General features: G+C 35.6%; 2 protein-coding genes across 2 annotated transcripts; both read right to left on the bottom strand.

Annotated features, from left to right (window-relative positions):
• Nucleotides 1–31,931: 31,931 nt before the first annotated feature.
• SUVH4 (histone-lysine N-methyltransferase, H3 lysine-9 specific SUVH4-like protein) lies at nucleotides 31,932–43,529 on the bottom strand. Its single transcript, XM_079086431.1, has 15 exons — nucleotides 42,820–43,529; nucleotides 42,500–42,565; nucleotides 42,240–42,296; nucleotides 42,047–42,101; nucleotides 41,816–41,922; nucleotides 41,569–41,745; nucleotides 38,536–38,634; nucleotides 38,345–38,443; nucleotides 38,192–38,241; nucleotides 38,015–38,103; nucleotides 37,729–37,888; nucleotides 37,311–37,416; nucleotides 36,168–36,350; nucleotides 35,861–36,088; nucleotides 31,932–32,364 (listed from the first exon to the last, which is right to left on the bottom strand). Exons 1-15 carry the CDS (start codon nucleotides 43,300–43,302, stop codon nucleotides 32,251–32,253), a joined length of 2,073 nt encoding a protein of 690 aa, XP_078942557.1. The 5' UTR covers nucleotides 43,303–43,529; the 3' UTR covers nucleotides 31,932–32,250.
• Nucleotides 43,530–43,975: 446 nt separating this feature from the next.
• Nucleotides 43,976–45,113, bottom strand: LOC145164675 (uncharacterized). The gene is made up of 2 exons (XM_079083384.1): nucleotides 44,510–45,113; nucleotides 43,976–44,070 (listed from the first exon to the last, which is right to left on the bottom strand). The coding sequence occupies exons 1-2, from the start codon at nucleotides 45,111–45,113 to the stop codon at nucleotides 43,976–43,978; spliced, it is 699 nt and encodes a 232-aa protein (XP_078939510.1).
• Nucleotides 45,114–72,089: the final 26,976 nt, after the last annotated feature.

Below are 72,089 nucleotides of genomic sequence, written 5' to 3'. Positions count from 1 at the left end.
ATCATCGAGGGGCCCACAGATATCACTTTTATCCCACTTTGGGTAAAAGGAACGGATAAACTTCGACTTGAATGCTCGCTTGTGCCTACTCATCAAATCACACACAACAATATGTTTTATAACACCAAGTTACTGGTGCGTTTACATATTATCAATGTGCAACCGACTTGCAGAATACAACTCACACATCTTGGTTTCAAGAATATAAGATATTATCGTCTCACCAATCACTCGTGATAAAATCCAAGAAGCAATCCAAGTGAGCATGGGTTTAATCCAATACTCTAATCTTATAGCAGCACGCATGAACTCTACAGCAAACTTGTGCTATGTCTAAATGCTTTAGTCAATCTACAGACGGATTCATGACAGTCTTCTTTCATACCTACTTCCAAAGTATGAGCGACTATGGAGGGTTTGAATAATCTTATTATTCGGGAAGTCAAAACATACAAAGTGAAACACAAGAATAATACTAATCATATATGGCCCCAAACTTTTGAGTATAAATAAAACACCTTTTATTTAATCACCATATTGATTACTCATTATTTGTTGTTTCGGGTAATCAACTTCTTACTTGAATTATAAGAACAGTTGTCCCATGCACCAAGCATGCACACTATGTTTACCTATAGTCTTTACTTTGTGAAATAGATCAAATGAACACATTTCCAATGATGCTCATTTCACAATTCCTAATCCTAATCAATTAGTGTAAGAATACAAAATTCTCGCCACTACAAGAATATGTTAGATTCTAACATTTTATGCAACGGTCCTTTCGTAATATCACAGCGCCAAAGTCACCAAGACTTCGCCAATGAAATTACAAAGTGCTCTATTGGAGATTGTTACAAGACAATTCCATAGTCATGAAGTCTCATATTCAAAGTACATTCCTTTGAACATCCTTCTTGCATATAATTTTCTAATCTAGACATAGATCCTTAACGTCCAACTCCCAATAAGGAAACATTTCCATATTTTCCATATGACAACTCATTCTAAATAGAATCTTATCTATTCATAATAATGCCAATATGGTCCATCCATGACTACACTTCCAATTGTCCGCAAGCGACCAATCCTTGGCGAACCGTAGATTGTCCTTGACAGTTGTTTTAATTATTTTAGTCAAATCCGGTTCTATTCCCTTTTTCCCTCTAAATTCCCTAGGCATTTGGAAAATTTTAGAAAGGTCGAATATTACAGCATATGCAAACGATCCTATACCCGAAGCGTATGGGATACGATTCATAATGAAAAACGTGATACTTTACCAGTTTCTTGCTATAATATTGCCATATTATTTCTATTTGTCGTGTTCTCAAAATTCGAACTATGAAGAGGGATGCCGTAATCATAATCGAACTTTGAGAATGCAATTAATAATTATACCCTTCACTAAATTCAATTAAAATTTCTCGATCTAAGCTTTTAGATTGGAAACGAAGTATAACATTCTCTCCCTTAATTATAGCAAAAACAACTTTTCAACCCCTACAACTTTGCAATGTGAAACTTTTGTTTTTTTCTACAATTAATATTGCCAACTTGCAACACTTAAAATAATAATCATCATGCTCCCACTAACATGATGATTATATCCATTCCAGCATAACATTTATACTCCCACTAGCTTTGACACGTATTCAGAAAACAGTTGGACTTCTAGAAGACAATACTTATTGACTTCCAAAGTTCATATTTTCAATACGATGTGCTTCGATAAGCCTTTATCTAAGCTTCTCAAACTCACACACCTTTCCTTAGACAGCTCACATGTGTGTCTAAACTAATTCAGAACTTATATTACTAAGTCCCAAATGTTCAGACTAATTGCCAAATCTCACAATTTGAACTATGAAGAGGGATGACGTAATCATAATCAAATTTGAGAATGCAATTTACATAATCGCTATCTCCTTAAAATCTCTCTTAGTGAAAGTGTTTCCTCACAATCATTTTCATGAAGGAGATAAACCTTATGACACTTAGATTTTATGGTGCATGTGTTCCTATCCATGCGAATTTGTCACAACCATAGTCATAAGATAATGTTTGTGACAAATTCATACTCTTATGGACAGAACTTGTTCATACTTAATTTCTTGCCATCAAGGGTCCTACCATTGCTTCCAATTTATTGAGCAGCTCACCCAACCTTTCAATGTACTTTCCATTTATTAAGGTGCCTTGCCCCTATGCAACCTATTGAGAACTCATAGAACTCACATGCATAGTTGACCAAACTGGAATGGCACAGAAACAAGAATATGTCAACACGATAGGTTAGAAACCTCAAGTCGTATGCTAGTAATTAACAGCAGGTTTACTCTCGATTAGTTCTTGAAACTTTTCAAGATTTTTAGACTCCCACTGACCTCTTGACATATTAGATTCTCTTATCAAGAAACATTTCTTGACAAAACAAATATTCAAGAGTTAGTGTGTGTCTTTATCAAGACAAACCACTACACACAATTGGTCTTAGTTGGTCTTTGTCTTATCCAAGACATCACAATTTACCAATTTCAAACGCGCAAGAGTAAGAAAACAATTTTCTACTTCACATTTGATGAGTGTGTTAGATCTTCTTAAGATGTGTCACTCAATTCACAATCTTGGAGTATGAATCTAAGACTTAATTTTGGAACGAAGTATGACTCATTCTTTTGATTTAACCATTTCAACAATTTCCGATTCCTCTTCTTAGCCATACCAGTGCACTAAGATGTCCTTAGAGGATCAATTGTGATATGGCTCTTAATAATTAAGACGATCATAAAACACGATACAAAAGTACTCTCCCTTCTTCTTAGATTGGAGAAACCTTTTATCTTTCTGCCTTCATTGATTCTTCTTATTCGTTCTGCCATTCATTGAAATTTTTCAATGATTCAGAATTACACTTAATCTTGTAAGTATAACCACATTTACTAGACTTTTAGTAAATCATGACGAATAATGTTATTGTTATTTATGGTGGACTTGACCAGTGCACAACATTGTGAACTCGATCTCCTAGTCCTTCACTTGACTTTTTGTCAAGGAATTACCCTTAAAATTTCTAAGTACCAAGACTTTCATACATCACATGATTCAAATCATATGATTCCAAGCTTCTGTCCAATTGAAACCTTGGGCGACGGGAATCTTTCCTTACTTAGAAAATTACGACATTACCATGAATAACATACCTAAGAATCACATTCATTTCAACATTGCTAATAATAGAAATACACAAACATCAATTTTTCATACATATCATTGCAAAGATAAATAAATAAGACAAAATCAAATTTTATTTTATTGTGGAAAAATTTGTCCTTACAACGCAACTCAATTGAAAAACTATGCTATTACTTTTCTTAGCAATCTATTCTAACTCTAAAGTAGCAGCTCAAAAATCCGATCTTCAAATCCAAGCGATCGAAATCCATTTCTTCACGATCAGATTCAGCATGCTTCTTCCTTTAAGCTTCCTCTCTTTTCTTCGATTCTACAAAACATCAAAAATGCAATCTTATCACATAATGTATCAAGAATCAAAAATAGGAACTTATAGAGTTAGTTAATGGATTTTACCTGAAGTGGAGCCATACGTCTTGACTCTCCATTCTCTTAGTTCTCTCAGGTAAACAGGGCAGCTTCATCTCCAATGCCCCTTCTCTTGGCAATAAAAGCAAATTGACTCTTTTGGAACAGCACACGGAACTACCTCAGACTTTGTCTTTCTCTTATGATCAAACTTTTCAACCATGGCATGACTTTCGTTGCCATTGCCTATGTCCATGGAGGTCTGGAAGGCAGATCCACCAATCAACTTTGCTTCTCCAGTGCGCCAAATCATTGCTGATTCAGCAGCAACAAGCAAATAGGTGAGGTCGATGAGGGTCACGTCGTGGTCTATCATATAGTACTCTCTTACGAACTCACTATATGAGTCAGGAAGCGATTGAAGAACCCAGTCAACAGCTAGCTTCTCACAGACAATGACTCCCAACATTCTTAACCTATCAATGTGCGACTTCATCTCTAAGACGTGTACACACACTGACTTTCCTTCTTCATGTTTACTTGCCAAAAGGGCTTGAGTGAGCTTGAACTTTTCAAGCCTTTGAACTTGTGGGTTAGGGAGAACAATAGAAGGAGGTGGAGGAAGTGAAGCATGATCTCTTATTCCTCGATCGAATCGCGGAATATCATCTTCATGTGGAAAGCTTGTTCCAAGGGATTTGGGAAGACCATAATTGTCATAATTTGACATCTACAAAACGGGAGAAAATTCAAGTTAGTTGATTGATTGAGTCCATAATAAAACACCCAAATGAGATATTAAGGCTAGGACCCAACACAATATTCTACAACTTGGAAGAGGGATGCCGTAATCCGAATTGCAGAACACTTGAAGGTAAGTGAATGACGATTGACTAATTTTCCACCATGAAAAACGAAAAAGAGATTAAGTTTTAAATGTATTAAAAACTCCTAGATTCTTTGAGATTCATTGAACTTTTCAATGGCATGTTTAAATCTCAATATGCCCATCGTTTTGTGAATGGGATGTCGAGGATCACAAAACAGGGTGTGAATAACCATGCAAATATACATGGTGCCCCCAATGGTACAGTCACCTAATCGATGTGTCGGTTAACCACACACGCTCCATCGATATATGACAAACATCGAGTCACCCTTTTCCACCTTTGCTTAGAGCCCATTTAGTGTGTCGGTTAACCACACATGCTCCACTAACGTCTTAGCAAGGGTACAAAGTGTAATTTCATGGAATTGCATCAATTCACTTTTTTCCTAAAGTAACTAAGGTTTGGGAATTTTATAAAACAATTAGTTACTATAAGTCCCCAATCTGCTTGTGTACCAATCAGATCCGTTTGATGGTGCGGAATCCCAATCAAACGGATGATGCCAGATCAAATAGAAGAGAATGAGAAGAAGAATAATATGAATCTTGAATGTATTGATGATATGAATGAAGTTCCTTACACAAGATTCACTTTCTCTCTCTAGAATAAGCTCTCCTACTCTCTAGCCTCACACTCCTCTTGTTCATTTACCACTCCTCACCCCTTACACCTATATATAGGAAACATGGGTCGTACACGGGTTCACGGCCGTGAACGGGTTTACGGCCGTAAACCCGTTTACGGCCGTACACACCAACCTGGCCGTGAACACAGCCGCAAACACATATTACACTTCAGAAAAATACAGTTGTCTAGAAAAGCAAAGTATAAACCATAATTTTAGACCCAACAATCTCCCCCTTGGTTTATAGCTTTCTTTTCTAATGGGCCCAACAAACTCCCCCTAAAAAGTAGCTGGCTTTTCTTGTCAATCTTCATTGGGAGCTTGGCTTCAGCATTTATCTTCAAATTCTTCACAGCTTCAAAATGAACACGATGAATCTTCAATAAATGACTTCATCTTGAGCACTTGGGCTTTTCTTCAGAATTTGGCATTGAACGCACGTTGGGTGAGGAGGCTTCTTGAAAATCTCGCTTTTAGCTTGAGAATCTTCAGAGAGAATAGAGAACAAAACTTATGGATCACTTCAGCAGGTACAAGAAAAGCAGAAAATTGAATGAGGAGGCTTCAATGCAATCTGTCACATAATCTTCAAGTCAGCTTCACCTTGCTTCTAGGGTTGAAAGATTGAATGTTGGAAGAATAATATTCATTTCTTGCTCCTTCGAATGAGAATTCTTCGATGATCACGGATGAAGCCTTGGCTTGGAAATTTTCGATTCAGTCTCTATGAGTCTCATCTACATCTGAATTCACTTTTCAAGACAAACAAAACTAAAAGAAAACTTAGCACACAATATTTTTGTATTTTTCATATTTTCTAAAACATAAACAAAAATATATATATTTTTTTTTTTGGATTTTTGATTTTTTCTAAACAAAAAATAAAACAGAAATAACACAATTTTTGGATTTTTAATTTTCTGATTTTTGTTTGATTTTTTAATTTTCTGATTTTTGTTTGATTTTTGGAATTTTTTTTTTAATTCTCCCCCTAAATTTGTGCATAGAGGAAAACTATGAACAAATTTAACAAAAACAAAGAATATTTGGGATCAAAGTTGTCAAGCAATCCAATATCGTTTATCAGCACACGCCTGCATGTCTAGATCTGGTCAATAACCGGTATTGTGATCCACTTAAACACAAAGGATGTTGACAAATTGGACAGATTATAAGTTACAAGTCATTGTGATATATATTCCTAAATGGACATTTAGCTGACGACGACCAAGGATATTGTTGTCCACTTAAATTAAGCAGCAAGATCTACAGACAATCTATTAAATGGTTCAATTTTAGATGTACTAGAACATGTTTCCCATTTCCCGATATACCCCGGTAATCAAGAACTTCCAAAGAACTCCTTACTTTAGGTGAGTATTCAATCATTAAGAAAGAAGTCAGATATAGAAGTGCATATGTTGTATGCCAGGTCGGATATCTTCCAATCACAGAGGGAACAACATATGAATAATAGAGATAGAGAGATTGAGATGTAGAATGTTGCATATGTTGTATCCCAGGTCAGATCTTCCAATCATGCAGAGGGGACAGCATATGGCTAACAGATAGAAATAATTTCATAGATAAGGAGGTGCGTAAAATTAGAGTTGCATATGTTGCAATCCAGGTCGGATCTCTTCCAATCACACAGAGGAAGCAACATATGACTGACAGATAGAAAGCAAGAAAATAATTTCCTACAGACCTACTTTATCAGAAGCCCCCAGTTGCCCTATCAATATCGTAATTAAGGACATGAGTCCATACATCAAGGAAGAGTTAAGCCATAGTTCTAGATGCGTATTAATTTAGTGTATCTCGTGGGTTCACGTGTTTATCTCACTGCTCAATCTACCCGAGCGTCGTATGGTCAGTCCAAATGAAACTATCTAAGTCTATATTACTCAAGTCCTTTCAATTTTCAAACTGAGTCTAGTCCTTTTGAATCTTTTGTGCCTACCAGCACATTGAACACAGACTCTAGACAATTCAGATTCAGTCCCTTACACATGTTTAGACTGCCCGTTATCACTTTCTTGATATAACTTCCCGAACAATATTAGAGTCATTAAAAGATTTTGAAACTCGGAGTTTACGGCCTCGGAGTTTATGGTCGGAGTTTACAGCCTCGCATCGGGTTTACGGCTCAGCAGCATCGCATATGTACGATCGGGGTTTGCGGTCCGCGCCTCGGATTCGTGGTCAGCCTCGCATAGGGTCCGAAGTTCGCACTGCGTTCATTTAAAAAAATGGGGGAACCAATTTTGGGGCTGCCAGGTTTCGAACCCTGGTCACCCGCATCCACAACAAAGGCGTCTTACCAGTTGGGCTAGACTGCTTGTTGATTTAAAACTTTGCGTTTTAATTCAAAAGGCTTCTCCAGTTTGACTAATTTCGCATTTTTACACTTTCAACCCCAAAGTCAATTTCCTTTTATTTTCAAATTCCATTTTCAACCCAAAATTTTAGTTTTTAATTTTGACTTTTTACTTAAAATTTTGACTTTGACTTTTAAATTTTGACCTTTGACTTTAAACTTTAACTTTCTCGTTTAACGTTCAAATTTTGAAATATAGCTTTTCAGTTTGACTTTTAAGTTTGACCCTTAAGTTTGACTTTTTAAATTTGACTTTCAAGGTTGACTTTTGAGTTTTTAGTCAAAGGGCATATTTTTTATAAAAATGTGTTCCTCATCCATTCCGGTAAATGAAGTTTCATGTACTCCATCTTGTGAAACTACGATTAAATTTCTTCGCGAACAAATTGATTTGCTAAAAAGGGAAAATGACGACCTAAAGTACAATGGATATCAACTTAGGAAGGCACAAAAACCCCTAAAAGAACAATTAGAGACCAAAACCAAAGATTTTAGAAAACTACAAGAAGAATATAGCAATAAATGTGCAAACTATAGATTTATGACAGAACAACTTGCTGAGTTAACTGCTGAACTTGACACATTGAAAAATAAGTTTGAAAATGCATATTTTAATTTCAGAAAATTTGATGTGTCAAGTGAAGTAGTTGCGTCAATGATGGAAAATAGTTTGAGATTTAAAAATAACCAACAAAAGGGTTTAGGGTATGATAAAGTGACTCCTCCTTTTAATCACACCTATCAGTATAACCCTTTGACAAAAGAGGAAATGGACAGAGAGGCACATCTCAAATATGGCAAACCTGTTGTATTTGTGTCGGGATGTGGTCCTCAGGTTGCAAGTACTAATGTTTCTACTTCTTATGCAGATCAACCACTAAGTCATTGCAAGCAAGCTGCTGAAGAGAGTGTGTCTGATAATAAGATTGTTTCAAAGTCTGATGTTTTTGTTTCAAACGATGCTACTCTTGTTTCTAACTCTAAAACTAATGCTTTGTCTTGTGCTGATTTTGTGTCATAGTCTGATGACTTAAATTTTTTCGATATATTTGATGATATCTTTGATAATTCTGTCATGGTTGTGCCAGAAAGTGTTGACCTAAACGATTCTAATGCTTCTACTTCTTGTGCAGGTAAAGTAACGGAGGATGAGGACAAGGAGAACAGAACTAGTTCTAGTTCTGCAAATTCTGATGATTATCAAACAAATGACTCCTTGAACTCTAAATCTGTTGCTTCTAACTTAGTTACTTCTGATCAACCTGCTGTTGAGAAATACAGGCCACCAAAACAGAGTGCTTGTTGTATTTGTGCTTGTGGGAACAATAGGAGACAAGTCATGGATACGCCACCAGGGGCAGGAAGAAACAACTTCCCAGTGAAGAAAAATACTTGCTTTCACTGTGGAACACCTGGACACATTTCCAGAAATTGTCCAAATCGCGTAAACGTTCCCTACTATGCACAAGGGTGGCAGAACGCGCCAAGAGGGAGATTTTCCAAAAGAAACCCCTCAAGGTCACATTCAGACAATGGCGACTGGAACGCACAAAAGGCCAAGAATCAAAATCCCAAGGGCAAGAAGGGAATGTCGGCCTAGAAGTCAAGTTCAAGAGATGCTCCTGTGAAGCCAAGACCGGTTAGATCAAATTCATCTCGACGATCGGCTTCAAGTTCAAAATCAAGTACCGAGGTACCCATCGGATCGAAAAAGAAATAGGTTAAACCCAACTACAGATGGGTACCAAAGGTTCACTCTCCCAAATCTCCCACTGACTTTTCACTTATAATATGTCCAAATTGTTAACATCCTTTGTGTTTAAGTGGACCACAATATCGGTGATTGACCAGATCTAGACATGCAGGCGTGTGCTGATAAACGATATTGGATTGCTTGACAACTTTGATCCCAAATATTTTTGCTTTTGTTAAATTTGTTCATAGGTTTCCTCTATGCACAAATTTAGGGGGAGAATTAAAAAAACAAAACAAAACAAAACAAACAAAAATCAGAAAATTAAAAAAAAATCCAAAAATAGTGTTATTTCTGTTTTATTTCTTTTTCAGAAAATATGAAAAATCCAAAAATATTGTGTGCTAAGTTTTATTTTAGTTTTCTTTCTATTTTTAGCTCTGTTTGTCTTGAAAAGTGAATTCAGATGTAGATGAGACTCATGGAGACTGAATCGAAAATTTCCGAGCCAAGGCTTCATCCGTGATCATCGAAGAATTCTCATTCGAAGGAGCAAGAAATGAAGATTATTCTTTAAACATTCAATCCTTCAACCCCAGAAGCAAGGTGAAGTTACACTTGAAGATTATGTGACAGATTGCATTGAAGCCTCCTCAATCAATTTGCTGCTATCTATGAACCTGCTGAAGTGATCCAGAAGATTAGTTCTCTCTGATATTATCTCTGAAGATTCTCAAGCTGAAAGCGCTATCTTTCAAGAATCAGTACATCAAGCCTCCTCACCCGACGAGCGTTCAACGTCAAATTTTGAAGAAAAGCCCAACTACTCAAGATGAAGTCATTCATTGAAGATTCATCAAGTTCATCTTGAAGTTGTGAAGAATTTCAAGATTAAGTTGAAGCCAAGCTCCCAATGAAGATTAACAAGAAAAGTCAGCTACCTTTTTAGGGGGAGTTTGTTGGGTCAGTTAGAAAAGAAAGCTATAAACCAAGGGGGAGATTGTTGGGTCAAAAATTATGGTGTATACTTTGCTTTTCTAGGAAAATGTATTTTTATGTCTAGGACCGTAAACAGCTTGGTGTTTACGGCTGTATGTGTGTTTACGGTTGTGTTTACGGCCAGGTGGGTGTTTACGGCCGTAAACCCATTTACGGCCCATGTTCCCCAAGTATATATATATATATATATATATATATATATATATATATATATATATATATATATATATAGGTGTTAGGGGTGAGGAGTGGTTGATGAATAGAAGAGAGTGTACGGTCTAGAGGAGCTTAAGTGTGTGATATCCAAGGTGTGTTCTAGAGAGAGAAAGTGAATCTTGTGTAAGGAACTTCATTCATATCTTTAAATACATCATAGATTCAAGTTATTCTTCTTCTCCTTCTCTTCTATTAGATCTCGCATCGTCCGTTTGATTGGGATTCCACACCATCAAACGGATCTGATTGATGCACAAGTAGATTGGGGACTTACAGTTACTTTATTAACCATTATACTTTTAATGAGAAATTAGTTGCCCTATCCTACCCGATCGGCTAACGACCCTCCACCAATCAAGGAAGCGGTGGGTGAGAGTGGACACCCACTAAACGGCCATTTTATAGGCCATAACCTTATACCCCCCTTATAGATCGGCTTCGTGAATAAGGCCTACTAACGGTAAGACTAGCTTAATTTTATACATATATATAATTATTAATCTTATAATATTATAATAGTATAAGGGTGTATTTTAAACATTTCAAAATACTAGGGTTTTAATCATATTTAAAATTTTCGAAAATTATAACCTTTTAATTTTAAAATCTTAAATATTAAAACTTTGATTTAATAATTATCCTAAAATTAAACAATTAATTTAAATTATTAAATCTTGAAGGATTATCTTATTAAATTAAACAATTAATTTAACCTAATCCCTTAAATCCCCTAAAATTCGAAAATTTGGATGGGATAATACAAAAATCTTTAATTACCATATTTAAACAATTAAGGGATAATTACAAGATATGGCATTATCCAAATCCCTAAAATTTAGGGGTCTTATCTTGGGGAGGAGGCAATTTTGAAACCCTAGGGTTAGATAACCCTAAAACTCGAAATCTTGGAGGCTAAGGAAAGGTTTGGGAAACCCTATCAAATTTTCGAAATCTAGGGTTTATGAACCCTAATTTCGAAAATCATGCCTTAAGGGTTTATTGGCTATAAACCCTAATATGTCAAATTCATACTTTTGTATAAAACTAATTGAAAACAAAACCATACGCTCTGATACCACTAATGGGTTTTATACAAACAATCTTATGTGTGCATGCAACCCTAGATACGGATCTATGTTTTCGCTATTAGTCATACAACATTATGAACACAAAGGAAACCTAGCATGCTTCTAGTAATTTCGAATATCATAAAGAAGAATGGAATACATACCTCTTGTTGTTATGTTGTAATAACAACTTGTTCCTTGAATCTTCTTGTCTTTGAAAGCAAGTACCACAAGTGTAGTACCTCTAATGGCTCACAAACACCAAGAGCAAGAGAATGACTTATGAGAAGGAGAAGGAGCACCAAAAACTGTCCTAGGGTTCTTCCAAAAGAGTTCACCATGTTTTTGGGGCCATAGGGGTCTTTATATAGTGAGGCCATTAGGGTTATCAAACAAGGAAACCCTAATTTGACTGCTTAGGCTCCAAGCAGCCCATGGATTCCCTTTAGAACACCCCTTGGACGAATTCCTCATGGGCTTCCCATAGAATTCGTCCAACCTATGTTCCAAGGTGATCCATAGCCCAATTACAATTATCTTATAATTACAATTCCAGTCCCCTAAGTTTAATTAATGTCTTTTAGTCACAAAACTAATTCTTAATTAATTCTTGACTAATATTAATTAAACAATATGATTTCTCCTTTAATATATTATTCATATAATATATTAATAAATCATAATTAATCCTCTTTCTCCATAAATCATCCTATCAAGTTGCTTTGGTGAAGGCAACCCAAAAGGACCATGCACAACCAGGTCAAGTACATACCAAATATAGTTACAGGCTTAGACACTAATCCAACACCTTAATCACTAACCCTCCCCTACTTGGGGTCCTAACTCGCACCAGCTATTGCTCACAGTCAATCACTGCCCCATTGGGGCTAAACCAGTCCATCCCCACGATGACCTTATTCCCTCGCAGGGGAATGGGGACGAAATCCACGGAAAACTGCTCCAAACAACTGCAGTGTACATCCCTAATGAACCCTCGCAACCCGAACGGTCCTATCATCCACTATCTTTACATCAAGTGGACAGTCCAGCTCCCCTGGAGCTCCTACAAATCGCTTGTTGAGCGCGGGCGACACAAAAGATCGGGTAGCCCCCGAATCAAACAATACCAGAGCTGATATACCGTTCACAAGGAACGACCCTATAACGAAACACATAAACATAAGCAATAATCAACAAAAATAAAGAGATAAAGAGAAGATACATACACGTCGTTAATCCTCAATGTAGTTGTCAACTGGAAGGCTCTGCTCTTCACCACTGGCGCCTCCACCCGGCCCTGGCGGGCGTCGGTAATCCTCAATGTAGCAGGAGCGGGTGTCGCCACATGTCCTGCTGATGCAAAACTCGGACACTGGGACCGCTTGTGTCCACTCTCATTGCACTGGAAGCAAATCAGATCTGATACAGTGGTGGTGGTAGTAGTAGCAGTACAATCCCTGCTCACATGTCCAGTTCGGCCGCACTTAAAGCAGCTCGAACTACCCGCCCTGGTTGCCTCCTCGTGCAACTTGTCGCACTTGCCACAATGGTTGCGGCCCTGCTGGCTCCTCGATCGGTGATCTGATACCTTGGGCTTCTTGCTCGTACTCCCTGACTGAACCCCTTCCGGTTTCCTCTTCTTCTCCATCTCCAAATCCAGATCCCTCTCCTGAGCCCTCGCAATCATATCCTCCAGCGTCTTGCAGCTGGATCGGCTCACAAACTGGCGGATATTACTCCGCAACATCTCATGATATCGGGCCTTTTTTATCTCCTCATCTGTCACGTACTGTGGAACAAGAAGGACCCTCTCCCTGAACATGGCGGTGATCTCGGTCACCGTCTCAGTAGTCTGCTGGAGATCCTGGAACTCCCTAGCGAGTTGTTGCACCTCAATCACAGGTGCAAACTCGGCCCTGAACCTGGCCGAAACGTCACTCCAAGTCATCGCATCAAGAGCTACATCTTCACCAATGGCATGTCCGACCTCCTCCCACCAATCACGTGCTCTGTCCTTCAAGAGACAGGAAGCAAGTCGGACCTTGTCCCCTCGGGACATCGGCTCGTACGGAAGGCGTTGGCAACATCATCCAACCACTTGCTGCTAGCAATGGGGTCCTCGCCTGGCATCGGACCGAATCAGGCCCCTCCCGGCATCGAGAAAAGCTCGGTATACATATAAACATATCAACAAACACACATAAGTAATCACATAATGTCACACCCCAAAACCGGAACGGCGGAAACGTTTGGGGTGGAGGACGTCATGTTTAGTATCACAAGACATGCATCATAGTAATCAAAGTAATAAACAACCATTTCATTAGAAAGAAAGTGTTTACAAAGTATGTGTTCACATAACATAGACTACAAAGCAAATAACAAAATAAGACATGAAGCTATACTGCTCCATCTTCTGAATCCTAGAGCGCGTACCTGTCTACTGGTCTCCTGAGAATACAAGTTATTTTGAAAGAGTACATCAGCATTTAAGCTGGTGAATTCATAAGATTTTAGTGACGTAAGTAAGTTGTAAGAAAGTTGTAGTAAGTTGTAAGTTCTGTTTAGAAAAGTTCGCATGTTCCTCCAGAAAATCCTATATTTCCTGCTTTGATGAAAGATAAGTAAAAATGACTCTACAATCCTTTCTATGAGTACTAAATGGATACAAGTTATATAAAACCCAGAGTAAACAAACAATCGGTTGTGTGTAAAAGCCCTAAGCCCACAACCAAACAAGGAACAGGAAATGAGGCAGAAGGCATACATCCCGTTGTTTGTTAGATCTTCGTTATATATAACTCTGGTGTATTCACTTGGTACTCATGGAGTTAACTGTAATAGTTCCTTTATATTTGGTGAAAAGATCCTTTAAGAAAACCTTTATTTCTTTTAGTAAAAATGGTAACCACAATAGTTCCTTCTATAATCACTTAGTTTATACCAGCTATATATAATCTAATATCGAACAGATAGTTAATTGTGTGAATCTGCCCTAAGCCCACAACCAAACAAGGAACAGGAAATGAGGCGGAAAGCACACATCCAACTACCTATCGGATATTAATTATGTATAACCCTGATGTATAAACTATTTTATTATAGAATTAACCACCTAAGGTCCTTTGAGTTATACTGGTTTAATAAAATGGATTAAACCTTTACTGGTATGTTTCTAGTTTTGACTACCAAATGTTCTATTTGAAAAGTATGAATTGTACTAGAAAACGGTGCATTGAATTAGTGTCCTATGACCTGACCCATACATGGTACTCCTTATGATTACTTGGTGTATACAGAATATATACATAGCTAAGATCGGATAGATAGTAGGTTGGGTGAATCTGCTCTAAGCCCACAACCAAACAAGGAACAGCAAATGAAGCGGAAAGCACACATCCTACTACCTGTAGGATCCGCTTAATATATATACCTGATGTATAGACTAAGGAATCATAAAGTTAGCATTATAGGTCCCTTTCTACTGAATGTACTAGACCCGACTGTTCTGTTTGTCGTTTGTAAAATGTAAGTTTTCCCTAGTTTATAACTATCTTGACTCGAAAATAGTTTGCATTAACTTTCAAGTGGAACTGTCACAATATGAAAGTAATGGGAAAATGTAAGTATACAGTTGTCTTTTGAATTGACATACTGAAGTACTTGTTCATGTTACTAGTATGTTATGAGTTTTGTATATATTTATGTGTTTTATTTATTAATGTCCGGTACTTTGTAGATGTACCCCTTTATAAATAAATCTGGTACTTTGTAGGTGTGCCCCATATATAAATCCGGTACTTTGTAGATGTACCACATATATATATATATATATATATATATATATATATATATATATATATATATATATATAATCATGGCATATTGTAGATGCACCATATATATATATATATATATGTATATATATATATATATATATATATATATATATATATATATATCCATTATACTACTTTTATTATCACCTTTTGTTTAGAACAATGAGTTAGTGATACGTTCCCTTCCTAGGTTAATGGGAATCATTAGTATAATTATGTTAATCATGATTTGTTCTTCTGTTATAGTATCTTAGTATGTTCTCTTTGTTATAGTGTATAGTATGTCTCTCTGATGTATTGTATCTACCTCCCTGTTTCTCTTTATAGTATGATCTAGTATCTAGTATGACTGAAACTCCTAAAATATACCCCTTATAGTTTACTAGTATTTTACTTGAACTGTTATTGAAAAGACTCATATTTCTACTAAGTTATGCTGGTACTTTAAAAACGGAGTTTTGTTAAACTATAAAGTAACATAACTTTAAAAGAGTTTTTGAAATGTTTTGATCGCTTGTAAAAGACATAAGCAATCTTTTTGAAAGATGTTTATAACAAACATTTACATAATTATCATTGTGTTCAACTTGTATTCCCCCCCCCCCCTTTAAAAGCATTTAAAACAGTTTAAAAGATTCATTATAGGGGTATGAACTCACCTTATGTGGGTGATTCAAACGAATATGCGCGTATGGATGAGAAGTTCCACGAATGAAGTCCCGAAACACAAACGAGTCAGTAATGACATATATGGCATGTATTTGCATGAATATAGTGTTTACAAGCAACTAATATGCAAGGAAACACCCTTTAGGACTAGGAAACACTTGGACCAAGTGTTAGAATCACATGTGATTCATCAAAGGGGTGTTTATGGCCACCAATTGGTGTTTATGGCCAAGGGTTTATGGACATGGAGTTTACAGCCGTAAACTCATGGTAAAATGTGCACAAGAGGGTGTTTTAAAGTCCTATCTATCATCCATTAGGGGTTCAAGGTCTAAGGCTTGGATATGAGAAGGGTTTGCGGCCAACATGTGACCAAAACATGGGTTTACGGCCAAGGGAGATTCCATGGCCGTAAACTTTTGATGTTTATGCTAAGGTGGTTGTTTCAAGACTATGATCTAGTGTTTAACATGGCTAACTAGATGATAGATGGAATACTCACACTTTTGAGGGTCTTTGAGGAGTTTTCGGCCACCAAGAATAAGTGTGTGTTCTTGGTGTTCTTGGTGAAAGTTGATGATCTTGAAGATCTAACCAAAAGAGATGATTTTATGGATGAAATCATAGGGGTGTACTAGGTTAAGAAGAATAACAACTCAAAGATGGAAGAACACTTACGTTTTTAAAGATCTAGGATGAAAGGCTTGATGATACTTGAGAGAGAATGGAAGTTTCTTGAGTTGAAAGTGTAAGAATGAAAGAAAAGTGAAGGGAATGAGACTTATGGGGGTAGTTTACGGCCATCCTTGAGTTTACGGCCGTAAACTCATGTGTTATGGACGTGAACTCCTTTTGGTGGTGTTTAAGGCTTAAATGTTGTACAGTGACTCTAGCAAGTACTTCCTAACACTCATTCCTTGAATGTACTAGGCTTAGAACACTCAAACAGACTCTAAACAGTGCTAAAAGACAGCAGGAGCGAGTCTGACTTAAGGTTGATTGTACTGACTTTACAAGGCAAAAAAAAATTCGGTTTGTCACATCATCCCCCCGTTAGATGGAATTTCGTCTCGAAATTAGCTTTCTTAGCAGTACTACAGGGGTTGTGTTCCTCTGATTGGTAGAATACCCACTCGTAGACCTGGCACTTTGCCCTACTGTTCATGATAGGATTCATACTTGGTCCATCTATCATTATCTCGTGTATACAAGTCGTATATAATTAAGATTAGTTAGACGGTCGGATGTGCAACTCTGTCCCAGGTCCACCACCAAACAAGGAACAGGAGATAGGGCGGAGGCACACATACTAAATTTGCGTAATCATAATCATATATTACTCACGCGTATACACTGAATAGTGATAGGTGGGCTGTATTCGTCCTTAGCCTCTGTGCTTGAACTTAGTCTGCTGGAAGAGTGGTATTTTGGAAAGGTCTGCGGAACATTCGGCGGCAAGGGTTCGGAGGGCAAAGTACTCTTCGCACGAGTACTTCGGGGTTTGGAATACGAAGGGCAAAACTGAGGTCTAGGTCGGACTATCGTTACAAATGACGAAGGTTTCGTGAATTTGACGGTCGAGGTGATAGAAACATATGAACTTAGTATGGTGAGGACCACGCCAATTCATGACGAATGATAGCAAGGACTCTTTACTGAACAAGTTTGGCCGATTTGAAAGAAACGTCTGTTATACGATGATGTACCCCTAGTGTGCTCGAAAATGTACTCTTTGTAAACGTTCTAGTGCTTTCTGTTTTCCCTTGATGTTAACACTTCTACGTATCGTACCGCGATGTGCGCGTACATACTGCGAAAGTGCTTTGATAACTAGTGTCGATACTTTATACTATGATCCTTCTTGGTACCACTATGATCGCCAGTCATATACAAGTTATGAATAATTAAGATGAATAAGACGATCGACTGAGTAACTTTGCCTCAAATCCACAACCAAACAAGGAACAAGAATTAAGGCAGAGTCACTCACTCTAAGTCTGCAAAATCTTACCTATGCACAACCCTAATGTACATACTAAGCCATCATAGCTTCTCTGAACGGATCTTTTAGTTCTCTTGAATATTATGACTTTTTTAATAAGTGAGTTATTATAATTACTTTTAAGTGTTTTCCCCATGTTTTAATATTATATAAATATAAATTAATTTTCAAAGTAATTCATAGATCGAAGACGTACCGCTGCTCACTGACGACTCCGGGGTTGATTCTCCTGCGGTGATCATCAGAATTCGTCCATCCGCTCCTGAGTTCTTTGTTATCGGGCAGTCCCTCTGGTAGTGTCCCGTCTCACCACAGCCATAGCAGGCTTGGTTTTCTTCAACTCCGGGGACTTGGGAGATCGGTTGAGCCGGTGCCCTGCGAAAACGGACTGTGTGTCACTTTTTGTGGCAGTTCAGACACTGCATTCCCTGACATACTCCGGTGTGGTGGTAGTTACAACCATCACACTTCGGGAGGGTTCCAACATATCGACTGGCAGGTGCTGGAGTAGCAGGTGTTGTGGCAGCATACATAGTACTCGTTTGTTCCTCCTGCGGGGGTCCATGTGTTGTTCGCTTCTTCTTCCTCTTGTTCCCTGACTTCCGTTTATAGTCCTCTTCCCTCGATGGCTCGGGAACGGGGACTTCCATGCCATGGCGGACTCCATGGTCGATGAGCCGCTGGGCCAGGCGTTTGGCACTACCGAATGTGGCTGGGTTAGAAGACTGCACATCTCCTTGGATCGGGGCAGTTAGACCCCAGATGTATCCTTCTATCTTCTTGCTCTTCGGGGTAACCATCCCGGGGCATAGTGCTACCAGGTCGCTAAACCTGTCAGTGTAGGCCACTATGTCTGAGCCGACCATCATGAGCTCCCATAGTTCTTGTTCCAGCTTTTGAACTTCGCCCATCGGGCAGTATTCTTCCAACATTAATTCCTTTAGGTTTTCCCAACCTATAGAGTTAGCCACTGATAGGGTCAGTGACTTAACATGGCTATTCCACCATGTTAGGGCTCTGTCGGAGAAGGTGCAGGCAGCAAACTTAACTTTGCTCCCTTCTGGGCACGAACAGATTTCGAAGACCGAATCTGTTTTCTCGAACCATCGCATCAAAGCGATGACTCCACCATTTCCATTAAAGGATTTGGGTTTGCAGTTCATGAACTCCTTGTACGAACACTCCCTTGGGTGTTCGTGAGAAACTCCGGGGTTGGCTAAGTGGGTACCGCTACCAGATCCGAAGGTACCACTTTCGCCGAAGTGAGCTAGAGCAGTTGCCACTGCGGAGGATATCGCTGCTTGGAGAGCAGCAGGATCGAATTGTGGCGGAGGTAGTGGCGGTTAAGTTGGATTTATCGGAGTAGTGCATCTGTTTGATCTGCGAGGAGGCATCTTTGCTAAAAGAATACAAAGATGAGATGGAATAAGTCTATAGCAGTGGATATAAGCCGAAAGCTGAAAGACAACGTTATCCTAGTTCTGAGGGTATCGGGTCCTGACTTCCACAGGGTTCTGGAAACAATTCATTAAAAGTATATACCAAATAAACTTTATGAATTTGAAATGGCTATCCTCGAATGAATATCTGTGACCTGAATAATTGTTACCAGTTGCATGTAAAGAAAATAATCATAACACATAATGTGAGCAGTGTTTCCACTAACTCACTAAGTTAACCAAGATTATTATTTATTAGTGTGACGCATAAGACGTTTTGGTTACTTTGGCTGATCCTTCTTTGAAAGCTTATCCTGAACCTGCTCTTGTTCCTCCTTGACTCTTCTGTTGACTGCTATGAGGAAGTGGTTACATCTATCTTGGTTTGTCGTGCGAGAATAGAAGTGACTAAAGAATCTATGAGATTAAGTGGAACATTATGGGGTGATCCTTACAGAGTCCTCCTATAATTGCACAATGTATACAAGTTGTATATAATTTAAGATTAAATAGACCTTCGAATAAGTGATCCTACTCCTAAACCACAACCAAACAAGGAACAGGTAGTGAAGCATATATCACAAATTCTAAGTCTATAAAATCTCAATTATATACAACCTTGGAAGTATACACTCCAAAATTATAGATCTATCCGTAAGGGTCTTTTAAGTTATCACAAATTCTAAGGTGGTTGTTTCAAGACTATGATCTAGTGTTTAACATGGCTAACTGGATGATAGATGGAATACTCATACTTTTGAGGGCCTTTGAGGAGTTTTCGGCCACCAAGAATAAGTGTGTGTTCTTGGTGTTCTTGGTGAAAGTTGATGATATTGAAGATCTAACCAAAAGAGATGATTTTATGGATGAAATCGTAGGGGTGTACTAGGTTAAGAAGAATAACAACTCAAAGATGGAAGAACACTTACGTTTTTGAAGATCTAGGATGAAAGGCTTGATGATACTTGAGAGAGAATGGAAGTTTCTTGAGTTGAAAGTGTAAGAATGAAAGAAAAGTGAAGGGAATGAGACTTATGGGGGTAGTTTACGGCCATCCTTGAGTTTACGGTCGTAAACTCATGTGTTATGGCCGTGAACTCCTTTTGGTGGTGTTTAAGGCTTGAATGTTGTACAGTGACTCTAGCAGGTACTTCCTAACACTCATTCCTTGAATGTACTAGGCTTAGAACACTCAAACAGACTCTAAACAGTGCTAAAAGATAGCAGGAGCGAGTCTGACTTAAGGTTGATTGTACTGACTTTACAAGGCAAAAACAAATTTCGGGTTGTCACACATAACATAAACATATAAACATTCCTCGGGCCCTGCCCGACATCGGACCGAAATCCAAAAACATATAAACATTCCTCGGGCTTTCCCCGGTATCGGACCGAAGTCTGGAAACATACACAACAAGCACATGCAAGAATCACAAAGACATCAAGCATACAAACATTCCTCGGGTTTTCCCCAACATCGTACCGAAGTCCAAAAACATATAATCATATAAACCTACATCGGGCACTGCCCGGCATCAAACCGAAGTCCGGCACATGCTATCATACATAAACGGGTCGGCATTGGTGCCTTAGACCCGATCCTAGGAGGAAACTCACCTCAATGTCGTGTGAATAGCTGAAACGTCTCTGCTCCGCACCCGAATTTACTCACACCCTATACATAACAACCTCTTAGTTATCATTCCATACTCAAAACCCCTTCAAGGGTCAACCTTGGTCAAAGTAAAAGTCAAGGTCAAAGTCAGCGTCCAGTCAAAGTCAACATTGTGGGTTGACTCAACTCGCCGAGTTCCATAAATCATAAAACCCTTAAATCGTGATCCAACTCGTCGAGTTCCTCCTATCAACAGAATCGGGACACCCCGACCCAACTCGTCGAGTTCCTCTATGAACTCGTCGAGTTCTTTAGGCTGTTAAACTTTCTTAATGTATTAAGGCCTTATTCCTTCGAATCTGAGTCCCATATTCCATATCTATGTTGAAAACATACCTAGGAGGGTAAAGTTTCCGACTTTACCCATTAAGACCCATCCTGGAAGAAATGAGCCCTAACCCTAACTCAATATGGCTTGGATCCAACCCCAAAAGCCACCAAACTTCAAGATAAGGCATACAAACTGAGATCTAGGCCCTAGACACTACATGAACACGTAAAGTCTCTGACTTTCTCCCCATGCATGGCCTTTTGGAGCTAAAAAGGCCAAAATGACATCCTAAAGCTTGCATGGGGCTTCAATGGCCATAAACTTTGTACCTTTATGCCATGAAAGCCTTTCAAGATCCCAGATCTGGAGGTATACTCACTTGGGACGTCCATTTCCCAAGGATCATGCTAGTTTGACCAAAAACCCAATACGAGTGATAGGAAAGAGATCTAAGTAATCATCAAGCAAGTTTGAGACTTGCTTACCAGAAAATGTTAAGAATGAAGTGAAGTTGTTGGATCTATAATCTCCTTCTTGAGTCCTCAAGCTTCTCCTTCTTCCACAAGCTTCACGCACACAAGATTTCTCTCAAAAATGACTCACAAGCTCACACAATGCATTAGGGTTTCAACATCTAGGGTTTGGGACTTTGAGGCTGGAAATGAGGATGGCATGAGGGGATTAAGATGCTTAAATAGGGTGCAAAACCCTGAAATTAGGGTTGCACCCCTGCCAGCCTACTCGTCGAGTTGAGGGCTCTCAACTCGTCGAGTAGGTCACTTAAAACCCGCGTCTCATCTGATCTCTACTCGACGAGTTTGGGGCCTCCAACTCGAGGGGCTCATTTATAGGAGGAGGGAGATATATTGATCTAGTCACATGTTAAAAAGTGTCCAAATATCATGGTGCCAAGTGTCACCACTTTGGTGGTGACACGTGGCGCTCTCTCGAACCACGTGCACAATCTCGACGAAAAATGTTTTCGTGTAATTTTTTAAACATGCCTGTCAGATTTCCCGAATGTGCTGATTCCAAAAACATGATCAAAATTTCCGAATAAAATACAATACTAGTTTAAAAATGTGTTTAAAGTTATAACTCAGTTATATTTATAGGTTTTCTTGATACGACTGTTTTAGCGAACGTGTTATAATTTGTATGGTGGTTGTATTTAGAGCTAATGACTTGTACGGGTAACAATCTCTATGTCGTGTATATATTTAATCACTAAAGTTCTTTTATATACGTATTACCACTGAACTTGTTTAGGGTGTTTAAAATATATCGTTACGCTTGGGTATTGCAGATAAAACAAATTTTTTGCCCACTGGCAAGTCTCCGATAATCTTTTCCGGCGAGTCTCCAGCCTGCATCACTTTTTCAACGATTTTTACATGAACACAAACACATGATGTTCTTGAAAACATACACAAGATTCTTGTTTAATTTCTGGGTGAAAATGCTTCATAGAATTCTTGAGCTTCAAAGATATTTTGAGATTTTACAATTATTGTTTTTGAGTTTCTAATCACCTGAACACATATTTTTTATTTTATGAGTTCATGAACATACACGCCAAAAACTCATCAAATTTGGAACTGAAAGATCTATATGTCGGAGAGGCATTATAGAATGATATTGCAAGATAATATATGATGCTAAAGGGTCACACTAACAACAACTTAATGCAAATATATTATTTATAAGAATTTGATCCTTGATAAATAAAGATAATTCTTGTAATTAATTGGAAATTATTTATTTCATTGAAATATTAGTTTTAAATGTTAAGTATCAAAACATACCATAATATATCATAAGGTATGATTTATTATGTCATGTACATCTTTTTGGACCAAAAGGGTTTTTTGTCTTATATGGATTTATATGTTTTATAAGTTATAAGAATTAGAAGAGTTTTTATAGAAGAACTAGCTTATTCTTTTTATAAAATATTCTAGGAGACCATAAAGAAGAAAGAAGATTTTCTTTTGATTAATTTATTCAACACACCATGCTCTTAGAAAGCATGGCTAGTTGATTTGATAAAGCATGGGCCTTAAAGTGCTAAGACGCATGGGATAAATGTTTAAAGTGAATACTTAAAAGAACTAGTTTTCTCCATTCTTTCATAAGCCAAAAAACCACAAAATTTTAGCCTTCCCATCTCCATATTCTCTCTAATTTTGTCTCTTAAAGTGTTAATATCAAAGTAGGAAGAAGTTGATACTTTACTTGAACTCTCCTTTAGAAAAAAATTTGTTTTGTTCTTAAAGGCTTAAGAGTGTTATTATTACTAGATGAAGACTAGAATCTTATCGAGTTTGCTAAATGTTTGTGGATACTACTAGAGAGCTTCTTCCTTGGAGATTAAAGTCATCTTCATCAACTTCCTAATTGTCAAAAGGAACCAAAGTCTTCAACGGTTGTAATGTTTTCCTTCTGTGGTGGCGTACGTTGGGTGTAGATCGAGTACGCAAGGCGTACTCAGATTGTTGGTCGTCCTTGACTTTTGGGTTTTGGGCCATATTGGACTACTAAGATTTTTGGTCTTATTGGGTCACTAGTCCTTTTTTACTTTGGGACATTGTTATGCTTTGGGCCTTCTTCGATTTGGGCCCATAGTGGGCTTTGGGCACCATTTAGGATTTCGGGCCATTGTAGGCTTTTGGGTGTCTTTGGGCAGGGCCCGATTTGTGGTTTATGACCTGATTATTAATTAGGATATTGCATGATTATATTAGTGCAGAGGTTTCCCAGATCAGCTATTTGAGCATTTATCTGGTTGTTTCAGCATTTTGAGTTGAGTCTTCTCTCGGTGCTCGTGAGTCGAAGGCACCAATGTCGGCTCACTAAATTATGTATGTAGGATGCTAGCTGTATTTGTGACTCTTGCATGTTTATATGAGCCTGTGTGGTAGGATAATTATATCTGTAATGACCAGCTGGGTCTAGTTGTTATTATTTTGTTATGTTGTTTATATGTGTCTGGGACTGTTGATAGTCTCCAGGGTTGCTGATAACCTACTGGGACTGCTGATAGTCTCCAAGGTTGCTGATAACCCACCGGGCATGCTGTTAGCCCACTGGGACTGTTGATAGTCCCCAAGGTTGCTGATAACCCATAGATGTTTATTTGTGTTGTGTTGTGTGTGGTATTTTTGGGAACTCACTAAGCTTTGTGCTTACGATTTGTGGTTTTCATGTTTAAGGTTTTCTTATATTAAAGGAAGGGCATGGCTCGATTGCATCGCATCAATGGGGGACTTGTATACTTGATAACTTTTAATGACAATGTGATAAATGTTTTAAGATCTTGTAGTTGTGATTTCAATAAATACGTAAAGTTTTAATCGAAAAATTTGGGTTGAATTTTGGGGCGTTACATTACCCAAAGTTGAACACCAAATGAGATTGATTGCGATCCAAGTATCATGTTCAAAAAGATGTCTGTAATAAAGGGATAATTGATAAACTTACCTTATACATCAATTGAATCTTTGAGCTATTGGGAATTGGATGTTGATTGAATGGCACTAAGTCATATATTATTGGGGGTAGTGAAATGTTATTAGACGTTCAACATTGTCTATATCATTTTATGATGAATCTTGTGCAAGTGGGAGATTGAAAGATCAATATGTCCAAGAGTCATTATAGAATGATATTGCTAGATAATATATGATCCTAAAGGGTCACACTAACAACAAATTGATGCAAATATATTATTTATAAAAATTTGATCCTTGATAAATAAAGATAATTATTGTAATTAATTGGAAATTATGTATTTCATGGAATATTAATTTTAAATGTTAAGTATCAAAACATATCATAATATATCATAAGGTATGATATATTATGTCATGTACATCTTTTTGAACCAAAAGGGTTTTTTGTCTTATATGGATTTATATGTTTTATAAGTTATAAGAATTAGAAGAGTTTTTATAGAAGAACTAGCTTATTCTTTTTATAAAATATTCTAGGAGACCATAAAGAAGAAAGAAGATTTTCTTTTGATTAATTTATTCAACACACCATGCTCTTAGAAAGCATGGCTAGTTGATTTGATAAAGCATGGGCCTTAAAGTGCTAAGACCCATGGGATAAATGTTTAAAGTGAATACTTAAAAGAACTAGTTTTCTCCATTCTTTCATAAGCCAAAAAACCACAAAATTTTAGCCTTCCCATCTCCATATTCTCTCTAATTTTGTCTCTTAAAGTGTTAATATCAAAGTAGGAAGAAGTTGATACTTTACTTGAACTCTCCTTTAGAAAAAAATTTGTTTTGTTCTTAAAGGCTTAAGAGTGTTATTATTACTAGATGAAGACTGGAATCTTATCGAGTTTGCTAAATGTTTGTGGATACTACTAGAGAGCTTCTTCCTTGGAGATTAAAGTCATCTTCATCAACTTCCTAATTGTCAAAAGGAACCAAAGTCTTCAACGGTTGTAATGTTTTCCTTCTATGGTTGTTTTAATCTTTCTAAGTCTTGCAAAATGATCTTTTAGTGGGAATAAAACTAGTTTTATTTTGTTTAAATCTAAAGTCTTTCATTGCTATGTTTATGTTTTTGAAACAATTTTTAAATAAAACCCCAATAGGAACATGATTTCATATTCATGTGTGTGTGTGTGTCCATGAGTGTTTGTTCAAGTGTTCTTGACTTCAAACACCAAAAACTCTATGATTAGGCCTAGAATTCTCATATGATTTAGTTCAAACACCAAAATTGATACCAGGAAAACACACACACATCTGATTTGGAACACGATTTCAAACTCGTGAGTTTTTGTATGTGTTTAAGAGCAAACCTAAAATAGTTTTTCGGGCAAATTTGAAGGCTTTCTTTATAGGATTTCACAAGAACAAGTGTAACATCCTGAATCTAGATGGTCAATTATAGAAATGAATTCCCTTTTTAGGGGCCAACTCGTCGGGTTTATGGCATAAACTCGACGTGTTGGAAGCTTTTGGAGCGCGTGTTTTTAAGGACCAGCTCAACGAGTTGGACGATGTTTGAGAAAACCCTAATTTTAGGGTTTTGCACCTTATTTAAAGACCTTAACTCCCTATTGTTGGCCTCCTTACCAGCCTCCTTGTCCAGAAAACCCTAATTTTGTGTATTATCCTTCAAGGTTGAGTGTGTGAGCTTGTGGTGAGCTTGGAGAGTTGGTTTTTGGTGTTCTTTGGAAGGAGTTTGAAGAATGAAGGTGCTTAGTTTGGAAGGAAGGATTTGGATCCATAAACTCTCCATTTGTTGCAGTCCTTTTGAGGTATAAAGTCGAAACCTTGTGTTGTTATCTTCTAGATCTCTTTGTGGGATGTTTTAGCTTGATTTTTGGGTGTATGGTTGGGGTTGTCCAAAGGTTAAGGGTTTCAGGGGTTATTATGCTATATCTAACCCTTTTATGACCTTTCTTGGCATAAAGTTGCAAGCTTTGCTAAGTCCTAATTCCCATCCATGCATTAAGTCCTTTATTAAGCTATTTTGGGCTCTAGGGTTCCTTCCTTGCATGCATGGACGTAAAGTTGGAAACTTTACGTGATAATCCAGCTTTGGGATGCCAGATCTGTGTTTTGGGAGTATGTTTTGAGAGTTTAAGGGCTTAATGGGTTAAGCCTCACTCTATTAAGTAATAGATTCGAGTTTGGGTTCATTGTAGTGGTTTTTAAGGGTAAAGTTGGAAACTTTACCCTTCTACTCATCATTTGGGAAGAGATATGAGAATGAAAGCTTCTAGATTCGATGGAAACGGCTTAATGCATTAAGTTGTTTGATTCCTGACCAACTCGGCAAGTTCAGTAGGAGAACTCGGCGAGTTGATGCGAATTTTCCCGATTTGTGCATTTAATTGTGGAACTCGACGAGTTGAAGGACAACTCGGCGAGTTGGTTCAACTCGGACTGATGACTTTTGACTTATAATTAAGGGAATTAGGGGCTTAGTATAAGGCCCGTATAGGGTTGGGCCCAATTTGGAAATTTGGGCCATTAGTGGGCTTTGATGGATCTTGTAGTTTCTGGCATTTTGGGCCATCAGGATACAAAGTGTTTGGACTAGAAAGAATGGTTGGGCCTTAAGGCAGGGCCATGTAAGGAGTTTGGGCCCAATTTGGAAAAATGGGCCATTGGTTGATTAGTGGGCCTTTGGGCCTTTCAGATGGTAGTTTGGGTCATGGGCTTGGTCAAGGCTAGGTTGGGGGTAAAATGGTCCTTTTACCCCAGATATGGAGTTGTGGTTATGGATTAGAGCCCAATTGTTAATTGGGTATATTATTGATTTTGCTAGTTCAGGAAGCAGTCAGGGCAGCAGCTAGGGATTCTTTCAGTAAGCTTCTACAGTGCGAGGTGAGTCTCCTCACTATATCCATGGGTCGAAAGCACTAATGTCGACCCATTATGTGTTATGTGGTATGATAGTTGTTCTGTGATATGTGGTATGCTAGTTGTCTCTGTGATACTTGCATGGAAGACCTCGGGGGGTGTCCGAGGCAGTTGGATATCATACCATAGGGGTTCCCATGGCATTCCAGGCAAAGACCATGGGGGAGCCCATGGCATTCCGGATAAAGACCATGCGGGGGAGCCCATGGCAATTATATGTATGTTGCATGATATTTTGTAGTTGTATGTTTATGGTATTTTAGGGAACTCACTAAGCTTTGTGCTTACGGTTTTCAGTTTATGTTTCGGGTACTCCAGTTTTCAAAAGAAAGAGTTCGGGACGATTGCAGGGCACACACCACACGTTTTCCGCATTCTGTGAATTACTCTGATTTGATGATGTTTTTGCTAACTCTTGGTTACCTAGGTTTCATGAGAAAGAAATGTATTAACGATTTATTAATCAAAAAGAAATATTTTTATATCATGAATTTTTAGGGCGTTACAACAAGAACAAACATGCAATCGTTTTTTGGGATTTTACAAAAATAAGAATTGATAATGTAGGTACGCTCTCCGCTATAAATACAACTAAACATGAACGCACCAACCATAGTCATTTTAAATCGAGAATGCATGATTCATAAAGTATTTCTTCATCTTAGCCATATAAAATGTTTAATGGTTTCTTAATGATAAATACACTAAAAACTCTAGGATTAAGCCTAGATTTCTTGTATGATTGAGTTCAAACACCAAAATTGATGCCAAGATGACACACACACTCATCTGATTTGGAACACGATTTCAAATTCATGAGTTTATGTATGTGTTAAAGAACAAACCTAAAATAGTTTTTAGGGCAGATTTTAGGGTTTCGTTTATAGTATTTCACAAGAACAAGAACAAACATGCAATTGTTTTTTGGGATTTTACAAAAATAAGAATGATAATGTATGTACCCTCTCCACTATAAATACAACTAAACATGAATGCACCAACCATAATCGTTTTAAATAGAGGTTGCATGATTTATATAGTATTTCTTCGTCTTCATCCTATGAAAATGTTTAATGGTTTCTTAATGATAAATATACAGTAACACCTACCATATGTTGGGGTTAGAAATTAATTGAAACTATTTTAAATTAATTAAAACTATTTTAACTGAAATTAATTTACACTGGCCATAAGGAATCATAAATATCAGGCAATTCTCACTCGCACTTCCTGAAGGTCCTTATGCATCTCTAAAGTGATGTTTGTTTTTTCTAAGGCAAAATGTCTGCAGCCTGCGGACCATATCTGCAATAGAAGAGGTGGACCAAACGTATACAGTCTGAAAGAATAAGACTGTTTTTTAACATCTACATGGTGTTAGAATAAACTAAAATCTAATTAAACTGAATTTTTAAAAAAAAACTTAAAAGATTTTTTTTTTGATATTTTTATAACTTTATTATAGATAATTAACAAATGTAGATTAACTTTTATGCATTATTGTACAAAAAGTGAAAATAAAATGGTAAGAATTATCGTATATATTTAATAAAAAATCAACAAACTTTGGTCGTAAAGTTATACCTAAACATTGTAATTAGGGATAAAATAATTTAACACATAACATGAATGGAAATAAACTTTGATTTTAAATGAAAATTTTCAAATTTTTGATTTTATTTTTTCAATTAAATCAATTAAAAACTGATCATAAATGTTTTTTCCAAGAAATGAACGATGTTGTATCAAATAATGGTTTATAAAATTTGGCACAAAAAAATGTAAGACAATATTATGATTTTTTTTGCATATCTATATAAAAAACTCCACAAATTATTATTGTAATTAAATATTTATTTATAAATTTGTCATAAAGGTCACGATTGTGTCATCGAACCTTTTTTTTTCTTTAAGTATTGTAACCTTTTTTCCAATTTATTTACCATATATAAAATTGGAATAAATCTAAGTTTTAAGAAAAAAAATAAGGAAAAACAACAAAAGAATATGTGTTTTTTAGGTTTTTAGGTTAGAAGATGTCTGAAGAGGTTTGAAGACTCTGGTCCACATCTGCGCCAAGAAGAGGACGCGCAGACATTTTTTGGTCTGCAGTCTTCAAAAAAACAAACAGTATGCGAAGCCTAATGTCTGCGCGTGGTCTGGGCGGCACAGACAGAGGAGGCCAAGAAGATCTACAGAAAAAAAAAAAACAACACCTAAGAGTTCACATCTCAGGCATAAAAAAGCATCTCTCCCTAACAGACATTCTAGCATGCAACCATGAGCAGATCCTTAATCTAACTTCTAGCATGCATATTATACTATAATACATATAACATATCAACATGTATGAGTATTTTAGGAATCACTTATTTTAGCTCGACTGATTGCATGCATCACATCCCCTTTTCTTTATAAAAAAACCTTTTTAAAAAATCATTTTCATTTTTTTAAAAGATTTTATAAATCCTCAGTTTGAGTTCAGACACACCAGAAAGTGTGTCTGGATCTCTCAAACCAAGGCTCTGATACCAACTTGTAACATCTTAATTTTCAAACCAACATCTAGATAAAACCATTTGATTCAAAACATTTATCGGAGTATCGTCATGAAGTTATTGAGTCGTGTCCTTTTAATATAAGAAAACCTGAAAACAATTAAAACATAAACCGTAAGCATAAAGCTTAGTGAGTCACCCAAAATATCACATACCATACATATCAATGGGTCCCACTGTAGGGGTATATTTCAACCCACGTACATGTTATTATCCCACCATAGTCTTACAAGCACTTCCCTTGCTATAGCCCCACTGCAGTCTCCTTTGTCATTGTCTTACATATAGGTGTTGTGATCCCACAACAATCTTTCATACAAGTGTTGTGATCCCACCACAGTCTTTCATGCAAAAAAATCACAAAGATAGTCTAGCATACAGTGACACCCTGTGTCCTAAATAGTATAGCGATAAGACTCACCTCACACACGCAATCAGACAATCACAACTCAAAGTTGATAGACTTATGCTACAACCCACGTATCGAGATATCCAAGATCAAAGCTTAGTCTACATTCCAAAACTAGCATCTTGACCAAAAGTCAACGGTCAAAGTCAACGTTAGTTGTTCTCCATGTCGTGGCCTATCCATGGCCACATCTTGGCAATATCAAGATAGAACAATCGTCGATCAATTCCTTCCCCACGTCATGGTCATTGTCTGAGGACAACTTAATGGTTTAAGCTCTCAATCCCTTAAGCCCTAAACTCATATTTTCAAGAATGCTTCTTGGGACCCTAAAGGTCCATAAAAATCCAAATTTTATGGACATGCATGTCCAATGCATGTCTTTCTGTCATCTAGCTCAAAAATGGAGATTAAATAACCTAAAACTCATGTAAGACTTTCCAAAACTCATACAACTTCTAGATCCAAAAGATATGGTGACCAAGGGACCAAGATAAGCTATAAAGTTGCAAACTTTATCTCATCTAACAAACTCGATTATAAGCCAAGACATGCAATAAAACCTAGATCTATAATGAGAGAACCAAAACGGTGGAAGCTTTATACCTTCCCAAGCTCCACAAGAAGATACGAGATCTAAAGTGATACACTCTTTCAACTAACAAACACAGGTTCAACTTCTTCCCAAAATGCAAACTAAAGCTTCAAACCTCAAGAACACCAAGAATACGATAAGAATCACTCAAAGAAGGCTAGGGTTTCATTTTTGGAAGGTTTAAGAGGATGCCCTAAACTTTGAGTTAGAGGCTTTAAATACAGAAGAAACCCTAAGAACTGTGGGCTTGCGCTTCAGCACTCGCCAGTCGCCACGTTGTGGCGTCCATCAGGACCCACGATCAACTAAGTCTCACGCCACGTCGTGGTCACCAACCTACTATGACGTGGCATATTGTTTCCCCCAAAAAACATACTTTTGACTCTTTCAGGTAATCGAGTGATCCATTGTAGAAAACAGGTATTACATGAATGTTACAAACCTCATACTCATTTTACTTTCATACATTAAACTTTTGGGACCGTACTTTCCACAAATTAAATATATTTTGAAATGGAATGATTTAAAGCTATTTTTAAACTAGCCTGTGCAAAAAGTGTTTCATATACTCATATACAAATATAATGAATTTTAAAAATAAATAAATAAATAAATAAAAAGCAGCAAACAAGCATTCTTTCAGGAAAATGTAAAAATAAAGCATAATAATGAAAGATACCGTTGGTATTGATTTAATTAAGTGGCAACAAAAGGCCCAAAAACAAAATACTGAAATCAACCAGCAACTCCCTAACTCAAGGATGCTTATACGATATCAGATTCAATGTTTGTTTACATGAATTGTGGGTGTGGCCTAATCAATTTTTGCGACCAGTTTTTTTAATGGCGGCTATTACATTTAATATTTTTATAGCCACTCATATCATATATAATATATTAGTTAAGTACTACAAAATCATGAATTTTGTTTTGTTTTGTTTTTTTTTTCCGCAAAAATACTATCAACAACACTTAGTGCCTTGCTTTTTTAAAACAAGCGCTGGCGACAATCTGGTGCACCACAATAGCAGGCAAGTTTCTTTACCTTCCCATCCGGACCCATCACGCTGTCCAATTCATATCCATAGTCATATGTCAACTCCTACAAACCAAAAACCAACAAAAAATATGATTAAAACATAACTAAATGTGATCATTATCGTAACTAACAAAAAAGGTAAAATAATCATAGTATATAGTGAATGATTGATTATAGGCAAAACAAAATAAGTAAAGTGTCGAGCTCATAGTATACGACTTCTCTGAAACAAAAATATTTGAAGATAGTTATAGTGTTTTAAGCATAGTCACATAGTTCACGGTACGTTCCGGTACGGGAACAAGGATCGGGAACGCGATTCGTTAGGTTAGACGTATCGGGTGCAGTGTACTTAATAAGCCGGTACATGTACCCAGTTGAAAATAGAATTCTGGTGCACTAAGAAAAAAACATAAACATACTATATTAAAAAACAATTGAAAACAGAATTCGAGAATTTGTCATAAACCTAAATCTTATGTTAAAACATACTACCTCAGTCCCAAATTAATTGTCCACATTTGATTTTTGAAGTCTTTATTTTTCAACTTTGACTTTAAATATTTTTTTTTTTGATAGATAATACTTGATGCAAAATATATGAATGGATTATATTTTAAATGTCTTTTCGATGTTATAAGTTTCATCAACTCAACTAATATATAACACAAATAAAAATATTTAAGGTCAGATTTGAAGAAAAAAAACTTCAAAAGTCAAATATGGACAATTAATTTGGGACGAAAGGAGTAAAAAATAGAATTCCAACTTCCAAGCACTTAGAAAAACAGAAACAGATGACATCAACCATAGAAGCTAAACAAAATCATTATCCTTGCCAAGATCAACAAAGTTTTTAGGGGCTTCTGTTTCACTGTCTTCTGGACGAGTAAAAATTTTGCCAAAAACCATTTCAAAGAAGAAACGAAATATTGAATAGTATAAGAAGAAATACTGAATAGTATAAGAAAAGGAAGATTGAATACAGAGTATTGGAAGAATATAGGGGAAAGCAGAAATCGATTATGATGTTGGTGAAATTGAGTAGCACCATATGTAATAAATTGAATCGATGGATGTTGGAGGAATCAGATGTGGGAGTTGAAGGCATCAGACCTGGAATCAATGGACTTTAATCAAGCATCAACATGTTTTTCACAGGAAAACTATTTCCCGCCAAAACACCAAAATGGGCTTTCCAGACACAAAATTGGCGATCCCAATCGCGTTTCTGTGCAATCAAATTCGCCAAAATCACGTTCCCAGGAGTGAATCGGAAAATAAAAGGGATCGCAAGAAAGCCGTACCAAAGAGCGTTTCGGTCGGCACCGCGTTTGGGAACGGGGCGTTTGGAACGTGGATCGTGGCTATATTAGCGATCCCTGTGAGTGTTAATATGATCGGAGATAGGTAGGAGTGAGCATTTGGGCAGAACCGGTTTGACAGAAATGTATGGACCAAGGACAAGGGAGAGGACCTATGGAGGCATACCAGTTCCGGTGTCAGCTCCGGGTTTTCCGGTTCGTTGAAAAAGTTTCAGCTTTAATACCCCAACTTTAAACTACATGCCGGAAAAGATCTCATGTAAATCTGACTTCAAACAAAACAAATGAGATATGCATATTTTAAAATTTTCACAAATTACAAATAATGTCCGGTCCAAGCAAACCCAGGAACCGGTTGCTGGTCTTGTAGACTCGGTCGAAATGCTTACAACTATATACGAGTTTATTATGGTAAGACTTTGAAGTTAGGGTTAGAATTGATAAAATAAGAAATTTATGCTATTATTTTAAGAATATTAACCAAAACAATTACATTTTAAGTTAATATTAAAGAAAATAACTCAAAAATATGCTTTTCTAAAAAATGATCAGACATTTCCGGAATTGATCAATTCCGAAATACTGTCACTATCAAAAGTTGTAGTATGTTCTCGACAACAACATATATTTCGGATTGACATTTCAGAATCCGGACCAAAATTCAAGATTTCAAAAAAAATGTTATGGAATTTCAAAAACAAGTCCGAATCCCATGAACAACTCCGAAAATTAAGTGCTATGATTTTTACTACAATCAAGCAAAAAGCTAAAAAAAACATAGCAAATGAAAAGTGTACACGACACAAAGACTTGAAATAAGAAATTTATGTTATTAATTTTGAGGATATTAACTAAACTGACTATATGTAAAGTTAATATTAAAGAAAATAACCCAAAACAAGTTCTATGAAATAATAACCAACAATTCGAGAACGAGTCATTCCGAACCACTTTAGGTCACCATCAAAAAGTGCTCTTACAAAAAAGTAACCAAAATTCAGGATCTCGGAAGAAAAAAAAACAAGTCTGAAACAAACATAGCAAATCAAAAGTATATAAAGGCTTAAAAAAAACATCTTATTGGGAAGGGAAAAAAGCATGGATATTAGTCGAAATAAACATTTTAGACATGGGTTGAGTGAGTTTTTTGAAAAGTTTTTTGTGCAAATGAGAAAAAACAATTAGGACAAAGTGCCTATTTTTACAAAACACAAAAAATTTAGTTATTTTTATGAAACACTTTGTTTATAACAGTTAGTTTAATCAATATAAATATTTTGACAGTATGACCACTTTACAATATTAACCTTCGACGAGTATATATGGAAACCGATTTTGATAAATCTTACGACGCTGGTTTTGACTAATAGAAAAACGATATTAGATTTCATCCGGTGGCCATGGGTTGTTCTTTCTTCATCCAACGTAGGAGACAATTTTTTCTTTTTGCAATAACATTCTTTTATTTATGTGCTTTAAAAAATATATCATTTTTTTAGAGTTTCATTACTTTAGAAAAATTACAATTTTGTTTATAAAAGTAACTAGAAGTAGTTGTTGTCTATAGTATTTGTCTTAATTGAGCTTTTATTAAGTTTACAATTAAAGTCCATTAAATATAATTATAATAATATGTAGAGTATCATAAAAATTAAAAATATATATGAAATTCCATTCCATTCCAATAGGCCAACACAACATTATCATATAGGATGTCATCATTCCACTCCGTCCAACAAAACATACCATTACAGATATCGAACGACTTTGTAGCAACAAGTTTGCACCACGATAAATGCTTTTAGGTGTTAATATTGTGTTCAATTATTATTTTTTTTACTTAAAGAGCTAAATAGGGTTAAGTACTTAACATAGACTTTCTTTTTTACTTAAAATATGGATTAAATGACTTAATGATTTATGTCAAAAAACGTGGCGTAATGTGTGTTTGTTACATGGCTTTCCAAGGCTATTCTGGATGAGAAAGGGCATTCACATCTTCTCAACAAATGAAAAATCCAAGTGAGTCATGGTTCTATCTTCAACGGGACAAATAAAAAAATACAACTTTTAACCTATTGACATCCAATCTAATGTATGCCAAAAACAATTCAATTCGTAGAGGGCTTAGTGAAAATGATTATGAAATTGTAATTAGTGACAAAAAATAAAATAATGACAACCACGAAAATATGTACGAGATGAGGAGAGGAGAAAAAGAGAAGAAAAAAAACCTTGAGTGGTGGTATATTGTCAGCAGCAAAGAGGATGACACGTGCCTGTGTGATATCATGATGAACACTCAACACACACTGCACAAATAAATTTGGCTGACAGCTGTGATTTATAAAACGTGCCACGTTTCCAGTGGACCCCGCATCAATACAAAACTCTGGGCCGCTGTCTTTATCATCGTCATCTTTATCCAGTAACGATGGCATCGCTACTTCTCCAACTCGCCTCTACGAAAATAAAATACAGAAAAAAATTTAGTAAATATTAATAAAATAAAAAAAATATATATTTTTTAAAAAATAGTACCTCCCTTCTGCCAATGCCCTTCATTGTCTGAAGGCAGTCGATGTCAAAGATGTAGTTGTTTTCTGGGTTAGAGTCAACATCATCTGTCTTTTTGAGAATTCCAATGTACTCACAAACAAGTGCCCCTGAGGGTATGTAGTCCCAAGATCGAACCGCCCACCCCTTTTTTGGAGTCCGGAATACCTATAATATCATATCACAATAAATACCTTTTAGTTCAAAAAATGGTATACCTAGATATGCAAATAAAAGGGGAGTTAACATGTCAAGACTTGGATTAAGGGGTCTTTAGGCCTTTTCCCTTGTTATGTTAGTGATTAGGTTTGTATAAATAACTAGGATTTTACTTGTCCCGGCAACAGCAACAGAATTAAGTAGAAGAACTCTTTCAGTAACAATATAAGTGTAGGAGGACTTTAGTTGCCAAACCACAAAAAGCCAGGGACCATATTCATGCATAGAAACTTAGGAGGACTTAAGTTGCCAAAGCACAAAAGTTAAGGCCCACAACCATCCCGAGAAAAATGCTTAAAAACAAGCACGAAAACGTAAAAATATTACACCAAAATGTAGATAAAGATGGTGGATAGGAAATCAAATTATATATTTAGTAAGGGGGATGAACTCTTTCAAAGCCAAGGGGGTGAAAGTGATATTTTATAAAGTTGAGGGGTGGTAGCTACTAAAAAATCAGATTATATATACTACAGGGGTAAACACGACAGTTTAGCAAAAAGGCAGGGGTGGAAGTGACAATTTAGAAAGTTTTTCAAAGTTGAAGAGGTATAAAAGTAATTTTGAAATGTAGAGGGTATAAGGTGTCTTTTTACAAACTAAAAGGAAAAAATGATAGAAATAAAAGGTAAAAGGACTAAATAGTATAATTGATTGTTTTGAGTGTTAGAACTATGTTCTTGGGAGAGAACTAAGCCTCTCGAAAGCTAGGGTTCCTTTGTAATCATTCCTTTTCTAGTTCATTACAATCTATTCCATTCCATTATATTCTTGATTCCATTCTGTCCTATGCTAAATCATATCTAGACTGTTACCAAAAAAAAAAAGATGTTTTTTGAAAACATTTGTCAAAGTACATTGCTGTTTTTTGAAACATAATTTAGATGAAAAAAGGCTAGAAGATTGAACCTCAAGTCGGTATCTCAACCCCTTTTGAGATGTTCGGTTCACACAACCCGACCCACAGCCACAATTTGGTCCACATTCAAATACAACAGCCTTGGGTTCGATTAGCCTGGATAGATAATGATTCATAATTAGATAAGAACATGCAAACTTATTTTTTTTTTTTAAATAGCAACATACTTTCCTCTTCCTATCAGTATAGGCAATGTACTTTTAACACATAATAGCAACATACTTGAATTTCTTATCCGTAATAGCGATTTACTACTTTATTTTTAACACTAATATTTCGCAACCAATATGGGAAATAAACATATTGCTATTATGGGTAAAAGATATATATGTCTATATTGGTGAAATAAAAGAGTAAAATATGTTGCTATTTCCTAGAATTTGGTGATTAGAGAATTATGTTTTTCACCTGCCACCATCACGATGTACATAAGGGAAATCAGAGCCATTAAGCCGAGCACAAGCACAATTTCTTGGGTCAACACAACTACCCTTACAATTGCATCCAGAGGCACTACCAGAGACCACAACATTCTTTGAAACTTTAATAGACTTGATATACTTGTAACCTGCCATGTCATCACATTCACATTGCATAAAGAGAATTAATAACACATCATAATAATCATAGATCATGGAACATGGATGTATTTTAATTTAATAAAAGAAAATTTGAGACAATCTAAGTAACATGCCAGTTGGGGGAACAGGTGGATCATCAACCAGATTGGTTGCTGGAATGGGAATATTCTCAAGGCCTCCACTGATGTCTTCACATACCATCCTAACATTAAAAACAACAAATTATCCATGTCAGCACACACTCTCTCAGAGTATTGAATTTGAATTTTGTTTTTCGTATTTCTTAGTACCCGCGTAGTTCAGACATCGAATTTGGAATTCGCCCTTTATGAAAATAAACCTGAAACAAAAAACATAGAGAAAGCATTAAAGAATATAGAATTGGAAACAATAAATAAAAAGATATAAATACATTTCTGTACATATATAATATATTATATAACCTGTTCAGTCACCAAAGAAGGCTGCCCTTCCATTCGCTTGAGACGAAACTTGTAAACAGTGAAACCCGAAACCCCCTTTTCAGCCCAATATTTGACAACCTGAAAAAAAACAAGTATAATTTTAATGTTTATATAAAATTATTACCTATTTATTCTAAAGAAATTTACTCCCATAGTGTCTATTAATCTACCTTGTACAATCCATCATATGTGTAAACTTTGCCAACATAACTACTACTAGACTGATGCCCTCGGATAACTCTAACAGGCACATCTTGATCCATGCAATTCTACAAAACCACAAAAAAACATGAAGTCAAATATATATATATATATATATATATATATATATATATATATATATATAAGCATGAGTAAATAAATAAACAATCAAAACAAATTACATACTTTAACTAATATCAATATCACATTTCATAAGACAGTGAACAGGAATACAACCAAAGAAATGTAAATAATTTTTTAAAAAATACGATAAGTATTGAAATTAACGAATCCAAACAGCGAATAACATAATAATCTCTATAATAACTTTACTGATAGTTCTAGTTTTACTTGAACATTAAAACTGAATAATGTAAATAAGATATGTGATATTGAAATTATTATGTAAAACTATAACTATCAGTAAAGTTATTACAGAAATTATTATGTTATTCTCATTTAGGGATGAGCATTGGAACCGAACCAGAATCAGATTTGACAGATTACATAAACCGAAAACCGGACCGCTAGTACCGGTTTTTCAGTTATTTTTTCAGAACAGAACCAATTTTTGTGATTTGCACCAACAACAGAACCAAAATGAGTCATTTTACAGTCTAAAATCAAGTACAAACACAAAATTACATGCTAGAAAAAAATCAAGTAATTTTGTCTTCATATGAGTGAGTTAAACGTATTTTAAAAAGCAAGACATTATTAAAAAATAAAAGTGTTGAAACAGAAAAAACACAGTGGTGATGTGCCGTCTTTCAGGGCCTATACCTAATTCAATATCTAACTAAAGCATGTCTTTTTACAGTCTAAAATTAAGTACAAACACCAAATTACATGCTGGAAAAAAAATTAAGTAATTCCGATTTCATATGAGTGAGTTATGTATTTATGCTTATTTTAAAAAGCGGGACAGATTTTTTTTTAAATGCTAAAACAGAAAAAAACGCAGCATTGATATACTTATATTTGATTTAATTAATATTTAACCAAAAATGTCTTTTTATAGTCTAAAATCATGTACAAAAACTAAATTACATTCTGGAAAAAAAATCAAGTAATTCCATCTTCAAATGACTAAGTTATGTGTACTTATACATGTTTTAAAAAGCGGGACAGATTTTAACCAAAAAATGTCTTTTTATAGTCTAAACTCAGTACAAAAAGCAAATTACATGCTGGAAATAAAAAATTAAAAAACAAGTAATTCCAACATCATATGAGTAGGGGTGTAAACGAGACGAGACAGCTCACAAGAAACTCAAGTCCGACTCGGAAAATACTCGAAATCGACTCGACGTTAATCGAGTCGAGCTCGAGCTACTTGTGTACCTTATTGAGCCAAGCTCGAGTCATAAAATACCCATCTCATAAAGTTCGTGAGCTTAATCGAGTATTTATAAAATTACATTTATACCCTTTATGCATTTCAAAACTTTTGAGAATGTTTCTTTTTAGTATTCTAGATGTATGTAAAATGCAATGACATAGATGGTTGATAATATACAGACATTAGATGGTTTATTGTGAATTTTCTGTTATTTTGAACAACGTAAAAGCATGTGGATTGTTTTTTATATTTGATGATTTTAACTTTTTTTTTAATTTTAGTCGATCCAAACTAAGCTCGATAGTACAGAGTACAAGAGTTAAGTCTAAGCTTCAAATTTAGGCTCGAGGCGAGTTCGAGTTGAGTTTCAAGCTCAAGTATTATAGACGAGTCGAGCTTTGAGCTTAGCACTACTCGGCTCAACTTGACTAGTTTACACCCCTACATATGAGTAAGTATGTACTTATGTGTATTTTAAATAGCGGGACACGCTAATTAGGAAAAAAAAGAGCATCGATATGTTGTCTTTCAGGGCCTATATTTGATTTAATATTTAACCAAAATATGTCTTTTTATAATCTAAAATCAAGTACAAACACCAAATTACATGCTGGAAAAAAAAAACAAGTAATTTCAACTTCATATGAGTGAGTTATGATTTATGCGTATTTTAAAAACAAGACAAATTTAAAAAAAATGCTAAAAAAACACAACATTGATATGTTGTCTTTCGAGGCCTATATCTGATTCAATATTTAACCAAATAATTTCTTTTTGTAGTCTAAAATCAATTACAAACACCAAATTACATGTTAGGAAAAAAACAAGTAATTCCAACTTCATATGAGTGAGTTATGATTTATGCGTATTTTAAAAAGCATGACAAATTTTTAAAAAAAATGCTAAAAAAACGTAGCATTGATATGTTGTCTTCCAAGGCCTATATCTGATTCAATATTTAACCAAAATATGTCTTTTTATAATCTAACATCAAGTACAAACATCAAATTACATGCTGGAAAAAATCAAGTAATTATGATTTCATATGAGTGAGTTATGGGTATTTTAAAAAGAAGAACAGAATTAAAAAAAATAAATAAATAAATAACAAAACAAAACAATAAACAAAAAAAATTGTGTTGAAAAATGAAGAAAAAAAAGTAATAGAATTCCGTATTGTGAGGGACCGAACAAGAGTGTTAGAACCGGGACCGAATTTTCATATAGTGAGGAACCGATAACTGAGCCTTTTTAGTAAATACGGTAAATTCCAGTTCTAAAGATCATCCCTAGTTACATTATCTTGTACTAACAGCTTCTCCAACCACGTAACACCAAAATAGTAATTGTTTAACACAAAAATGGTGATTCAACTCCAGTGGTCCAACCAACCTCTAAAATGGTGTTTTTTAGAGGCCTCTATATTTGGCCTTCATATTTGGTGTTAAAAGGAAGCCAAACACAAAAATTGTGTTAAATTTGAAGGTTGGTTGGAGGATTCTTGGCCTCTAAAACACAAAAATGGTGATAAATAGAGGATGGTTGGAGTTGTTCTACGGTGTTATATGAATGCTATAAACACCAAATTGTATCACGAAATATTGTCTACTCATGTTTTGTCTACCAATGAAACATGACCGGGAGATATAACAATATTTACCTTAAGTCCTAGGTTACCACGTGCCATTACTTGATCACTTATTTGGCGTTTATTACCAAGTAAATTATTACCACCTTGACCAGTGTAAACAACATCTTCTGAGTTATCAAGATCATCCTCATATTGTCCCGACAACACTATGGCCACAGTGATTGGTAACTCATATTGTGGATACTCCTACAAAAGCATATCATGTAAAACTTAAGTTTACTTTAAGACTACAAATGGTAAAATGCAAATATATTACCTTTTTTGAACTTATCCCAATATAATCAATCCCACAGAGCCAATGGTTGTGGAACCCTACAGTAACCATCTCACACCGCGAAAAAAATTGATGTCCAACATCAACCCCTAAAAAGATATAGCAATTCAGAATTCTTGATTAAAAACAAAAATTGAAAAGCACATCCTACATGTATATTCAAGCAAACTAGTGAAATTTTAGACCTCTATGTAAATAAAAATAATTACCAACCTGGGATTGATCCTATCCTCTTAAGGGGACGTAGTATGGTGTTCGAATCCATCATCTGCACATTTGTGTTGTCAAAACAATGTGACCACAAGCTTAGATTCAATTTCTTTGCAACATGGACAAATGATATTTTGTATGGGATTGATCCTATCCTTTTTGCCTTTTAGTAGATATGATGAAAAGAGTGACTTGCCTTTGTTATAGCTTTCAGATCAGGTCGTTTGGCTTTACCTTTTTCTCCAACAGCATCCTGATTCAGCACAGGTTTATACATCATATTGAAATGTTAGTGTCAGCTACAAACACTTGCTTTCAAGATGCTTTAAGGGCAATTTGAAACAAAAAGTAATATTCATTACATATTGTTAATGTAATGGGATTCTGAACCAACTAGTAAACACTTGCACAAGTTTGGGGAGTTCTAGTTTAATGGAAAGCAAACTGTATGCTAACCTTAGATTTTAGTTTCTTTGTTTTTTTCTGATCAGCTTCATCCTTTTTGCACCTGGTTTCCTCTTCCTGTAGACAAGTGCATAGAACCAACATCAACTATCAACTTGTACAAGTATGTATAGAATCATGCATTAGAAGCTTGTGCAGGCCGGCAATTAAAAAAATAACAAAATGGTTTTCCTGTGAATAATCAGTAATTTTACTTATTTTCGTTCGGTTTAAACATTGCCAGCGTATTTGATAATTCGTTCTGTTTTTTTTATCTTTGTCTAATTTTTGAGTCAGAAACAGCACTCGTTGATGTTGGATTTCCTAAATACCTGAACGAAATGAAGGTAGTGCTTGTTAAAAGCTCTGATTGTATCTGTAACCATAGCGTAAGCACTCTTCTCTCCAACTTGTCCCTTGCATGCCGAACCATTTTCAATCTCCTCTCTCTTTTCCTCACCATTTGGTTTTTCTTTGTGCTCTGTATTCCCGTCTGAGTTTGATGTTACAACGGTTCGTTTTCCCTCATCATGTACCACTTGAGTCTGCACATTACCCGATATAACTTTTTTCTTGTTGTAGTTTAATCGCTGCTTCTTCGTCGGTTTCTCTGTCTTAGTAAGAGACTCCTCTTCCTGTTGGCGAAGTCGAACAGCAGCCTTGTTTTTCTCGTTCTTCTGAATCCGAGCACTTATCCTCCTAGCAGGAGAGCAAGTGTGTGTAGCTTGAGAATCCACTCCCCCGCAGCGTTGGATTGTAGGTGCATTCTCCGCAACGGCGTCATTTTCCTCGGCTTTGAGGGATTGACCCGCCATTGTGCAACTCTAATTTGGCTACTCTGAAATGAGTGACGAAGAAAAAGGAATAAGCGAAAGGATAAACGAAATGTGTACGCGATCGAGTCAAAATTCGATCGAGATGATGGTACTAATGGTATCAGAGAGGAGATGGAGATTAGGGTTTTGACAAGTGGGTGAAATGAGAGAGCGGTAAAGGGAGAAGAGGGGCGCGAGTGGGAGCATATGAAAATGGCGAAATACCGTCCAGCTGTCGGAAGCTCTTCCGACTTTTTAAATTCTTTATAAAGTAAGTTAAATGTTTGGTGCTTGTATTTTTATGAAAGTATTATCTTTAGTCCTATAGATTTATTTCTTGCAATCTTGGTTCCTATTTTTTTTTAGGTGTTGTTTGTTTTTCTGAAGCCAAAATGTATGCGGTCTGCGGACCACATCTGTAAGCCTCTGCAGCAGAAGAGGTGGACCAAATGTCTGCAGTCTGCAATAAGAAGACTGTTTGTTTTTTAACGTTTGCAAGCTGCTGAAATAAACTGAATTTTAAATTAAATTATTTGACAAACTTAAAATGATTTTTCAACACCAAAATTTTAATAATAATAGTCTTATAACATTGAAAATAAAATTCATGCAACTAAATTAGTCATACAATAAAAAAAAATTGTTTTACAATAACAATTTTATTTAAAACAATTTAATCTATATTGTGCATCAACTGATCAGCAATTTCATCCTGTAACTGAGTCATATATTCACGGTCTGCTGCAGTACCATGTGTTGGAATCTCGTCTTCATCATCATCAATGGCCACATTGTTATTTCGAAACGAGACATTGGGTTCATCGTATCGTGCGAAATACTCATCACTCAGTCATTCTCTCCTTATAAAATTATGAAGCGCGAAACATGTTATGGCAATGTTTCTTTGTGTCACAAACGGGAATGGTGCCATCCTCTTCAATATAGGGAAGCGTGCTTTCAAAACACCAAAAGCACGCTCAATGACATTCCGAAGTTTTGCATGTCCATGGTTAAATTTTTCTTTATTGGTCAATGCACGTCTTTGACGAAAATCTCCAAGTCAATACCTCACATTACGATAAGGGGCCATAAATCCTCGAGTGTGTGCATACGCGGCATCACAAAGATAATATTTGTTTGTAAAAAATGCAAAACACTAATCAATTTTCAAATTAAGATAAAAATATTTAAAAAAACAAAAACTTACCTGGTGGTGGAAACGAGAATGATGCTTGTGGATCGGCTACTGCTTCTGATAATATTCTAGAGTCATGCGCTGCCCCTTCCCACCCGGTCATAACAAATGTAAAAATCATATTGAAGTCACAAATTGCCAATACGTTTTGGTAGCAATCTCCCTTTCCCCTACTTCTATATAAGTCTTGTTTCTTAGCAGGGACAACAGCATGTATCAAAGTGTCATCAAGTGCACCAACCGCTCCTTTGAAAACCCTTCGTAGTCTCCTATTATGTCCTGGAATGTTTGGATTCGGATTAAAAGAAGTTGGTACTATAACATCTTGTGCGAAAAGCATCATTTTTTCCAACACTTCATAACAAAATTTATGAATTGTTTGATTCGAGTGTTGAAATCTCCGCTTGATAATCACGTAACGTTGATTATGGCCGATCATCATCAAAAACATAGCCATCTTTTCCTCAACCGATACATGTTTGCTGTCCTTTAATGAGTAATTTGCTCTAAAATGAGCACATAGTCGTACAAAAGAGTCACGGGACATGCGTAGTACTTCAACACATTGTAAACGATTACGATGTAATAACTCCAATGTGTATTCATGTCCCGTCATTTCCGAATCATTATCCCGTAATCGTTTCACACCCCTCTTCCAAAAATAACGGATGTATAGGTACATAAGAATTACGAGAAGTAACTTGTGATCGTGATCCATTATGAACCTAAAATCAACAAAGTAGAACTTTAAAAAACATTACATAAACCATATTTCAAGTAGCAAATAAACATTACATTAATCATATTTCAAGTAGCAAATAAACATTACATTAATCATATTTCAAGTACCAAAAAAACATTAGATAAACCATATTCCAAGTAGCATAATAACAAAAAATAGTTCCAACAAGGGAAAAAAGACCTAACAAAATAGTTCCAACAAAGGCAAAAACATCTAACAAAATAGTTCCAACAAAGGCAAAAAGACCTAACAAATAGTTTCAACACTAGAAAATCATCGGACAATCTTTTCATCCTTCAAAACTCCTAAACTTGTACCCGTCATCTCAAGCCATCCTCGTAATATCTCGGGAACATCGGGCAAATGCATCAACATCTCTCTCATGTTCATGGTCCCTCCAAAAATATGATATGCAACAAAGCGTAAAGGATCTGTAGGGCCTAACTGAAGCACCTCTAACTTCTCTAAACATTGAGGAACTATATACCCTTTAGTCAAACTTTGTAGAGTTTTTTTCATTTCAAATGCTAAATCGTCATCAGTAATAGAAGTTCCATCAGGTGAAGAAGCAGACGGTGAGGCACTATGAGCTACATGAGTTGGGGGTTTAGCCCTTTTGTTGGGGTTACCGGATGGTGAAGCAGTATATGGTGAAGCAGCAAAAGGTGAAGCTGTAGAAGGTGAAGCAGCAGAAGGTGGTGGCTCATGATGGGAAGTGTCATCACCATCATCATCTATTGCATGAAAAGGGGTGGCGGTGATCTGAAGTGGTGGAACACGACAGGAGGATGCTCCAGCTACTGATGATGATTGGGTTGAGTAACTCCTAAAATTACCGGTGGCACTATTTCCATCAAAAATACGTGCACAAAGATCTAGAAAAGGCAGTGGAATTGTTCTTAATGAAGCAGCCTTCGGATGCCCCTAAACCCAAATGTAACAAAAAATAGTATAAGAATATTTGGCAACTTCAAACGTAAATGTTATATATATATATATATATATATATATATATATATATATTAATGTATATGTACCTTCTTAAAATCATCCCACTTCTCAGCTGTTAAATTAAAAGTGTTTGTTTGAGAATTGTATATATTACCAGTTGTGTTTTTTAAATATACCCATCCTATGTATTTGGCTTTCAGATTGTCATATGCGTTTTTCATTTGTTTTTAACTCAACTCAACCACAAATTTCTCCTTAAGAACTCTTCCAAGCCTTATCCATGAATCTTTCTGCAAACTCAATCATTTTCTACCAACACTCTCTACTTCTTCAATACAAGTATCCAATAAGCATTTTAAATGTTCATTGGTCCATTGTTGTTTTTCTCCCATTTATAATAACCAATATAACATAGACAAATAAGATTTCATAAGGTATTGTAGCATTCACAAATTGACAAATATGATTTCATAAGGTATTGCATATCATACACGTTCCAACAAAAAAAATAACGATTTGAGACAATAAAGAGTATTTTCAAAACCAAATAACAATAAACAGTCAACAACTAACATCATTATTTCACAACATTATTTCAAGAAAAAACTTGATTTCAGCACATTCTAGGCAAATTATATCATCCACGAATCGAAAAGGGCTACCTATTTAGGAAATTGAAAGGGTAAATAATTCCAATAAAATATTACATTAACGCAAACGGGCAAATTTGTAATTTTGTTTTATTTTCAATCATAATAATGTGAAATTTTTTATTCGGCTATAAATAACCTGAATTAGAGTGTTTTAATTCAAAGTTTTCTAAAAAACTTTATAAATCAAAATCATTAGTACCAACACACATCCAAACATCTCATGAGTTTTACATTTTACTTCTATCAAATAAACAAAACTTATGACTCGTTTTGATGCTTTCTATCATATATACACAATCAACAATCATATACATATACACTATCATATACATATACACAATCAACAATCATATACTCATACACAATCAACAAAAGAATATGTTATGTTTTGCTTGGCAGTTCTGTATATTGGCTTCCAATCAAAGAAAATTATAGATCCCAGGTGTGAGAAAACAAGAAGACAGCTTGCTGGGAATTTGTTTATAGGTAGTATTTTTCAATTTTATCAAGAATATATGATAAATTATACACCTCCAAGATCTGAATATGAAGGACTACCCAACAAAATTAATATTTTCGGGGAAACAAGGATGCGAATCAAACAAGAAATTGAATTGAAATTGAAATCGAAAGAGAGAGGAGGTGACGACAAACCTGTTCGCTCGTTGTTCGCTGCAATCGAAGATGTCGCCTGGACGTCTGGCCCATATATGTGTGGTGAAGACATCGCGCAGACGTTTTTATGTCTGCGCACTTCAGAAAAACAAACACACTGCAAACCTTTATGTCTGCGCGTGGTTTGTGCCTCGCAGACAGAATAGGCCACCGCATAACTGCAGAGAAAAAACAAACACCCTCTTAGTTTGGTTGAACCTTTGGTCCACTACCCTAACTTCCATTAAGGTTGGTTGTTTAAGACCCCTCATGCACCATACGCAAAGGTATTTTAGTATTTTTCACATAGCCCTTTTATCTTCTTCTAAATTTATACACAATCGTAAATTGGCAAAGTAACAAGAACACTTGGAAACACACGACACCAATAATATACATAAAACAACAAGAACAAACACAATGTAACTAACCATAAAGTAGGGAACTAAGCATAAACAAAGGTCCAATAATCTATAAACTACTAAATTGTCAATGAGAAACATATTTGTAATAAAATGCATATTTTTAGCTATACATGAACCTTTAATCTAGTATATATGAAGCATACATACTATAACGTCCCGGTTTTCAACCTAATTTTTTTCATTTTCATTTATTCAAATATATCATAGTGTAATTACTGTGGATTAAGTGTCTAAGCCCATAACTATAATTGGTATATACTTGAATTGATAGAAGCACGGTCCTTTTGGGTTGCTTTCACTCATGCAACTTGACAGAATGACTTTTGGAGAGAAGTTGAATTTATTATTTGGAATAATAAATTGATATATATGATTTATTAATATATTATGTAAATGATATATTAATTAGAAATCATAATTATTTAATTAATATTTAATCATAAATTAATTTGGAATTAATTTTTGGATTAAATGAATTAATTAAAAGTACAGGGGCTGTTTTGCAATTAACTGATAGTTGTGAAATATGGCTCTTGGACTCCTTAGATAGGAGTGGACGAAAATTATAGGGAGGCCCTATAAGTTTTCGTCAAAGGCTTCTGGATGAGGAGTTCATGTGCTGCTTAGGCCTTAAGCAGGAAATTAGGATTTCCACCTGCAAACCCTAGCTTTGGGACTAAGCAACCTCAGGTATAAACGGAGTCTCACCCCTTGGATTTTCGCCCACTGGGTTTCTAACCCTATCATAGCCGAAATCTTGGTGCATCTCCTACTCTCTCCTCTCGTCCTTTTTGCAAAGAGTGTTTGTAAGCCATTAGAGGTGTCACATTTGAGGCACTTGCTTTCAAGAGTTCAAGATCTACAAGGATTAATTGTTATTACTACATAACAATTTAGGTATGAATCTAAACCCTAGTATTAGGTTAATTTCGATTATTTTAGATGCATATTAGGGTTTATCTTTTGTATTCAAGGTTGCATGTTCAACTAGTGAAAACCTAGATCCAAAGCATTAGGGTTGCATTAACACATAGGATTTGTAGTTATGCTCAAAACCCATCAGAGGTATCAGAGCCTAGGATGTTTTCAGTTAAATATGATGCAATTGTGAATTGTTCAAAGGAGAAGGGAGCAGAATCGTCATTCTGTTCATAGAACTCGACAAGTTCATAATTGGAACTCGACGAGTTGGCTTCAACTCAACGAGTGCATTGCCCATACTCAACGAGTTGAGCTGTCAGATCCCATATTTTCGGTTTTGACATATCTTTCATGGATTGATTAGGATAATTACCTTAAATTCGTTTTAATGGTTTAAAGTTGGAAAATTTAATCAGTAATCTTGTATCCTTATCATGAATTCATGACTCGGTTAAATCTTTAGATAAAGATAAAACTAATTTGTTAATTTAATTATTAAAAATTTAACCTGGTATTTTTGAAAAGTTTTAAAAATACACCCTTTGGTTTTATAATTTAAAATTTAATTAAATAGTTTAATTTTGAAATCTTAAATTTTAGAACCCTAGTATTTTAAAAGTTTAAAATACACCCTTATATATAGTAAAATTAAAAGTTAATATTTATATATATGTATAAGAAAATGTCAGTCTTACCGTTAGTAGGCCTCATTGACGAAGTCGATCTCTAAGGAGGGTATAAGGAAATTGCCTATAAAATGACGGTTGAATGGGTGTCAACTCTCACCCACCGCTTCCTTGATTGGTGGAGGGTCGTTAGCCGAACGGGTTTGATAGGACACTAAACTCTCATTAATAAGTATAATGAAATTAATAAAGTAACTAAATGTTTTTCATAGATTCCCAATCTTAGTTATTTTAGGAAAATGTGAATTTGATGCTAATCCATGAAATTGCACATTACACTTTATAAAAAGTCGTTAGTAGAGCGTGTGTGGTTAACCGGCACACTAACATGGACTTATAAAGGGTGGCAATGGGTAGCTCGTAAATTATCATTGATGAGCGTGTGTGGTTAACCGACACATTAATTAGGTGATAAATGACATCGAGAGTACCAAGCTAATTTGCATGGTTTTTCACACTTTGTTTGTGATCATCGGTATCCCAGTCACGAATGGAAAGGGCATAATCGAGATTAAACATGCCATTGAATAGTTCAATGAATCTCAAAAGATCTAGGAATTTCATTTAAAACCTAATTCGTTTAAATTTCATTTTTCGTGGTGAAATTGATAAATCGTCATTTACCTACCTTCAAATAATTTACAATTGAATTACGGCATCCCTTTTCTGAATTGTGAATTGTTGTGTAGGATCCTAGCCTTAATATTTCATTTGGGTGTTATATTAAGGATCTCTTATCTAACTAAAATCTTGTTCTTCTTTTTTTTCAGATGTCTACCTTAAACAACGCTTCTGGCTCCAACAACAACAACAACTCCTTCTCGCTCTTGAGCATTTGTGCCAAGGTCATTTTCAATGGCTCCAACTTTAATGATTAGATGCGCAACATTAGGATGGCCTTGTGATTCGAGGACAAGGAATATGTCCTCAACAAAGAGCCGAACGAGATAGATGAATCTAAAGCTACTCCTGAAGAAATAGCTGAGTATAGGGCCCAATGCAAAGACGCGACCAAAGTGTCGTGTATCATGGTGGCAACTATGACTCCTGATCTACAGCGGTTTTATGAGGACTATTGGCCTTATGAGATATGCAAGGACTTGATGGAGAAGTACCATCAAAGAGCACGTCAAAAAAGGTATGAGATAGTCAAGTCACTCATAACCACCAAGATGAAGGACGGAGAGTCCGTCACGACCCACCTGCAACGCATGCAACGCTATGTGGATCGTTTACTGAAACTTAACGTGAATTTTGATGAGGAATTGGCTATCGATATAGTCTTGCACTCATTGCCTAGTTGTATGATTAGTTCAAAATGACTTATCATTTGAACAAAGAGGAAGTCACGTTGAGTCAGCTTCAAGGCTTGCTGAGAACCGCTGAGAGTGGATTGAAGGGAAAAGGTATTGAATCCATTCCTACTGCTGTTGCTCCCGTCTTGGCCATTGGGAAAAGGGAAGGGGGAGAAGAGGAAAGCTCCCTCAAAACATAATTGGAAGGGAAAGTCTCAATTCGGGTCGTCTAGCAATGGCCCTAAAGGAAAGTCTAGTTCTGAAGCTCCCCCTGCCTCTGATCCTAAAGAGGCTACCTGCTTCTACTGTCATGGCAAGGGACATTGGAAGAGAAGTTGTCCCAAGTACTTACAAGATATAAATGATGGCAAGATCAAGCCAACCTCGGCAGGTATTTACACTATCCAATCTAAAAACTCATCGCATTCTAATTCTTGGGTCCTTGACACATTATGTGGTTTTCATATTTGTTCTGACTTGCAAGGACTAAGAAGAAGTGAGGATATGGAGCATGGGAAGATGAACCTGATTATGGGAAATAGGAGATTGTCGCCTGTTACCAAGATTGGGGTTTACTCTTTAGTGCTTAGTAGTGGGTTAAGTTTAGATTTGAAAACTTGTTGCTATTCGTCAGAATTGATGAGGAATATTATTTCTTTTCATGGTTTATACAGACAAGGTTTTAGATATTCTTTTGATAATGAGAATGGTTCTATTTATGCTTATTATAATGGTGTATTTTATTTTGAAGAATTACCTTGTGATGGCGTGTATGAAACTGTGATGGTTGTAGACAATTTAGGAAATAGTGTTTTTCATATTGATTCGTCTAATGGTTTAGACAAAGCATGATTGTGACATTGTCGTCTTGGACATGTCAACAAGAAACGTATTGCCCAACTCCAAAAGGATGGAGTGTTGGAATCATTTGACTTAAGGTCAGATGATACATGTGAATCTTGTTTGCTTGGAAAGATGACTAAATCACCTTTCACTGGTTCTTGTGAAAGAGGTGAAGGATTATTGAATCTCATACAAACGAATGTGTGTGGGCCCTTCAAATCCACCACAATGGATGCAAATCGATTTTATGTGACTTTTACCGATGATTATAGCAGATATGGATATATCTACTTAATCAAGCATAAGTCAGAGACCTCTGAAAAGTTCAAAGAATTCAAACATGAAGTCGAAAATCAATTAGGCAGGAAGATCAAGATGCTCAGATCTGATAGGGGTGGTGAGTATCTTAGTATTGAGTTCTACGACTACCTAAAGGAATGTGGAGATGTTTCACAAATGACACCTCCTAGGACAACACAACTTACTGGTGTAGCTGAGAGGCGTAATCGAACCTTGTTGGACATGGTTCGTTCCATGATGAGTCGAGCTTCGCTTCCGATATCATTTTGGGGGTATGCCTTAGAGACTTCCGCCCATATTCTTAATATAGTCCCAACAAAGAAGGTTGCTAAAACACCTCACGAGATGTGGACAGGGAAGGCTCCCTCGTTGGCACATATCAAGGTTTGGGGTTGTGAAGCTTTCGTTAGACGAGAGACTCACCACAAGCTTGAACCGCGAAGTGAGCGATGTATTTTCATTGACTATCCACATAATTCCTTTGGATACTTGTTCTACATACCTAGTGAAAATGTGGTCTTCGTAGCACGAAGGGGAGTCTTTTGAGAGAGAGAGAGCTCATATGCAAAGGAGACAGTGGGAGTACAATTGATCTTGAATAAATTCAAGAGTCAAGCGATTAAGGAACCTCTAACACTAGCGCTCAACCCGAGGAAGAGATTCCTATTGAACCTATTGACGAATCATTACCTCTTAGACGTTCTAGTCGAGTTAGAATGGCACCTGAGTTTTATGGATTCCATATTACTACAAATGGTGATACCTTTATCAGTGATAGTAGACTAGTAAATTTGGATGAGCCTTCTAACTACAAGGAAGCCATGGCTGGCCCTGAGTCTGCTAAATGGAAGGAGGCAATGGGCAGCGAGATCCAGTCTATGTATAACAACCAAGTTTGGAATTTGGTTGACAATGTACCAGGTCGTAAGACAGTTGAGTGCAAATGGATCTTCAAGAAGAAGACCGACATTGATGGAAAGGTACACATGTTCAAAGCACGAATGGTTGCAAAGGGCTTTACTCAAACCCCAAGGGTTAACTATGATGAGACCTTCTCACCAGTGGCTAAGATTAAATCTATTAGGGTTATGTTAGCTATAGTTGCGTTTCATGATTATGAAATATGGAATATGGATGTCAAAACCGCTTTCCTTATCGGAAAGTTGGTTGAGGATGTTTACATGAGTCAACCAGATGGTTTTGTGGATGCTAAATACCCCAATAGAGTGTGTAAGCTTGAGAAATCAATATATGGATTGAAGCAAGCTTCTCGTATATGGAATCTTTGCTTCGATGAGAAAGTCAAATAGTTTGGTTTCTCTAGGAGTGAGGATGAGTCATGTGTATATGTCAAAGCTAGTGGGAGTATAGTTACCTTCCTGGTATTATATGTTGATGACATACTACTTATAGGAAACACCGTTCCAACTTTACAGGAGGTTACGTCCTGGCTTGGAAAGTGTTTCGCTATGAAGGATCTGGGAGAGGCTGCCTATATTCTTGGAATAAGGATTTTGAGAAATAGGAGTAGAAGACTAATTGGACTTAGTCAAAGTACGTATTTGGATAAGGTGCTAAAGCGTTTTAGCATGGAAAACTCAAATAAGTGGGAGTTACCTATCCAGAGTAATATCAAGTTGAGTAAGACTCAGAGTCTGAGTACCGATGCAGAGATAGCAGAAATGAGTCGAGTTCCGTATGCTTCCGCCGTTGGCTCAATCATGTACGTTATGACATGTACTCATACTGACGTGTCTTTTGCTTTGAGCATGGTTAGTTGATATCAGGGAAATCCGGGTAAAGCTCATTGGATAGCGGTTAAGAACATTCTTAAGTATCTGCAAAGGACGAAGAATTGGGTCCTTGTGCTTGGTGGCAGTGATGACTTAAGAGTTACTGGGCATAGCGACGCCAACTTTCAGACAGACAGAGACAACTTCCGTTCTCAGTTAGGTTGGGTGTTTACCCTTAATGGAGGAGCAGTGACTTGGAAAAGTTCCAAGCAAGAGACCGTAGCTGATTCAACATGTGAGTCAGAGTATATAGTTGCGAGCGAAGCGTCAAAGGAGGCTATATGGTTGAAGAACTTGGATACCTTGGAGTTGTGCCAGCCATTAAGGAGCCGATGGAGATTTTCTGCGATAATGAAGGAGCGGTTTCCTTGACCAATGAACCAATAGATCATGGAAGATCTAGGAATATCGACAGAAAATATCATTTTATTAAACATCGAGTAGAAGAAGGACACCTCGTCGTTAAGAGGGTATCATCAGAAGAGAATCCTGTCGATCCCCTCACAAAGGGTCTAAGTAGGATTAAGCACGTTCTACATGCGAAGAGCTTTGGTCTGAAGGATGATATTAGTTTTAGTGATTAGATAGATATTTAGAAACTTGTAAGAAATAAATGTAATTGACATTTGATGATTGAATAAATGGAGATTTATTTATGAGTATTGTTTACTATTTATCTTTGTGTTTCAACTTTGCATGTTTTACTTCCTGAATAATTGGATTATTCAAAACATCCACAGTCGATCATACTTTAGAAGTAAGTAGTGAATTAAGACTATCATGAATTGGATTGTAGATTGCCTAAGTCCTTAGACATAGCAATGGTTTGCTGCAACATTCATGAGTACTTCTGAAATGGAGATTTTAGTATTGGATTAACCCACGCTCATGGAATTTATCACGAGTAATTATGAGATGATAACATCGTATAATCTTTAAACCGAGATATATGAGTTGTTGTTTACGAGTTGGTTGTGCATTGATAATGCGTAAATGCATGAGTAACTTGATGTTATAAAAAGTATTGTTGTGTACGATTTGATGAGTAAATAGTACAAGCATATACTTCAAAGTTTATCTGTTCCTTTTGACCTAAGGGGAAAAGCGATATCTTGGGCCCTCGATGATTTGGTGTTGAATTGTGTGTCGGGCCCAGTCAGGTTTGAATTAATGTGTTCAATTAAGTTCACTTTCATTACAAATCTGAAATTGGGAAACAAACCGTTCGACAATGAGAATGATTTTGTTCCATGTCATTTGTTCACATGATATCTTGCAGAATGGAGGATTATATGATCCCTTATCTTAGGACACGTAACTAACTAGGTCAGAGTTTCACAACGACTTTTGAAAGCTACAATGTGCTGGTCAATTTTTGAAGTTGTACTTGCAATTATAATTATTAGACTTATCCAAGTGGGAGACCATTGGATTGGGTGTCTAAGCTCATAACTATAATTGATATATACTTGAATTGATATAATCACAATCATTTTGGGTTGCCTTCACTCATTCAACTTGACATGATGAATTTTGGAGAGAAGTTGAATTTATTAATTGGAATAATAAATTGATATATATATATATATATATATATATATATATATATATATATATATGATTTATTAATATATTATGGAAATGATATATAAATTAGCAATCATAATTATTTAATTAATATTTAATCATAAATTAATTTGGAATTAATTTTTGGATTAAAGGAATTAATTAAAAGTACAGGGGCTGTTTTGCAATTAATTGATAGTTGTGAAATAGGGCTCTTGGACTCCTTAGATAGGAGTGGACGAAAACTTATAGGGCCTCCCTATAAGTTTTCGTCAAAGGCTTCTGGATGAGGAGTTCATGTGCTGCTTAGGCCTTAAGCAGGAAATTAGGATTTCCACCTGCAAACCCTAGCTTTGGGACTAAGCAACCTCAGGTATAAAAGGAGTCTCACCCCTTGGATTTTCGCCCACTGGGTTTCTAACCCTATCATAGCCGAAATCTTGGTGCATCTCCTCCTCTCTCCTCTCATCCTTTTTGCAAAGAGTGTTTGTAAGCCATTATAGATGTCACATTTGAGGCACTTGCTTTCAAGAGTTCAAGATCTACAAGGATTAATTGTTATTACTACATAACAATTTAGGTATGAATCCAAACCCTAGTCTTAGGTTAATTTCGATTGTAGATGCATATTAGGGTTTTTCTTTTGTATTCAAGTTTCCATGTTTAACTAGTGAAAACCTAGATCCAAAGCATTAGGGTTGCATTAATACATAGGATTTGTAGTTATGCTCAAAACCCATCAATTACATTATGCAGAAACATGTTGTGGATGTGCGTGTGTACAGTTATTTCTTGTCCTTCTCGTGAATCAATGAAACACCTGAAAAATATTTATAATCCACTGGGTGAGCACGAAGCTTAGTGAGTCCCCAAAAATATCATACCACAATACATATATCGGGGCCCGCCAATAAGCATATAAACGGACCCCGCCCAAACTAGACAATAGGCCCCACCCAAACTATATAATGGGCCCCGCCCAACATACATAACGAGCTCCGTCCGACATACATAACGGGTTCCGCCTGGCATGCATAACCATATTACACACGCAGAGACTACATTTATAGGTTCTACTACTACAGGCGCATAGGTGTTATACTTTCTACTATACTAGCTTCGAGTACACTAACATTGAGCACATAGAGACTATATTATCGGGTCTACTCTACTAGCTCTTTTATCCTAACACACATGAATATGTATTATAATACACAGTATAGTGAGGCAACTCACCTGGAAAATTACTCAGACGATTGACAGCTATCTGGGTGATTCTACTATCGATCCAACTGGCAGGTAACATGCCTAACGAGTATTAACTTATAATACTATAACGTATTAACCTATAATACTATGACGTATTAACCTATAATACTATAACGTATTAACCTATGTGACAATCTGGTAATGAAAGTTAAATCTTTCACTAATCACAATGAATATTGAGGGTTCTATCAAATAAGGATCAGCCAGGCAGGACAGTTGGGAGGCATGACCATTTCGGCATATAGCCTTTCTGAAATCCAACAACCAAGCCAATGTGACCATTCTAAACACTTCTCCTGTAAGTAGATCGATCATCATTATAACTTGAATTGCCGATAAATCTTATTTATACATTCATAACAATGACTATGAATATAAATATAAGTTACACTTAAATTAAGATAAGTGTAGCTTAACCTACAGATAGTTTCTAGAGAAAAGCCAGAAAAGTCACTGGCAGGATGTGACAACCGTCAAAATTCGAGATAGTTCTAGATTTGAATAAACTTAGTTGCATGTGTAGGCATGACACATTCTAGACTTAGTAACTAGAAGTTAAGTTATAATCTACTAGAAATTTGGAAACAATTAGAAACGAAGGATAGTGTACTTAGATTTCACATTGATACATGACTTCTATAGCTACTTTAACCGTAACAACTATCCAAATTCGGGTCATTCATTGACTTGAACGTCTTTGCATGAATCATGTAGACGCATCATGCACTTGAACTAGCAGTATAAATTAGGTCAGATTCTCATAGGAACTTATGTCAAAATTGAAAACTATGACTAGTATACTTGATTCTTCAATTTCACTTGAATCTCAGAATCACTACATAGAAATGCCAATAAACTGACAAAAACAAATTTCAAGCATTATTTCTTACTGGAAAAGTGTTATGAAACCCTAAAATTTGAAATCTCAAAAATTCAATTTATTTTGATATCCAAATATTACAAACTCCTTAAAACCCTACATGCCTTAAAAACTCAAATTTACAAGGTTTAACATTAAGAATTCTTAAAATTATTATGGGCTTTATCATACCAATTAAAATATTTAAATTAGGGAATATAATCAAGGAAAATATAATTTAAATCAACAACATTTATCCTAAATTTATAAGCTAAAAACCAAGGATTTTCTGAAAATAAAATTAGACAAATGCATACTTTATAAAAACAAGGAAAATTTTATAAACATTTAAAGGGTTTATTTTTAAAAGAAGTAAGAGAGAGGGAACCTCCCTCATAACTTCAAAATTTCGGCATCATCCCCCCAAGACCACTCATCCCCCAAAACACTAATCATTTTACCCTCTTACACACCTCACATCTCCACTTCTCTATCTAAAACTTTCACTATTCATCCTCTATATAAAAATACGAACTTAGAAGGAAAATCAGAGGGGGAGATTTTGCCATTCGATTATTCATGAGTCTACATACATTTCATTATCTCGGTGGCCGGTTTTGTTGGAGAGAAACCCCAAAGAGATGACGAGAGAGATTGGTTATCCAAAGAGACAGAATCTCTATTTTCTTTCTTTTATTCCCTCTAAACCCCCCCCCCCCCCCTTCTTTCTTTTCCTTACACCCACGAATTTGGAGGCCAAAGAACTCCATTTTTACTCAAAAATATTCATCATAAAGAGTTAATCTTCAAGGTAAAACCGAATTTCCTTCATTTCCCTTCAAGTTTTCATAGAATTTTCTTGCATTTCTTCTCCTTCTACACCTTTCTTCATGATTTTTCATGTGCATGTTCATGCACTTTGATTTTGATGATGATGTTGGTAGGATTTCACCCAAAAATCCCATGCATGTTGTTTGATGGTGAAATCCAAGGACAAAAACCGATGTCAAACGCAAAAACTTGAGTTTTTACATGTTTTAAAGATCAAAAACCACATGCATCCGAATTTTCTTCTTACAATCATCATTTCGAACAAACAAATTCATACATGTACTTCAAATCAACATGCATGTGATAATCTTCAAGCTTATATGGCAGATGTTCAAAGTTCATTGCTAAAAAGCTTTCAAATATGTTCACAAAGGATTTATTCACAAACAAATATCTAAAACTCTTTTTCGGTCCAAAAACGATTTTTTCTAGAATCCCAACAACAAAATAAGATGATCTGGAAATATTTAGAAAATAAATCATTTTTTTCGAATTATTGTAATTTTTGTAAGGAAATAGGGCAATAAATCAAATAAAATACTTTTTGAGGTCTATAAATTCTGGATTATTCGTGGATGACCCATAAAACAAATAAATATCTTCCATGAAGTTTCACCAATTTTTGTTACTGTTTGCTATGATGTTTAATTTTCTTTGTGCTTAACTCAAATAAATCATAAAACCCGGAATGAACATCTAAGAATTTTTGCAGCTTCTAGACCTTGTATGAAACTCACATAAATAATTTTAGAATTTTTCATAACGTATTTCTATTTTTTCATGATTTTTGTGTATTTAATGGATTAAATCGGGGAAAAATAGTTACATTTGTCCATAATTCATGAAAAATTACCAGGACATCTTGTATTATAGCAGAATGCCAAATAAAATGTTTAGTGATTTTTCTCTACTGTTTACTTTTTTTTGTATTTTCCTAAGATTAAACAATCATAAATCCAAAAACCAGACTCCACTATTTGAAAATAACTTTTGATATTTTTCCCATTTTATATGCATTATATATCAGTCGTGTAAAAAGATTGACAATTTTTTTTAATTGTTTACTAGTTTTCTATGATTTTTGGTTATTTCAACAGATCTAATGAAAGAAAAATAGTTAAACTTGTCTAAATGTCGAGAAAACTTACCAAGTGATTTTAACTTACTGTGGAACCAAGAATAAAAAATTTAGTGAATTTTCCTTATTGTTTACCATATATTTTGATTTTTATGTCAATTAATGCACATAAATTATTAAATCGAGGTCTACTCTTTAAAAATAATATTTAATATTTTTCCTAGCTTCTAGATACTGTATGACAGTGTCACCAAAATTCTTTGAAATTTTCATGATCATTTACTTTCTTTTCAAGATTTTATGATTTTTTTCATGGAATTAAAATGGTGAAAAATAGTCATACAAATAAAAAATTCAAGAAAAAGTATTTTGAGGTTTTTGACATCACTTAAAAATGAAAAACAAAGTCTGGGAATTTTAGAACTAATTTGATTTAGTTTTTAAAAATTTAGTCTTTGGAACATCTTCTAAAATGTCAAGTTTTAACATTTCAAAAATATAAATTTTCCACTTAAATTGTTATTTAACAAATTGATTCATGGAATTATGAATTTTCTAGAAAAATATTGCAACTTACTCAAAACCAAACTTTTGACACATTATTGGCATAATTCTATTGTATAAGATAAGTATACTAGTATTAGATTTCGATTAGAGACTCACTAGTGTGTAGCATCGTTGTTGGACATTGGTAGTAGGCCGTGTGGAACTTAGTTCAAGGCATCATTAGCATCATCGCGAAGCGTTGTGAGTATTCATAGCCCCTATTTTTGGTTTTTACATTTTGGGGTGGAAAGCATGTCCAAAAACTATTTATTGTTCGTTGTATTTAATTTGACTTGTATCAAACTTGATTGCTATTTTTTGCTATGTATGTGTATGCAACTTGAAACATGAGGCTTTGTCGTCTTAAGTCCCTTACACTATACTCCAACCATTAACTCTTTGATCCAATGGTCATTATGGATAGCGTTATTAGGAACTTGACAATCCCTTACACTTTACTCCAACCATTAACTCTTGATAGGGCATCTGTCATAGGGTTGGTTGTGAACTCATTGTTTGACTTATTATACACATACAAACTTGCTTACTCATTATAGCAACAAACTTCTATTATTAGAAACTTTATTACTCATTTTAGCAATGAACTTCTATTATTGGAAACTTTATTACTCATTTCAGCAATGAACTTCTATTATTGGAAACTTTATTACTCATTTTAGCAACAAACTTTCATTTATGGAAACTTTTATCAATTTTCAGACTTTCTTGATTTAAAATTATGGTATGTTTTAAACCTATGAACTCACCAACTATTTTGGTAGCTGGCCGCTCATTTACATGCTTTTTCAGGTATCATGTAGTAAGTGGAACCTAGAGATGCATCACTTGTAGAAGCATTATGCATGTGTCGTTTTTCGATTGTATTGTAATTCTTTTTAAAATTGTTCAAAACTTATTGTAAATTGTAAAGCTTTTAATATTATGGTTGGTGTTGTCTTTATCTTTTGCTATGAAACCCTTTGTACCGTCGTGCCCCGTGTTTCCGCTTTAGGGGGTGTGACAGAGAATTGTATTAGGGCCGAGGTTATAGAAAATACTAGTTTTCCTTTGGAGAACCCAAATTACAGCCAAAAAATTTCAAAACTACTTTCAAAATATTGAACCTACTACTTGTATAACTAAGTCGAGGATACATTATTGGACTTTTATTTGGTATAGCCTGGCCACCTATGCTAAATTAAGGAAAATTAATGTGAGACTGGAAGCGGTTATATCGGAATTATGTTCAAAACAATTTCCAACTTAAACTTTTGAAAAGAAAAAAATTACGGTATGTGTATAGGCATTCATTTAGGTACACTTATGAACTAAGTACACTTTTATCACAATAACTGTATTTAGTTACATTTTATCCCCTTATCAAATGCTAGGCTAACCGGCTAGGTTATATCCCTAGCCGCCATAGGAACAACCCACCTAGTACTAAGAAAGAGGATACCTCAATAGATACTAATTATAGACATAAGGGTTAGCAGCTAGAGAGCCACTAGAGACAATCATAAGTCGACACTAATATCAATATTACCTTAGTACCTCTTTATCATCTACGTACTAGAGTTACGACTAGGAAAAGTGTCACACACACTCCCCGACCGATAGCGGAAAATGCTAAGTGGTGACGGTATAAAGATTTCCCAAATCACAGATCGCCAATCGTAATTTACCTATCTAAACAAAAATCAACAAGTCTTCATGCTGATAATCCTTCATTGACTTGATCTATACTCCATCCTATGAACACATGCGATTTTTGAAAACGTCAACATAATGTTGGTGAGTGCACATGTTTTTATAGTTTTCGCTTTTATTGGGTTGTATTATTTTAAGAATCATTTTTCTTTTAGAAAAACATTTCCTAAAGTATTTTATCAACCCAACTTACTATCTTTTAAGATATCTAGGGATCCTATCTTATTATCTTCTAGGATATACTTCTTAATCCTAATCTACTATCTGTGTAGGATATCTAATGATCAAAACGTATTTTATCTATCATTCTAAGGCATCCCTAATGGTAGTATGAACTCTAAGGTGATCTAATGTATTACCATGAGCTCCCATAATCGATGTTATTTGACTAATAATTTTGCCCCGCCACGACGCTTCATCGGACGTCAAATAGTGAATAAGAAGAAAGTTATCATGCCGAAATTGTAGCTAACAATCGCAGGTGGGGTTGTCAATCCCCGTATTGATCTATACATATATTTCTAGCTCTCGCAAGATTAACGATTATAGGTATTTGGGGAATGTTGAATTTAATCAGGGCTTTTGGTGAATTAACAGCTCACTAATGCATTGACATTGTGTATTTATCTTTTATCTTTTATCTTTTATCTTAATCCTTCCTATGGATTTCCTATAACTACCACAATATAAATATTTTATCTTATATATGATAATGATAACTTTTGATCTCATAATTATTTCGTATATATAAGTATTCATATATATACCCTAATTATGGTTATTGACACCAGGGTATTAGGGTAGAGTAACAACTAAGTACAGTGCATATCCTTATATTTGACCAACATAACTTTTAGGTACTACGTTATCCTAGGGATTTGGCCACTATACCATCTAGGTATTATCTATTCCAAGATTATTGGGCATCATATCTCTTAGGCACAATATCATAGCTTACAATTAGGTATAGTGTCTACAACTATATTATCCTATGGATTTAAGCTTTATAAAATGATTTGATATTTATAAATATAAACATATATTGATAAAATCATTTGCTAAGCATGTATCCCCCTGTAAAATATTTAAAACAGTGAAATAAGGGTTGTGTACTCACTCTAGCAACGTATTCTGAAGCATCAAAGCCATTGCATCCGAAGCTTCGCGTCATTGAGAGGGTCTGCGAAACAGCTTGGGCGGTATAGAAAGAGTGTTTGGGATGAGAAAATCATAAAGTGGGCACCTCTATTTATGGGGGTTGTGCGTGCGGCAGACTGTCACATCCTCGGCTGCCGGCGGAAACGCCGAGGTACGCGACGTAAATCAGTGATCACAGTTATTGAACATATATTGAACAATACAAATATAATATTCTATTATTACCGAAATAGAAATTACATCGACAGTGGTTATTGCTAAGTCATGACACACACCTAACAAATCGGTGTTCACAAAAGTACACTACAATAACGATAAGTCTTCTATGCAAACCTTTCTAATCTGTTATTAAACCTAAGAATACATGTATTAAGATATGTCAACAAAATTGTTGGTGAGTTCTACAGGTTTTGACACAAAGTCTTTTTATACCCAAAAGTGTTTTATAAAATTTATCTGTTAACCAGCTTTTATAAATACGTACTTTTCTATCAAAAGTATAAAAATAATTAAGTTATAAATGTGTATTTAGACTCATTTAGAAATATCGTTTGCTCAAATCCAAAAATACACCATTTGATAAATATATAAGTAAATCAAACTTATATCAAAATTTTACGGTTCCCATGACCAAAATGATTTTTATATAAGGAATTTGAATACCAATTTATATAAAATAAAGTTATATCACACTTTGTGAAAACATAAAATAGCCAACTTCACTCTTGAAACCTTGTACAAGCATTTGTATATTTTATATGTAAACTCATAAATTTTGAATTTATAAACTTTGTAAATTCGTGTCGTGGTATTAATCAAGCCTTATCTTACTTAATTTGGAAACCGACACTTAACCAGTGGGGCAAACTCCTCCCACATAAATATTGTGTTTTCGTATAAAAACAAAGGGTTTATATAAATAACTTATTAAATGTAACTTAATAAACCTTAACCAATCTTGTCATGTTGTTAATTAAGTTTTATATGATTTAATTTATGGTATTGGCACTTATCGTTTTGAGTCACAAACTATCCCACTAAATACAGTCTCTTCCAACTAATATAAGTGAACAAAAACCCCTTATAAACCAAATGTAAATTTTATACGGTAACAAAACAAATTTGGGACCTATAATGAGTTCATAACCGAACTGCGTCACGACACCTCTACACCAGCACTAAAAAGGCGTGTTAAAAGTTCCACAACACTAACATTTTTTTTCAACGACCATAAATTAAGTTATATTTGATAACGATAAATTGTGCCATATCAAAGATTAAGTTATCCAATTGAATTAATCTTAGACGCTTAACCATTTTGAGAGAGGGTTATTCCATTCTAATCTTACACTTTTCTAGAATATGTTTCCCGGTTCTAAGGTGAGCCTATAACCGAAACTATACGTTCCTGCGCTATAAGGGCACAAGAAATGGAGGTATTTGGATCATTACTAACACATTAAAAAGCCGTGTATTAACAAAGAAAGAACACTTGACACCAGTTTAGTCTCGTCAGACGAAGTTGTAGCTAACAACCACATGCGGAGAATATCGACCCGCATAAATCTATACCATCTGTCATAGATTTACACCAAAGTTCTTTATTATAAATCTATGTCATACGCTTAGATTTACACTATAAATCCCTCCCGGGTTAAAGGTTATAACGCTAGGTTTGGTTCTAGAATTTTGATCATAAGGAGCGACGAGTAACACAACATAAATCCTGCCTTCAATGAATCTAGGATTTAACACACAAGATCTAGTCTCAAACTCCCATGACAGTTTTGTCGAATAACCAACTCACAATTCACACAAGGGATATCAAGATCTAATATTAAGTTTTTAAGGTTTTTAAAACTTAGAGTTTTTAAGATTTTAATTTTGAATTTAATTCAAAGTTTGGACAGCGCGACGATTGCGTTTTGAATAATTCCATGTTTTTAACCAATTGAAAATTATCCAAATCACACGGTTTAAAACACAAATATACAAGTAGACGATTATTAATCTATCCTTTTAATAATTCACTACGACATGTTCAATCTTCGTTTATCAATCGTTTATGGCAATGTACATTTCTTTTGTACATAGTTATGTTGAATAGCATATTTGGTTATATGTATAATGTCTTTTCATGCTTTCTCAACATATTCGTGCATATATACGACAAGTATTACAATTTATGATTAGTCAAATAACTTATATCTTTATACAAATCTACTTAAAATCTTGTGATTTTTATTAATATTAATTAATATATCACAACAAGGTGTAAGTATGTCATTTATAACATTCTACTATAACTTATATGATTTATTGATGATTTATACATTTTAGATTGCTATTTCATAAACTTTTGACCAATAATAAAGTATGATGCTATTTTGTGTATAAAACTTGAAAATCGTCAAAACTTTAATAGACACGCATATATTAGCCCCCAAATATTAAACTGTAAAAGAGGGGCCATAGAAACTCACCCTTGAAGCGTGAGTTCGACTTGTTTAGAGTTGGTTCATTCGTGTTAAGCTTCATGTGAGAAACCGTGATTTACGTTTTCTTGAGTCAAAACAACTAATTCTTGAAGGGTTGTTTTGTAATTTTAACTAACACAAGGGGCTGGTTTTGCAATGACTTAAGAAATTAGGACCTATTTTGAAATATTGTGAACAAATGGGGGTTGATCTGGTCAATAACAATGAGGAAGGGAGTCGATCTCCGGTTCCTGTTTGATCGGAGAAGAAGACCGATCCCATCGAGGAGGGGTATCGGTGGCGCTCGATTGATAAAAGAAGGAAGGAAACCGAAGACGATGTCAACTGTTGCAGCTAGGGGTTGCTCCAACAACCTCTAGATTGTTTCCTTCTGGTTCAATCAGCAGGAACATGACTGGGAAAGAGGTAGATTGGTGGTGAGAGGGGTTGCTCCAGCGGCTCGTCGTTGTTTCCTTTTTTGGTTTGACAGCAAAACTCCGAGGGAGGAGGGCTAGCTGCAGGTCGCCGATCAAGGGGGTGTTTAGGGTTGTGCTTGACGAGAACAGGTGAAGAGGGAAGGAGAGTTGTTGTCATCCTTGGTGGTCGAAAAACACCATTTCCGGTGAGTAGTTTTCCCTTGGCAGCTTATCAAAGAAGAAGAAAAAGGAAAATGGAGAGAGTGATACACATTTTTGAGAGTGTAGAGGAAGAATCGACGGAGTATAAAGAAAATATGAGGTAACTTTCATACTAAGCTTGACTGCACATCAAAATGTCTTCCATTGACTTTTAGGGCAAATGAAATGTATTATATTTTTGTATTATAAATCTCGTTTCTCGATTCTCGAGCCATTATACTGTTTCATATATTTTTTGAAAGTGCATGCTTAATGTCATAGTCATTGTGATTCAAGAAATGTAGACAGAATTCAATTCCAATATATGGAACTCCGTGAAATTACGTTTAAAGTTTTGCGACTAACTAATTTAGATTCAACAGAGTTTACGAATCTGATTTTGGTCGAGATTAAAAATGTGATAAAAATGAAATAATATAATAGACCATAGTCTGAGTTTAAAAATGTGCTAAAAATGATTTATGAGGTTCTTAGTTATTCCAAACGAAGCAGTGTACGGTTCGTTTTAGGAAAATCAGATAAATACTTATTTTTATAACTTTAAAGAGGCGTAACTTTCTCATACGATCTCCGTTTTGGATGTTCTTTATATCCACAAAATCAAGAGAACATAATCTATTCAAATTTCTTATCCGTAGCTCTCAATTATACTTAATGAAAATATTTATTTTTAATGTCACAAATAAAATTAATTTTTGGTGATTTTCGATTAGATCTTCGACGATAGATGGTTTGAGCAATTTGAGATGTTCTGAAATTAATTATGAATGTAATATCTTTAATATACATCATAAACAAAAAATTACACACAATTGGTCCTTAATACATAGTGGTTCACGGTGGTTTGACCGTCGAACTCTGACTAATTGTTACACGCACTTCATGTGCGGCGTGCACCCACTTCGTGGTTCCATCCAGAGCTTGCCACGTGTCACACTTCTGATTGCCCATGTCTCCCTAATCTTGACGAATCTGGGTATCAGGTGTGTGCACGACGGGCATGACGCGCACCTGGCGTGCACCCCTAAATCTTTTATAAAAATTCATATATTCCTTATATTAATATTTTTTCTTATCCTCCTTATATATTTGTGTAGCTCTCTACTTGTACTAGAACTTTCCTTAAGGTCGCGTTGCCAAATTTTGACGTTCGTTTTCAACCCGTATTTTATACCTTTCTAAAACGTGTATCTCTTTAATACGAACTCCGTTTTTGACCTTTTTCCTTTTGAAGTCCTTATCTCACGAGTTACTACGGTTTTCCTTTTAGTGACGTTATCCAAAACTCAATCGACCTCTATATGCTATTTTTACGTTAATAGCGTTATTAACGCGGTTGGTGTTTATCTTTTATAACATCATAACTCCTCCAATCGGAGTCAAATTTTTGCAACGCTTATATCCTTGGGATCACTTTGTTGTGTGCTTTCCAAATACACTAACCATCATAAAAATTGATATAACTTTTTGGTCACTCGTTTTTGGCCATATTATTATCATTTAACTGATCATATTTTCCTTAAATATGAAATGTTCTGTCATTATCATTGGTTGATGCTAATCGTTAGTAACAATTGGTGACGGGAAATTCTCAACAATTACATGCTCCCTCTATTTTAGGAATTTCGTCCTCGAAATCCGGACCTTATGGTAATCTTATTAGGGGAGACCGGTTTCTTAATCAGGAAGTCGATTCATTTTTCCTACTTATTACGATAACTAAATTTCCTTTTTAGTGTTGTACTTATAATTCTTCAACTATTAGCATCTAATATTTGTCTTTTGAAATCCTATTTGATCTTATCCTTATTTACACTAATTGAAACCAAAATCTATTATCTTAATATTGGTGTGAATTTCTGGAAGGATTTCTATTTTTATTTGCCTATCACAACATGTACTCAAAATAGACATATATATATATATATATATATATATATATATATATATATATATGTGTGTGTGTGTGTGTGTGTATGTGTAATAATAATAATAATGATAATACTGAGTACAATTTTCAAGGGTTCCAATTCCCTTGTCCAATCATTACATAATCATTCATATGAGTCAAATTCCTAAACCTCTTTATTCTACCAGCGAGTATTTCCTTCTATTAGCCTGGTTGACTTTTGCAGACGTTGGCGATGTGCCCTGGCCTTCCGTAGTTGTTACACCTAAACTTCTCACATTTGACCGTATAATGAAGTCCACAGTTACTGCACATGGGGAGTCTTCCCAAGTATCCCCTTGGTGAAGTGGGTGATCTCTCATGAGGCTTCCTTTCCTCTTTTGCCTTCTACAAGGGCCGACTAAATTTGCCCTTGACGATTCCTCCCCGCTTGTTCTTAAGCTCCTTAGACTTCATCTTGCTCCTTCTTGAGTTCTGGGGCATAACATCCTTGAGACTGAAGGCTAAATATTTAGCTTCCTCATAGGTATTAGGTTGATGTGACTGCACTTCGACTCTGATATGGGGAGATAATCCTTGAAGATAAGCATTGACCTTATGGATCTCCAAGTTGACCAACTCAGGGCATATGGTGACTAGGTACTCAAAGCGTACCGTATAGAAAGCCAAGCCTGACTCTTTTGTGCTCAGATGATTGAGTTCCGGCACGACTCATGTCACGTCTCTGCCAGAACGGAATTCCCTAATCATCCGCTTCTTCAACTCTTCCCATGGGTTGCATGTGACAACCCGTAATTTCTATCTTGTAAAAGTCAAACTTGGTCAACTAAAGTCAAACATATCAATCAAGGGTCAAACTTATTTCTTTTATTATCTTAATATAGTTAGATTAAGGAGCTAAAAGTGTATGGAACTTGTATATATGAATGATATGGTTTATGGAGGAAATTCATTTGGAACCGAGGACCGCAAACCTTGCTTAGACCGCAAACGAGCCTTCGGGCCGTGAATGGGCTTCGGACCGTGAACCCACAGTTTGCGGCCGTGAACTCCCCTCATATATATATAAATGTTAGCTGATTTTACCTCACTTATTCCCTTTCTAACCATAAACACAAGGCTTTTCTCCCAAGGATCTTCAACCGAAAACACCTTCCTCTTAACTATCATCCTTTTCCTTTGAATCTTCTTAAAGATATTGCTAAGGATCCTCTAGTGTTCTTAAATCTTCAAGATCCTTAGGCCGTAAACTCAAGAACATCAAATGTTCTTGGGCCGTGAACACTTGCATCCTCGTCATTTGTCAAGAACATCAAGCCGTGAACCCAAGATCCTCAAGATCTTTGGTCCGTGAACACTTGCATCATCATCATTTCACCAAGAACACACACTAGAGTGTGGGCCGTGAACCCCTTTCCAGCCTCCCCTTTTCGACTCTAGCACCCTCTTTTATAAGTTAAGTTTGCAACTCATTCCGTTTCCTTGCTATATTTATGATTATGATCACTAAATGTATACATATATATGTCTTAATATTCTAAATAGGACTCGTTTGTGCTTCAGGACTTCACCCGTGAAACTTATCTTCCTATATCAAGTCTCCAATTGAATCACCCACATAAGGTGAGTTCATACCCCTACAAATTACAGTTTTAAATGTTTTTAAATGCTTGTTAGGGGGAGAATACAAGTAGAACACCATGTAACTGTGTTAACCACTTACATGAGAGAACGTCAAACAAAAGGATTTCTTATACTCAAATGCTTGTTAAAACCCTTTTAAAAATATTCTTAGATTTCTGTTTTTATCAAAATCATATTCATGTATCTATTTATGTATAAGTATGCCTTAACGGACTTAGGATTATTGCTAAATACCTTGACTCCTGTTCCTTGTTTGGTTGTGGTCTTAGGGTAGGATCACTAGTCCGACTGTCGGCTACATCATAGTTATACTTGCTAAATATATACATGAATATTAAACCCTCCATTTTTAAGGAACATACTTAACTCAGTTGCTTATGTTGAACAATTGAGTATCACCACACTAGTTTTAAGGAACATACTTAACTCAGTTGCTTATGTTCAAACAAACATACTAGTAAACTATAATAAGTATAGTTTAGAGGATCACCACACACTATTTCTAGATCAGAGAAACATACATGAGTCAATACATACACACTATTTCTAGATCAGAGAAACATACATGAGTCAATACATACATACTATTTCTAGATCAGAGAAACATACATGAGTCAGTACATACATACTATAACAAGAATAAGAAGGTACATACATACTATAACAAGAACAAGATAACTAAAATTTGAGATACTATTTCATGATATAGCAATATACTTGCTATGTCACGTTTTGTAACCAGAGTCTCCTGGAGGGAGAGCTTGAGTTTGTGTATAGATCTATACGGGATTGACCATCCCACACCTTGCTTCTAGCTACAGTGGGACCTGCAGGTCTACGAGTGACAAATGTCATACCATTTTCGACGCCTGAAGAACATCGTGTTTTATACTAGTCAATCAAGCATGGTTATAACCTAATCACATTTAACCTAAATTAACCATTTTGGTTACAAGGTAGTTAATGCATCAGTAGCTTATCTTATATATGGAAAACTTGCATTTTATACTAATTCAAGTACACACATATATTTTTACAAGAGAACAAACATACAAAACAGTCGGGTCTTGGGTAGAAGACTACATTTCACTTTTAGAAGAAAATATAGGATTTTGTGGGAAGTATACAAACATTTTACTAAACAAACACAAACATTTTCATGAAACAAATACAAAACTTTGGCATTAAATACTTATGAACTCACCAACTTAAATGTTGATACTCTCTTTCAAATTAACTTGTATTCTCAGGGAACCAGTAGACAGGTACACTGGACCAGGTTTTTGGGAAGACGGAGCATGTTCAAGACTCGTCTTTTATTTTGATATATACATTTTTGGTGTCATACAACTATACTCAGAACACACATGTATTAACTATTCTATTAATGCAATTGATGTTGTTGCTTGTTTTACTATTATGCATTGTTATGATACTGTACATGACTCCTTCGCCCTCGAATGTTTCCGCCATCTTGGTTTGGGGGTGTGACAGATTGGTATCAGAGCATTGTTTATAGTGAACTGAGTATATCAACCCATAAAAGATATACAACTATAAACACATTGGGATTAAAACACTCTGACCAAGAGATTATGCTTTTTAAATAATAAAATATTTTACTAAAGTATACATACATGCATTCATACTAAGAACAATGTCATACTAGATCAGAACAAAAGTATTGCGTTTGTTGAACATGACAAGTAGGCTTGGGGATATATAATCAAGTATGGGATTGATATAGCCTGATCAACTATATATGTCCGAGAAGTGATTAGCATGTGCCTAGGAATGGTTGTGGTGTTGCAACAAGTCTAAAACTTACTACAATGAAACTCTAGAACATAACATAAACTTAAAATACTATAGGAGTATTTTGTAGTACTATAATTACTTATGTGAAAAAAAAGGTCCTTACTAGTAAGTCAATAGTTGCTGAGTAGATACGCTAAGGTTATATGTGACTAAGATGTTATAGACTTAGAATATGTGATCTTTGCTTTACTTCCTGTTCCTTGTTTGGTTGTGGTCTTAGAGTTGGATCACTTATTCGAAGGTCTATTCTATCTTGGTTATATATAGTTGGTATGAATTACGTAAGTATTGAAGTAACTGGTAAGGATCATCCTATAAATATCTTTAATAATACGTCTATTATACGTCTCTCACACCTCTATTCTCGCTTAGATATCATGGCTGGATTCCATTTACCTGGCGACCCGTACTTTCCCGATCAAGGGAACGGTGGATGGCTTGAAGCTGAACCCGAAGAAGAGAACCCGGTGGTCCCGGTAGAAGAAGACCCCGAGGAGGGTTCTAAAGAAGAGAACGAAGATGATGAGCAGGAAGACTCTGACTCAGAACCCGAGGTCTATAATCCACCTCAAGTCGCCCAAAATCCTAACCCTCGACCAGGATTTCAAGGCCCGACGCCTCTGTGGGCAGTGAACTTGGGAAGATGGAGCCACGAACAGGGACAAACACCTCCTTACAACGGAGACCGAAGCTTCTACAACTTGAATGAGGGAGGCTCAGCAGACAAAGTCCTCCCTATCTTAGTTCGTCGTATTGCTCGCAATGCTGAGCAAGGAAGGACAACCATCGACCAAGTCATGGAAATCACGGCTAACTCAGGAGTCAA

This window comes from Lactuca virosa, chromosome 3 (genome assembly GCF_052849685.1).
Source record: "Lactuca virosa cultivar CGN04683 chromosome 3, Lactuca_virosa_CGN04683_v6, whole genome shotgun sequence".
Taxonomy (NCBI): Eukaryota; Viridiplantae; Streptophyta; class Magnoliopsida; order Asterales; family Asteraceae; genus Lactuca; species Lactuca virosa.
Note: the sequence above shows the minus strand (reverse complement) of the source record. Positions and strands in the feature narration are given on the sequence as shown.

Excerpts from the sequence above, each read along its gene's own strand:
- SUVH4 (XM_079086431.1), bottom strand. The coding sequence starts at position 43,302 with ATGGCGGGTCAATCCCTCAAAGCCGAGGAAAATGACGCCGTTGCGGAG. Across the intron at positions 42,566-42,819 it reads ACTACCTTCATTTCGTTCAG|GAAGAGGAAACCAGGTGCAA; the intron begins GTATTTAGGAAA and ends ACTTGTCTACAG. Across the intron at positions 42,102-42,239 it reads ATCTGAAAGCTATAACAAAG|ATGATGGATTCGAACACCAT; the intron begins GCAAGTCACTCT and ends ACAAATGTGCAG.
- LOC145164675 (XM_079083384.1), bottom strand. The coding sequence starts at position 45,113 with ATGACGGGACATGAATACACATTGGAGTTATTACATCGTAATCGTTTA. Across the intron at positions 44,071-44,509 it reads ATTCTCGTTTCCACCACCAG|ACGAGATTCCAACACATGGT; the intron begins GTAAGTTTTTGT and ends ATGATGATGAAG.